Below are 67,919 nucleotides of genomic sequence, written 5' to 3'. Positions count from 1 at the left end.
CAAAAAGTTGTCTCAGAGATTTAAACTGTCAGTTTCCACTGTGAGGAACATAGTAAGGAAATGGAAGAACACAGTTACAGTTCTTGTTAAGCCCAGAAGTCGCAGGCCAAGAAAAATATCAGAAAGGCAGAGAAGAAGAATGGTGAGAACAGTCAAGGACAATCCACAGACCACCTCCAAAGACCTGCAGCTTCATCTTGTTGCAGATGGTGTCAATGTGCATCAGTCAACAATACAGCGCACGTTGCACAAGGAGAAGCTGTATGGGAGAGTGATGCGAAAGAAGCCATTTCTGCAAGCACGCCACAAACAGAGTCGCCTGAGGTAGGCAAAAGCACATTTGGACAAGCTAGTTACATTTTGGAAGAAGGTCCTGTGGACTGATGAAACAAAGATTGAGTTGTTTGGTCATACAAAAAGGCGTTATGAATGGAGGCAAAAAAACACGGCATTCCAAGAAAAGCACTTGCTACCCACAGTAAAATTTCGTGGAGGTTCCATCATGCTTTGGGGCTGTGTGGCCAATGCCGGCATCGGGAATCTTGTTAAAGTTGAGGGTCACATGGATTCAACTCAGTATCAGCAGATTCTTGACAATAATGTGCAAGAATCAGTGACGAAGTTGAAGATACACAGGGGATGGATATTTCAGCAAGACAATGATCCAAAACACCGCTCCAAATCTACTCAGGCATTCATGCAGAGGAACAATTACAATGTTCTGGAATGTCCATCCCAGTCCCCAGACCTGAATATCATTGAAAATCTGTGGGATGATTTGAAGCGTGCTGTCCATGCTCGGCGACCATCAAACTTAACTGAACTGGAATTGTTTTGTAAACAGGAATGGTCAAAAATACCTTCATCCAGGATCCAGGTACTTATTAAAAGCTACAGGAAACGACTAGAGGCTGTTATTTTTTCAAAAGGAGGATCTACAAAATATTAATGTCACTTTTATATTGAGGTGCCCATACTTTTGCACCGGTCAAATTTTGTTTAAATGCGGATTGCACATTTTCTGTTAGTACAATAAACCTCATTTCAATCCAGAAATATTACTCAGTCCATCAGTTATTAGATATATGAAACTGAAATAGCTGTTGCAAAAACCCAAATTGTTATAAAGAAAAAAGGTTAACATTAATAGGGGTGAGAAATGAAGGAAAGCGATCCAGCTGAGTGACCAGGTGATTTATTCAGTGCAATACACACATGGCATAGTCGTGGTTAACGCGTTTCTGGCTTAACGCCCTTAATCATAACAACTAGTGAATGTTGCCAGTGCCGCTATATACTCCCCTCTCCCTCTGGGGCAATCAAGAGGAAATGGAAACATTTGTGTCAGCAGATAAAGCTGGATGAGAAAAAAAGTGAACAAGTGAAAAAAACCAGCATATATATGTATATGTGAAACAAAAATACTTCTGCTAGAATCACATATGAATGCTCTATCATTTTTATTTGTCATTAGATGTCCCTGATAATCAAGAACAAAAGCTAAACAACAAATGAATATATCATATATTCATGCTATTTATAATTTTACATTAGCAATAATAAAAAAGGATCGTGTATATATATTTATTATCCACATGACCCTTCTATTTGCATGTTTATATTTAATACTTGTATATTATTAATTTATATTAAAAAATAAGAATGCATGAGTGAAAATATAGAGCAATCATATGGGGTTTCACAAGTATAATATCAATATGATACAATATTACATAATTGTATTAAGGTAGAAAATGTACAGTACTTGATCTTAAAATTTCCATTAGGATTTCTCACAAAACTGGAAAACCACTAATTTATATAAAATTAGTTAAAGTGATTCACATTCGTAAATTTATACAAAAAACATGAAAAATTATATACAAATTCATCGGACATTGTGGCAAGTGCCATTTCTTATATATATATTACTTATAAATGGATGATTCAAATAGTCCATATTGATTGAAATAAAGCAGTTCATTTCGTTTGGAAACAAGAGAAATTCCTTTGTGTTAAGTCAGTATCTCAATTGTGACTTTTTGGGGAAACTCCAGGTCTGGTTCAGTTGGAAAGTTCGTATCATTATAGATCAATGTGAACAAAGTCCTACATCGATTGATCCAAACCTCATTTTGTGAAAAATATATATAAAGTGAAGTTGATGCATTCTTTTACAAGATGTTTCTGTAGAATACAAAAGTATTTTAGTTTTGAACAAGATCAAATTAACAATAACAAAATTGTTTCAGGTGTAACAGCAATATGGTCAGGAAAGGACTTTGTACCACTGCACTGTTATACAGGTTATCACAATAGTTGAAAACATGGCACATTAGCAGCCAAAACCTTTATCAAGTTTATCAGATATTTTAGGTAGAATCAAATGGCCAATTTAAAATCCTTGACACAGTAATATCGCAAATTGCTTATTGATTATTGTAAAGAACAGATAGTGTTAGATAAACCACCTATAATAGTCTGAAAGGTAAATGAGTAAACAGACTGGTGACACATTGGACCAAAATGTTGCTGTGAACAAGCAGGCAAACCCATATCATAAAATTACCATAATTGTGCACAATACTTCCATCAAAACCAAAAAACTCCACAAAGGGGAAATAGAGGAAAAAGTGACGCTCATCACATAAAAAGACTGTAATTGCGATTTAGATCATAGTGCAGTGACATTCCAAACTGGTTGCAATACAAATCCAGACATTAATAATTTAACATTATATCGCGTCTAAGATTCAAGCCATGGGGAACTCTGATATTCAATTGAAAAATCCACCATGCCTCTCTGTTTCTTAGACCATCCAAGCTGAAACCGTGTCTGGGCTTTTTATGCACTTTTTCAATCGCATATGCAGAAAAAAATTCAATTGCATTGTTGTGTTCCTGAACAAAATGTTTAGAAGCCTGTGATGTATTTTTTATTTGATTATATTTGGCAATATCATGAAGATGTTCCTTTATTCTGGTGCAAACCATTCGCTTTGTGCTGCCAACATATTTTAGATTACATTTATTGCACTCTATATTATAAGTGACCCATTTCGTGTTGCAGTTTAAAAAAGAATTAATTTGATATTTATTATTGTTGGATGTGTCAGTGAAAAATTTACATTTTTTTGCAACTGTACACATCTTACAATTGTGCAAACCGCACTTATAAAAACCCTTTAATGATAACCAATTGCCTTTAGTTTTTGGAAATCTGACAGCACTAGGTGACAGAATATTGGCCAATGTGGTTGCTTTTTTATACACTACTCTATAGTTGTTGTGTAAAATATGGTTCAAGGTGTCATCTTCTCTCAAAATAGAAATATTCTTATGAAACATTTGTTTAATGAGATCAAATTGGTTACTGTATTTCAGAACGAGAGTAAGTGAGTTGTTTTGTGATGTATAATTTTTTTGGTCCATTTTCTTGAATTATTTAGTTTTTTTGAGTTGTCATTAGGTTTTAATTCTGATGAGTAAGAATCATTATCAATAATAATTTTTTTGGCCCTAGTGATCATCCAATTTTTATAACCTCTAGCTTGTAAGCGGGTCTCAATATTTTCTAGTTCTGCAGAATAGGAATCATTTTACAATTACGTTTTGCTCTGATAATTTCACCTAAGGGGATTGCTTTAATCGTATGTGCTGGATGATGACTAGTGGCATGTAAAATTGTATTCCCTGCTATTTGTTTTCTATATGTTTTGGTGGAAATTTTGGAGAACATTTTCCCCTCTAGGGGTAAATCCAAAATCTGAGTAATATTACGACTATGTTGGACTTTAAATTCAAGATTAAAGACGTTATTATTTAGGTAAAAAATAAAATCCTGTACGGCAGATTCATAGCCCGTCCATATGATTAACATATCGTCTATGAATCTGCCGTACCATATTATGTCCTTTAGAAAGGAGTTCTGTGAATCGTAAATATATATTCCTTCCCACCAACTCATAGTCAAATTAGCCACAGAGGGTGAATATTTAGCTCCCATTGAGACTCCAGCACTCTGAACAAAAAACTTGCCATTAAAATAAAAATAATTGTTTAACATGAGAAATTGAACCACATTCATGATGTAATCAATAATATCCATAGTCATATCAGAATATGTGGTCAAATGATGTTTAAGTGCCGATAAAGCGACTGCCACAGGAATGGATTGGTACAAAGACACTACATCTATAGTTAGCCAAGTGTATTGTGGAGACCAACAAATATTTTTCATGCTTTGTAAAACAGAAGAAGTATATTTGAGATAACCAGGGACTCTACGTACCAGGGGTTGCAATATTCTATCCAACCATTCCCCCAATTGTTCACTGATAGAACCGATTCCAGATATGATCGGTCGCATGGGGGGGGTGAAATCCCTTTATGAGTTTTGGGCAGTGCATGCATAATTGGTGTTGTGGCTTCTGTTTCTTTAAGAAATTTCACCTCTCTGATATTAAAACAACCTAAGTGAAAACCCTCGTCTATGAGCCTGTCAAAATGGATTTTCAATCTATTTGTGGGGTCCGATGGTAGTGGCGAGTACGTGGAGGTGTCACTTAACATTTTCATTATCCACTCAATGTAATCCACAGTATTCATCACCACCACCGAGCCCCCTTTATCTGAACATTTGATGGTAATATCCAGATTATCTTTTAATTGTTTCAATGCAAGTCTTGCTTCAACAGATAAGTTGTTATTAAATGCAATTTTTTGACATTTATCATTCTGAAGTGATAGATTACGAAGATCTCGTTCCATAGTAACTTGGAATTTATCCATGGCAGGACAACGGTCCTGTGCTGGATAAAAACTCTTGCTTTTGACTTTGGGATGGTTTTTCTCAATGATATTACAAATCTCTGCATTTCAGTCTCTGGCTAGATCGTTTAGACAAGAGAGAGTAACTTGATCCTCAAAGTTAAAAAATTCAAATGAGTTATTCTGATCCAAACTAGCAGTATCACCATCATTAATATATGAATTATTTTCATTATAAAAATGTTTTCTCAAAACCAAATCTCTCACAAACTTATTGATATCACAAATTGTTGTAAATAAATCAAAATTACAAGTAGGGGAAAAATTTAACCCCAAAGAAAGAACTTTTTTTTGCTCATCATTAAGAGGAAAATTAGACAGATTAATAATGTCATACTTCCCAATGTCTTTCGACGTCGTGAATTGTGCTTGTGGAATACCCAGGGATCGATGTTTTCTCCCTCCTCTTCTCCTAGTTTTCTTTTTGAGAAAGTTCTGTTCCTGAGATAGTAGTTTTTTGACCTAGGGGTTTGGACTTGCTGACGGTTTCCTTGATCCAATTCTGAATCTTCAGTCTGGCTTGCTGACGTATCCGGCTCAGTCGAGCTAAATGAAACCCTGATGGGTTGCAATTTATTCCAATTTTTATTAATGCGAGGAGTCCTCAAGATAGATCTTTGTGGATTTTCCCAACGGCCCCATTCATAAACTTGATTATTTGTATAATCGTATAGATCTCTATTGAATTTCCTTTTTTTAATGTCCATAATTTTATTTTCAGCTTTATCAATAGTTTTTTTCATGTTGGTTTCCAGTTCATCAATTTGTGCTTGTGTTGCATCCTTTAAATAATCCTGTTTCAATGTGTCCAGATCTTTTTGGACCTTTGTGAGTTCTTCCTCTTCATATTTTATTATAGGATTAATTAATTTAAGGGAGCAATCTGACAGTATTGTATTCCACTGTGTCACAAAGTCCTCTGAATAGACATAATTAGGGACTTTTTTCAATCTTAGACCTCTTGGAATGATTGTTCTGTCAGAATAATTTTTTAATGACGTTAAATTCCACCATAAGCGGTTTTCTTTTTCTGCTGACTTGATAATCTTGGCTACAGCACTTTCATTATCAGGATTTTTAGGGTTGTTATTCAACTTTGTAAATAATTCCCTGGCCCGCTCACTCCTTTGTTGGCGGTAATCCATAATAAAGTTAAAAGTTTCTTTACCTTATAGAAGCGCTCATTGTATTAAAACCAAGAGGAGATTTTCTACACAGCGTTGTCTGGATGCATCAGAGATTTGCTGGTTGATAGGGGACCACGGAAGGCAATGTAGAAACTTGTAATGGAATCCAGCTCACCCATGCCTGACCTCACCGCACCTCAGACACAGATCCGGCCCTGCCCCGGCCGCAGCAATGAGAAATGAGCTGAGCAGCTGGATCGCTTTCCTTCATTTCTCATTGCTGCGGCCGGGGCAGGGCCAGATCCGTGTCTGAGGTGCGGTGAGGTCAGGCGTGGGTGAGCTGGATTCCATTATTAGTATTCGTGCCTGATTAGGATATCAGTGAGCGCTTCGTAAGTACGGGCTTTCAGCTCCTTTTTAGGAGAATTTAGCAAGACACCATAGCTGCCACTAAGTCCTAGTTTAGTGATGGCAGGTATCTATGAGACACCCCTTCATCACTAAACTATAAGTGAAAGTAAATAAACACAAACACCCCAAAAATCCGTTATTTGAAATAAAAGACAAAAAAGCCCCCTCTTTCACCACTTTATTAACCCCACCAATAACAGCCCTCCAGGTCCGACGTAATCCAAACGAGGTCCCATGACGCTTCCAGCTCTGCTACACCTGACACTCACATTGAGCGCCATAGACCATGACCGCTCACTGTGAGGGTCAGGCCACAAGTGAAGTGAGCCATGCGGGATCAGCTGTGACTTCACTCATGTGGTTTGCGGTGACAGGTGGAGGACTCAGCTGTCACTGCACATCAGCTGACTGAAATCACTGCTGATCTTATACTCACCTTCTCCAGCGAGGCTGCCTCTGGACGCTGGTCTCCTGCTTCCAGGCCGGCTCATGCATATGCAGTTCTGCACTCCACAGCCGACCCGGAAGTAGCAGAGCGCCGGAGACAGCCACACGGGACAGAGCATCGCGGGACACTTCAGCACCACGGACAGAAGGAGCGGGGACAGGTGAGTATCTCCCTGTGCTATTAAAATAATGCAGGGACATACCACAGCAAAACCACAGAAAATCCGCAGCAAACCGTGGTAAAACCGCATGCGGATTTCAGGTGCGGTTTGCTGCGTTTTTTTGCCGCAGGTACGGTAATCTTTTAGAGGGTGCGGATTTTTCTTAAGAGAAATCCTTTTTCTAGTGAGCACATAGCCTAATAGATTAAGAGGCACAAAGCTACCTGTAACATGTGTCCAGTTGACCTGTATAAGCAAAGACCCTAATTCCAGTGAACTGTCACTTACTTGGCTGCTTGCTTAAGTTTTGACAAAAATCAGTTTTATCTGCTTAAGGTCTACTAGTTCTCAAAATGCTGTTGTGTATAACCTCACCCACATCACTGCTTGGCCGCTGTGTACAATGAGCGTACACAAAAGCTGCCAATCAGGTGAGGTTCGGGGTTATACAGAGCTATTGGAGATGGGGGATATATGGTAGCAGGTTTACTAGTTCTTTAGTGATAATCCCCTAGCGATAATACTGTGATTTTATCAAATCTACAGCAAGCAACCCAGTAAATGACACATCATTGTAATCAGAGTCCCTGTCTGTCACGGGTAACAGACAGTTCTGTGGTTATCGGCGTTAGAAGGTCACAGCATTTGGCTGCGCAAAATAGCCCTGACTTTCTATTGTTCCTGCTGTCAGTATTCAGTGCACTCGTATCTCCTCTGCTGGGTTTTCATCCTTTTTTTTAGGAACTAGTTGAGCTCCTCTTCCCTTCAGTTGCTAATAATATGTATTTCCTCTTGGGTTTAAATACTTTCATTTTCCCTGGACGTGTGGTGGTGATATTGTTACTTCATAAGCTCTGGAGGCAAGCAGGTGGCTTGCACACACCAGTAGGATTGTTGTTGCTTTTTACTGAACTTCTTACGGAGTCGTCTAGAGATAAGTTGTTTGTTGTTTCCCATTGTTTGTTATCCCTGTGTGTCCTTTAGTGCTTAGTGGGGTTGATGAAGAGCTCATCCCATCCGTTCCTTATTTAGACTATGTTCACACACTGCGTTATTTACCCGCGTTTTTGGTGCGTTTTTGTTGCAGAAAGTTCTTGAGAAATTCTTGTAACCTTTCTGCAGACATTCCCCAGCAAAACCTATGGCAAACAAATTAGCTGTGTGCACACTGTGTTTTTTTCTTAAGCAAATTCAGTAGATTTTCTTATGAAAAAGAATGAGCATGTCACTTCTTTTCTGCAGCTAACTGCGTTATTTCACTCCATTGACTAATGTAATGCAGAGTAAACACACACACATGACACTCACAGACAGACACAGACATATAGAATACACATAGAAATCAAACGTACATATTAAAAATAAAAACAAAAAAAAATGCGTGTGCTCCAGCGTATTTTAAATTTCTTAAGAAAAATCATTTTTCTAGTGTGAACATAGCCTATGGTTCCAGATCAGGGTCAGCATAGGGTGAGGTATCCGGCTCAGCGTGGTGAGGGAACTCAGGGCACAGTGGTAGGCTTAGTCAGAGGTTACCATCTCCCCTTTCCCTAGGCACATGGTTTCTTTCCCTTTCGCCGTTCGCTTGCTACTTCACCGTTCATAGCGTAACACTGTCTTTACATTATTCTGATTTTTAATTAAGTAGTAAACACTTAGTGACCAAATCCAATTAAATTCACAAAACTCCAGCATAGGTATGATAAATGTTACTTCCTCTCCACCAAGAGATAGACCTCTTTTAGTTCTGGTCTCTTCTAAACCCATAATCTGAACTGTAATAAAGGTTTGTGGACAGAGACGAATGAACCTAAATAGTAAAGTTCGGGGATTGTACCAAATACAGACTTTATACAAAAAATCAGTGTTAGAGTTCGGAGTTTGGGTGCTTTATGTATCATAACCACTTCATCTAGCATCGCTGTGCTCGGGTACACGCGGTGCTCAGCACAGTGCTAGCTGCTTGCAGTGTGTGAATCGATTTCGTGGGGGATAAAACCATCATTATAGGATGTATTGTGTAAAAGAAAAAAAAATTGGAAATGCTCTCTTTATGGCCGGTTGCATGTGGGCGGAGACCCAAACTGCCCAATCAGTGACTTCCAATGGGGTTCTGGTCAAGTCCGGTTCCCGAACAGAACTTTATCTAAAGTCCGGCTGAAAAAGCCGAACCCGAACTTCAACAGGTGCACTTATCTCTATTTGTGAGTAGCCGCATTAAAAAATAACCACTTGGATATCAGACATGTAAAATCCTTTCTTTGCTTATTACAACAATTATCCTTTATAAAGGGATCATTTTTTAAAATAAAGGGCCAAATTTATGAGCGGGCCACTCCTGATTCATTAAGTGGTCCATGCCTCTTCATGAATCTGGAGCGTTTGATGAGTGGCATGTGCCTCCTTGTGCCATGCTAGAAATATTACTCTCTTCAGGGACTGAAGTCAGATTTCTGGCATAGGGAATGTCACAGCTCGTCATAAATCAAAGAAGTTGTGGTGTCACATCTCCGTCCCACCCAAACTCTGCTAATTTTGGAGTGAAAATGCCAAGAGCCGCAAATTGCTGGCACAACTTTCCAAATTTTTGGAATTCTTCAGAGCTTAGTGACAATTTTTTTTGCCACAAAAGTTTTGAAGAATTGGGACACGTCTTTACAACGTGCACATATCTAGGATGCAGTGCAATTCAATTCTCCCCTCACTATTTTTGTGAGCAATACCTACAGCTCTGCCTCAACTACAGAGGTCCGAAGGCAAAACCATCACATCTAGACAATAGAGAAAGCTAGGCATGAAGAATATATATATTACAAGTATTTATTAACAAAACAACAAGTTTTGAAATGCAATTATATACAATGTGATAAACTTCAGAGTTCCTATCTCCAATCTGGAGCTGCACTTTTTAGTAAATAAAGCAGTGGACAACCTAAGATTAGTGAATTATCTAAATATAATCCAGTATCAAAACGTTTCATGAATGTTCCTAAAGGCTCTCAAAAGGGCTAACAGTGTGCCAGCTAAAAAAGAAAATGAATATTCACTGCTTCCCACGCCATAATCCCGCCCACCTCTAGGCAATGAAGCCAGCGCCAACCAAGAGGTGGGCGGTATTATTAGCATGGGGAGCAGTGAATATTCCAGTAGCTGACGTCCGCATGTAACTAGGGGCGCATGGCAGTAATGTCATGCGCTGCGCCGCTTACATGCTGAAATCACTTGCCGGCAACAGAAGAGAACAACGTGCACATGAAGACCGGAGGGATGGTGAGTATAATAATTTATTTTCTTATGTGTGCAGCGTGATGGGGAAATATATACCAGAGTGGGCCCAAGTTGAGAGCCATATATACAAGGATGAGGACATATATACTAGGACAAGGGACATATATACCAGGATGGGGATCATATATACCAGGATAGGATAAAGATGGGCAACATATATACGAGGATGAAGGACATATACACAAGGATGAGAGACACTTAGGCGGGCTTTGCACGCTGCGACATCAGTAACAATGTGTTACCGATGCTGCAGCGATAGTCCCGCCCCCGTCGCACGTGCAATATCTAGTGAAAGCTGCCGTAGCGATTATTATCGCTACGGCAGTTTCACACGCACATACCTGCCGTGCGACGTCCCTCTGGCCGGCGACCCGCCTCCTTCCTAAGGGGGCGGGTCGTGCGGCGTCACAGCGACGTCACACGGCAGGCGGCCAATTGAAGTGGAGGGGCGGAGATGAGCAGGATGTAAACATCCCGCCCACCTCCGTCCTTCTCATTGCAGCCGGCGGCAGGTAAGGTGAAGTTCCTCGCTCCTGCGGCTTCATACACAGCGATGTGTGCTGCCGGAGGAGCGAGGAACAACATCGTACCTGTCGCTGCACTGGCATTATGGAAATGTCGGAGGCTGCAGCGATGATACGAGAACGACGCTTTTGCGCTCGTTCATCGTATCAAAAAGGATTTGCACGTTGCGATATCGACTGCGACGCCGGATGTGCGTCACTTTCGATTTGACCCCACCGACATCGCACGTGCAATGTCGCAACGTGCAAAGCCGCCCATATACCTGGAAGGGGACCAGGATGGGGGAAATTAGTACAGAATTGGGTCATTTTATCCCCGTAACAGTGTCAGCAGCAGATCACCCTCCTTAACAGTGCTTCATAACTACATTTCTTGCGTCAATCTTTTTCCCTATATTCCGCCTTCAAAATCTAGGTGTGTCTTATGGTCCCAAAAATACGATAAGTTTAAAAAAAAAGGAAATGGTTCTTTCCCTCATCAAATCTTACTTGAGCAATCGTAACCAATTTTTTGATAAAACCCTTTGAATTATGGTACATCATGATGCCTTCTCCGATGTGACTCATCTGACAACGGGACCTAATTAGTCTTAAAAACATTTGGCAAATTCTGAAAGCAAAAATGGCTGCTCCACTCTGTTGGTTTTCTGATGTCCGCAAGACTTGATTTACCAGTTAAACATTTCAATAATTCACAACATGAAAAAGGTTCCTTCCCTGTGTGGCTTCTTCACATGTTTAACAAGATCTGATTTATGAGAATAACATTTTCCACATTCAGAACATAAAAATGGTTTAATTTGTGTGATATTTTTGATGGTGAACAAGACTTAATTTCATATAAAACATTTACTGCATTCTGGGCATGAAAACGGCTTCTCCCCTGTGTGAGATTTTGATGTACAACAAGTTCTGATTTCCAATTAAAACATTTCCCACACTCTGAACATGAAAATGGCTTATCCAGTGTGTGATTTTTCTGATATATAACAAGATGTGATCTCTGAATAATACATTTCCCACATTCTGAAAATGAAAATGTCTTCTCACCTGTGTGAGATCTTTCATGCCTAACAAGATCTTATTTCTGAATAAAACATTTCCCATATTCTGAACAAGAAAATGGCTTCTCCCCTGTGTGAGATCTTTGATGCACAACAAGTTCTGATTTCCAATTAAAACATTTCCCACACTCTGAACATGAAAATGGCTTCTCCCCTGTGTGATTTTTCTGATGTGTAACAAGATGTGATCTCTGAATAAAACATTTCCCACATTCTGAACATGAAAATGGCTTCTCCCCTGTGTGAATTCTTTGATGCTCAACAAGATCTGATTTCTGAATAAAACATTTCCCACACTCTAAACATGAAAATGGCTTCTCCCCTGTGTGAGTTTTCTGATGTGTAACAAGATGTGATCTCTGAATAAAACATTTCCCACATTCTGAACATGAAAAGGGCTTCTCCCCTGTGTGAATTCTTTGATGCTCAACAAGATCCGATTTCCAAATAAAACATTTCCCACATTCTGAACATGAAAATGGCTTCTCCCCTGTGTGAATTCTTTGATGATTAACAAAATTCGATTTCCAATTAAAACATTTCCCACATTCTGAACACGTAAATGGCTTCTCCCCTTTGTGAATTGTCTGATGTGTAACAAGATGTGATTTCTGACTAAAACATTTACCACATTCTGAACATGAAAATGGTTTCTCCCCTGTGTGAATTTTCTGATGTCTCGTAAGGTTTGATTTCTGAATAAAACATTTCCTACATTTTGAACATGAAAATGGTTTCTCCCTTGTAGGAGCTGTTTCATGTTCCAGATCCCTTCTGTAACTTTTATTTTGCTTACAATTCTGTGATAAATCAGAATTGTGGTCTTGTTTGAAAAGATCAGATGATAGAGATTTCCGAAGAAGGACTGGAGGTATATCTGGGACAGCAGCATGCTCTTCATATGTAGCATGTGTGATACTTTCATCATCTGTTTTAAATTCTGAAGATATTAGATTTCCTTCTAAACTCCCGATACAGTCATCTGCTAAAAAATAAACAAAATGTTATTATTTAATGATATTATTTTGAAAGTACATTTTTTTTAAACCATAACATCAGAAATGAAACAAATTATTCTGAATTTGTTGTCCAGTTTCGACATCTAAGAGTTACATCTTGGGTAATTGAGATCTCCCATTCCTAGCACCAGTTCTCTGGAATGTGCTATAGTAAATCTGATTGATTGTCAACAAGTGACTCCAAGATAATGAGGAACAGGGGGCTCCTATACTGTCCCTCATTATAGGGGACCCTAAGCTATTCTTAACCTATGGATTACCCCTGAAGATGGAGCTGCTGGAGTCCCGTGCCTTACTAGTCTCCTGACTAGATTTAATCTGTGATCCCCAAGGGAAGGAAGGGGAAGGAGTATGATGGAAATATAGAGTAAGACAGATGGGACACATTGCAAACTCACAGAAATAAACAGTGAGAGACTAAGGAGAAAAGCAAGAGCAGAAAGGCAGCAACAAAAATACAACAAGGGTTAACACCACAAGTGCTCACTGTAATAATGCACAACAACCACCGGTAAGTCTGGATTACAACCAGGGCCGGCTCCAGGTTTTTGTGGGCCCCGGGCGGAAGAGTCCCAGTGGGCCCCATAAACACGCAGACACAAACACACACACACACACACACACACACACACACACATATATTTAAATACAAACTCACAAAAATACATATAAACAGACAAATCTATACATTCATATACACTGACATACATAGATACATATCATACATGCATGCAGACACACACAGCTCTGCTGCATACATACAGAGACACACACTGCTCTGCTGCATACATACACACACTGCTCTGCTGCATACATACAGACAGACACACACACTTTTCTGCTGCATACATACATACGGACAGACACACACACTGCTGCTGCATACATACAGACAGACACACACATACTGCTCTGCTGCATACAGACAGACACACACATACTGCTCTGCTGCATACATACGGACAGACACACACACACACTGCTGCTGCATACTTACAGACAGACACACATACTGCTCTGCTGCATAAATACATACGGACAGACACACACACTGCTGCTGCATACATACATACAGACACACATACTGTTCTGCTGCATACATACATATAGACATACACACACATACTGCTCTGCTGCATACATACATACAGACAGACACACACATACTGCTCTGCATCATACAGTCATATGAAAAAGTTTGGGTACCCCTATTAATGTTAACCTTTTTTCTTTATAACAATTTGGGTTTTTGCAACAGCTATTTCAGTTTCATATATCTAATAACTGATGGACTGAGTAATATTTCTGGATTGAAATGAGGTTTATTGTACTAACAGAAAATGTGCAATCCGCATTTAAACAAAATTTGACCGGTGCAAAAGTATGGGCACCTTAACATAAAAGTGACATTAATATTTTGTAGATCCTCCTTTTGCAAAAATAACAGCCTGTAGTCACTTCCTGTAGCTTTTAATGAGTTCCTGTATCCTGGATGAAGATATATTTGACCATTTCTGTTTACAAAACAATTCCAGTTCAGTTAAGTTTGATGGTCACAGAGCATGGACAGCATGCTTCAAATCATCCCACAGATGTTCAATGATATTCAGGTCTGGGGACTGGGATGGCCATTCCAGAACATTGTAATTGTTCCTCTGCATGAATGCCTGAGTAGATTTGGAGCGGTGTTTTCGATCATTGTCTTGCTGAAATATCCATCCCCTGCGTAACTTCAACTTTGTCACTGATTCTTGCACATTATTGTCAAGAATCTGCTGATACTGAGTTGAATCCATGCGACCCTCAACTTTAACAAGATGCCCGTTGCGGTCATTGGCCACACAGCCCCAAAGCATGATGGAACCTCCACAAAATTTTACTGTGGGTAGCAAGTGCTTTTCTTGGAATGCCGTGTTTTTTTGCCTCCATGCATAACGCCTTTTTGTATGACCAAACAACTCAATCTTTGTTTCATCAGTCCACAGGACCTTCTTCCAAAATGTAACTGGCTTGTCCAAATGTGCTTTTGCATACCTCAGGCGACTCTGTTTGTGGCGTGCTTGCAGAAACGGATTCTTTCGCATAACTCTCCCATACAGCTTCTCCTTGTGCAAAGTGCGCTGTATTGTTGACCGATGCACATTGACACCATCTGCAGCAAGAGGATGCTGCAGGTCTTTGGAGGTGGTCTGTGGATTGTCCTTGACTGTTCTCACCATTCTTCTTCTCTGCCTTTCTGATATTTTTCTTGGCCTGCCACTTCTGGGCTTAACAAGAACTGTACCTGTGTTCTTCCATTTACTTACTATGTTCCTCACAGTGGAAAATAACAGTTTAAATCTCTGAGACAACTTTTTGTATCCTTCCCCTGAACAACTATGTTGAATAATCTTTGTTTTCAGATCATTTGAGAGTTGTTTTGAGGAGCCCATGATGCCACTCTTCATAGGAGATTCAAATAGGAGAACAACTTGCAAGTGGCCACCTTAAATACCTTTTCTCTTGATTGGATACACCTGCCTATGAAGTTCAAAGCTCAATGAGGTTACAAAACCAATTCAGTGCTTTAGTAAGTCAGTAAAAAGTAGTTAGGAGTGTTCAAATCAAGAAATTGATAAGGATGCCCATACTTTTGCACCGGTCAAATTTTGTTTAAATGCGGATTGCACATTTTCTGTTAGTACAATAAACCTCATTTCAATCCAGAAATATTACTCCGTCCATCAGTTATTAAATATATGAAACTGAAATAACTGTTGCAAAAACCCAAATTGTTATAAAGAAAAAAGGTTAACATTAATAGGGGTGCCCAAACTTTTTCATATGACTGTACATACATACATACATACATACATGCATGCATGCATACATACATACATACATGACAGACACCTTGCTCTGCGGGGCCCACACACGCGGCTCCGGGGGCCAGCACATACGGCTTCGGGGAGGGGAGGGGGGGGCAGGGCATACATTGCGTGGGGCAAAAGCCCATACAGTTCACCTGGGCCCATAAATCGGGTAGTGGGTAGGGCACATACAGATCGAGTGGGGGTGGAGGGGTGTCCCACATACCGCTCAGGTCACGGTGGAGAGGGGGCCCACACAGCGCCGGAGAGAAGCGCTGTTCTGGGGGTCGCTGGCTGGCACTGCGCCTCCATTTGTGGGACCGAGCAGGACGCCGTGCGGTAGCTCCGCCCACAGATGGAGGACGCAGCGAACACTGTTGTCTGCGCGCCTTAAAGGGACGGCAGCCACAGTTTCCTACCAAGGACTGCGGTCCCCGGAATTCGGCCCGGGGGCAGCAGAACTGAAGAGGCCAAGTGGGCCCCCCCAGCTCTCAAGGGCCCCGGCATTTGCCCGGGTATGCTGGATGCTGACGCCGGCACTGATTACATCACCTCACCAGAGCAGTATAGGTAAACTATAGCGGGCAATAATTAAATAGTCCAGCCATCATATACAGAACGGGAGCGAACAATAATTTCTCCTCTACAGCATGTGATCAAAGATATTAACAGGCAGCCCAGCAGAGAATAACTCTTGCTAGCCTGCCCAAGCCTGTGGTTTGACGCCTGCGTATCCCTGCGCTGCTCACAGGCATCAGAGAAGTTAACATGCAAAGTACCAGAATCTATACTTTCCACAGATCCTGACTGAAAACCTCTCCTTGAAACATTGATCCACAACAGACAAATTCAAAGAGGGTTTTTTTGAAGACGAAAATAAAGACAGATGCTGGAAATTTAACTGGGTTGTCTGGGACTATAACGCTGATGAACCATCCTTAGGCTTCGTAACCAAAGCAGGTAGCAGGGACTTGCTGTCTGTGCAGATAAACATTAGGGCTTCAATTCATCAAGACCGGCGATGTACACTGAAAAATGACGTCAGGGACTGGAGTGAGATTTCTGGCATAGGGAACGTCGCAGTTTGTTATGAATTAGAGAAACGGCGGCATCACACCCTTCTTCTGCCAAGCTCTGCCAATTTTGGGAAAGCTGGTTAAAATTGGCGTGAACACACCCAGACACACCAGCCTGTCTCTTCTTCAGCTTTAGACTCCTGCAATTGAGACCTTTGGTTATATGCCGTAATGTCAAAAAGGTCCTTAAGCAGTCCTATAATTGGCAAATAAACACTGGGGCCGGTAGGAGAAAGGGGGACTGTGCAATTGCCCAGTTTGCTGTTAAGAGACCTTTGGTTACATCATGTCACATGACTTTGAAGTCAAAGGTCCTTAAACAATCAACCTCAGAATACAACTGATGTGGTCCCTAAGAAAGTGGGGTCTTGAGAATTTGCGAAGTTTGACTCCTCCCAAAGCTGGCCCTGACTGTAACTAGGGCTTACTTTTGGAGTAGGGCTTATATTTCAAGCATTCTTCAAAAATCCCATAAAATCGTGCTAGGTCTTATTTTTGGACTAGGTTTAATTTTCAGGGAAACAGGGTATTCATGAACCCTCTGCAGGTCTTTTAGTTGCCTTCATAACAACATAGAGAAGGCACTAGAAACAAACAGAAGGAAAGACAATACAGTTGAAAAAAACAAAACAAAAACAGAGCAGAAAGCCTAAAATTGTGAACACAAAATTAGTGCAGAAAGTACATGAGTAGATATCTCTTACAGGATAGAACTAGCGTTAACACATCCTCAGGAACATCAGGATCTTCTTGTTTACAGTCCTGTGGGAGAAGAGGACGGGGACATCTCTCTGGTGTTGTCCTCTTACTGGATAGAACTGGAGGACACACATGCTGAGGAACATCAGGATCTTCTTGTTTACAGTCCTGTGGGAGAAGAGGACGGGGACATCTCTCTGGTGTTGTCCTCTTACTGGATAGACCTGGAGGAGACACATACAGGGACTGAATTCATTCCTTACATACAGATAATTATAGGCCGTGTGTATTTAGTCCTGTCTATTACCTGGTGATGTGAGGGGCTGGGGAGCCTCCATCATGACGTCCTTGTACAGATCTTTGTGTCCTTCTAAATACTCCCACTCCTCCATGGAGAAATAGACGGTGACGTCCTAACACCTTATAGGAACCTGACACATACAATGATACCGTCACCCCCGATCCCTTCATAGCGTTACTGTATAATGTCCCAGCATTCCCAGCAGTGTCACCTCTCCAGTCAGCAGCTCAATCATCTTGTAGGTGAGTTCTAGGATCTTCTGGTCATTGATGTCCTCATGTATCAAAGGGTGAGGTGGAGGCCCCGTGATAGGGCTCAGCGGTCTTCTCCATCCCTCAGACACAGGGGCCTGACAGCGCTCACTAGAGGTCTTCTTCACTACTGTGTAATCCTGGTTATGGAGAGACACAGTAATAAATCTCACTCCAGACATTTCCAGAGTCCTCACATCTCCAGTTCTGTCCATCTGTTATTCCCATAGATAAGAATGATGTAATGTGACGTCATCAGAATCTCTCACCTCTCCAGTAAGCCGGAAGAGGATCTCTAGGGTGAGGTGTAATATCCTCTCCGCCATCTTGTCCCTGTCCATATCCATCCTTCACGGGGCAATCAGGAGAATTCTCTTCTATAGAAGATCTCCACTGAGAGGATCCGATATTGTAGGGACCTGAATGGGAAGGATATTGGCCGATATATAACATACTGCAGATAATAAGGGAGATAAAATATCATTTGGGTAGGAAAAAAAAATGTCAACATGAAATGTGCTATGTAAGTAGTAAAACCACCGATAAAAGTAGCACATTTTTATAGCAATATAAATACAATGAAAAGTGATGAATTATCCATATTGCAGTTAGAATGGCATCAATAAAAATGTCGGCTCATCAAACAAAAACAAGTCCTCACTCAACTCCATCAACGCAAAAAGAATAATGTTATTGGTGTCGGAAAATGGCGACACAAACTGAATTATTTTTACAAAAGTGATTTTTATTCACCACTAGAGATGAGTGAACCTGAAGTTCAGTGTTCGGTATAAACTCAGACTTATCCAAGAAGGTGCGGAGATCGGATGCTTTACGTATGACCGCTCACTTTCAGCACACAGTGTACATAGTAAAAACAACACTAAAAAACAAACAATAGTGGAATTTCTTTTTTTTTCCCCCACTATTTCACCGTGCTTTGACTTTTTACTTAATTTCCAGTCCATTTTATGATAAAATTAAAAACTATGAGTAATTTAAAAAAAACCCAAAAACAATCCTTCATATGGGAAGGTAGGCAGAAAAATAAAAAAGCAGTGCAGCAACACGCAAACATGTAGCAACGGAGAGGAAATCCGTCCATCTCTACATAAGGCAGAGATGGTTTATTACTGCCTCTGCCTTCTCTGTCACAGTATACACAGCTCTGCGGTGCAATGCAGCTGGAACAGTGAGGGACCTGACAGCGACACAGATCTCTGTGTGAGAGCCCATCCACCATTGGTACTTGCCAACTGTAATTGTTTGGGGCCTGGTGAGTGCGATTTTTTTTGTCTGCTTTCTTTTGAGGGTGTCCGTTTTCTTAAATAAAAGTTCTGCTGTATTTAACTTTTTTAGCTGCTTGGACACTTCCCTATGGAACCACAACTAGGGCTTATTTTTGGAGCAGGGCTTAGAGTATGACCGCACTTTGCGTTGTCCAAAACGCATGTCAAAACACACCCTCTGGCAGTAATTGATTTAGCCCAAAGTTGGTTTTGACCACAAATTAGCGCTAAAAACGAATGCGTATTTACCGCATTTTAGATGCGTTTTTAGCGCTTTTTACATGCTTTTTCAATTGCGTTTTGAGAGATGCGTTTAGAACATAAAGACACTGCTTAATAAAGTTTAAACAGTCAAACTCAATGAAAAAAAAGGAAGAAAAAGAAACAAATCTATATTTTTAAGAAAAATAATGGAAATAGACATATTTAATAAAATTATTGCGGTAATATTATATTTATTGCAAAAATAGCAATAAATTAATTTCTTTATTTTAATTGTCGGACTATGTGTGTGTGTCAGGCCCCTTTCACACGTCAGTGATTCTGGTACGTTTGTGCTTTTTTTTTAAACGTACCAGAATCACTGACATACGCAGACCCATTATAATGAATGGGTCTGCTCACACATCAGTGATTTTTCACTGCACGTGTCTCCATGCGGCGTACCCACGTGTCCGTGATTGTGACACATGTCCATTTTTTTCTGGCATCACTGATGTCCCACGGACCACGCAGTGGTGTGGTCCGTGAAACACGTGCCAGAAAAAAACGTGCTTTTAAAATAAAAATCATTTTTACTCACCCGGCTCCAGCGATGTCCTCTGCAGCCTGTTCTCCCTGCTGCTTCTGAGCCGGCACATTACTGTCGCGCATATTCATGATGCACGACACAGCCGACCCGGAAGCAGCTGCTGCGGGGGTCAGCGCCGGCTGGATGCTGCACCGCGGGAGCGATCAGCACCATGGAGAGCGGGAGCGGGCACAGGTGAGTTAATCTCTAAGTGCAATCACGGGCCACGGAGAACGGAGCCCGGATTGCACTTAGACAACCCACGTGTGCCGTGAATCACGGCACACGGAGGGACATGTGCTTGTTTTACACGCCAGTGAAAAACGTCAGTGTTTTTCACTGACATGTGAAACGGGCATAAAGGGACATATGTAATCATTATTTTGATGTCCAAAAAGCATGCGTTTTTTTAAGTCCAAAACGCATGTTTTCTGCACCTAAAAAGCATGTAAAACACTGGAATTTTGATGTTTCTTGGTTATTGCCATTTCTCATAGACTTCAATGTTAGCAAAACGCACCCAAAATGGCAAAAACAATTGACATGCTGCTTCTTTGAACGCACAAAATATCCAAATTAAACGCTGCGTTTTAAAAAGCAAAGTGCGGACAGGAATTCAACATTTTCCATAGACTTTGCTTATTTTCCAGGTAGGTCTTATTTTCGAGGAAACAGGGTAGAAAGAGCTGGTGGTGCCTCCTCCCCCATACACAGAGGCCATGTGGTAACCGCGGAGTCATTATATCAGCCCCAGTTACAAGGGAAGGAAGAAGAAAATAAAAATAAATACTGAACTGACCCCCCCGCCCCCTTCTAAATGTGTGACATATAGGAAAATGCCACTGTCAATCCAAATCTGTTATTAGCCCCGACCAGGTAAAAAGCAGCCATATATACAAAATAATAAGCATTACTAAATAGCTATGAAATATGTAAATGTGATCATAGACATATATTGAGACGGCGTCCAGCTTTCAGTCAAAGGGGTGGCACTGATGCAGTTTTAGTCACTGCTCAGTATACCATGCTCTCGGCACTGACTGACAGCAGGTTCCAATGCTCAGCGGCTGTCAGTCAGTGTGGAGGGCAGGGTATATATGTGGTAATAACAGACATTTCCCTTATTTTCAAACTGGTATCGCTCGACATCAGACACAATGCTGAAGTTGGTTTCTTATTCATCCAGTTTCTTATTTGAGGCTGAAGTTGGTTTATTTTTAGTTTTTATTTTTTGTTTTTTTTTACAGGTTTAACAACAAACATAAAAAAATCCCAATAATAAAATACAATACAGTGCGGAGCCCTGATGTGAATACACTGAAAAGCAGCAAAAAAAAAGTATAAAACTGGCACAAAATAAGCATCAAAGTGACATCAAAGCTCTTTATTCACAAGGGTAACAGGAAAAATGCAGCATACAATTTATTGTGCAGTTTTTCCTGAGTACACAGATACCTCATATGTGCTGGAAATCAAATGTTTGGGTGCACGGCAGGGCTCGGAAGGGAAGGAGCGCCATTTGACTGTAAAATTGCCTGGATTCATTAGCGAATGCCATGTCGCATTTAGAGCTCCTGAGCTGCCTAAACAGTGGAGCTCCATCAAAAGTGATCACATATTGGAAACTAGACCCCTCAAGGATTTTATCCAGGGGTATAGTGAGCATTATTTTGAACTCACAGGTACTTTAAAGAATTTAATAAACTTAAGTCGTCATATTGAAAATTTTCTTTTTTTTTCCACAAAAATGTTGCTTTAGCACCAAATTTCCACTTTTTTAAACAGAAACACCAAAATGTGGACCCCACAGTTTGTAATCCAATTTCTTATGAGCACAGTGATACCCCACATGTGGCTAAAAATCTCTCTTTGGACAAACGGGAGGGCTCATAACAGAAGGAGCACCATGTGAATTTTGGAAAAATTGAAAAAAATTACGGGCACCATGTTGCATTTTCAGGACCCCTAAGGTACCTATAAAGCAGAAACCCCCACAAGTGACCCCATTTTGAAAACTAGACCCTCAAGGATTTCATTCGGGGGTATAGTGAGCATTTTGAACCCACAGGTACTTCACAAAAATGTTGCTGTAGTGCCAAATTTCTCACTTTTAGGTATGTGCCCATGACCCAGCGACACTGTGTCTGGTGCAATGTCAGCTTTCGTGCAGAGATGCGAGTATTGTCCACTGGAGAACGCAGCTGCCCGGGCCCATGATCCAGGTTCAGGCTGCTGAGGACTTTAGCTCTATTTTCCCTTTGGACGAAACTCTCGTCTCCACAGCATAAATTGACATCCTGAGGCTCAGGAAGCCGCGCTGCAGGTCAGTTTATGCTGAGGAAAAAAACAAGCACAGTAGGCAGGAGATTTCCAAAAATCCTTCCATTGCGCTTGTACTGCACAGCACAGCATTTTGGACGCAGCGAAAAGACTCTGTGTCCAAAACGCTGCAAACACTAATCGTGGACACAGCCTAAAAAGCTAGGATGGATGGATAGACAAACCCATATATAATGTCCCACCCCCAGCATAATCTAAGCTGGCACCATTAGTGACTTTCATGTGGCAGTGAAGGGTGTTTACCTTATATTTAGCCGAAAAATAAATAATTAAAAAAAAAACCTATGTGGTTCCCCCCATTTTTGATAGCCAGCTAGGGTAAAGCAGATGGCTGAAGCCTGCAGATCACAGTTGGCAGCTTCACCTTGACTGGTAATCCAAAACAGAGGGCACCCCACGCTGTTTTTTTTAAATTATTGATAAATAATTAAAAAAAAAACAAAACATGGGTTCCCCCCAAATTGGATCACCAGCCAAGGTGAAGCTGACAGTTGGCGTCTGGTATTCTCAGGGTGGGAAGGGCCATGGTTATTTGGCCCTTCCCAGCCTAAAAATAGCAGGCTGCAGCCGTCCCAGCAGTGGCGCAACTATTAGATGTACCGATCCTGGCACTTCACTCTGGCTCATCCCGTTGCCCTGGTGCAGTGGCAAACGGGGTAATAAATGGAGTTGATACCAGCTGTGTAATGTCACCTGGCATCAAGCCCTGGGGTTAGAACCGCTCTGCGCATGCGGCCGATAGTTTTCTGAGGAGGAGTAGGGATCGCGAGGACGGAGCAGCAGCTGGTATCAGGAGACCGGGGGAGGACCGGGGAGTGACATAGGGTGACTTAGCTGGACCTGGGGAGGACGTTTCGGTCACATCAGACATGTCACATGTGACAGAAACCAGAGGAGGAGGATGAATGCAGCATGCGTCCACCATCTTAGATGATCAGTATGGGGAGGGAGAATGGGGGGCACTTTGGCCAGACGGGGGACTGGGGGAGGGGATTTATCTCCCATCTGACATGTCTGATCAAGCAGTGCTGGCTCCTCCCCTTTCTAATATGAAAATGTGCCTGATCAAGAACCGGAGTAAACTGGTCTGGAACTGGACATGAAGGGGTTAATGATAATGATGACCCCAAAATAACAGAGACCCTGCACCTACCTCCACCTGCAGAGCCGCACACTAGATATATAATAACCTGCACCTACCTCCACCTGCAGAGCCGCACACTAGATATATAATACCCTGCACCTACCTCCACCTGCAGAGCCGCACACTAGGATATATAATAACCTGCACCTACCTCCACCTGCAGAGCCGCACACTAGATATATAATACCCTGCTCCTACCTCCACCTGCAGAGCCGCACACTAGATATATAATAACCTGCACCTACCTCCACCTGCAGAGCCGCACACTAGATATATAATAACCTGCACCTACCTCCACCTGCAGAGCCGCACACTAGATATATAATACCCTGCACCTACCTCCACCTGCAGAGCCGCACACTAGATATATAATACCCTGCACCTACCTCCACCTGCAGAGCCGCACACTAGATATATAATACCCTGCACCTACCTCCACCTGCAGAGCCGCACACTAGATATATAATAACCTGCACCTACCTCCACCTGCAGAGCCGCACACTAGATATATAATAACCTGCACCTACCTCCACCTGCAGAGCCGCACACTAGATATATAATACCCTGCACCTACCTCCACCTGCAGAGCCGCACACTAGATATATAATACCCTGCACCTACCTCCACCTGCAGAGCCGCACACTAGATATATAATACCCTGCACCTACCTCCACCTGCAGAGCCGCACACTAGATATATAATAACCTGCACCTACCTCCACCTGCAGAGCCGCACACTAGATATATAATACCCTGCACCTACCTTCACCTGCAGAGCCGCACACTAGATATATAATACCCTGCACCTACCTCCACCTGCAGAGCCGCACACTAGATATATAATACCCTGCACCTACCTCCACCTGCAGAGCCGCACACTAGATATATAATACCCTGCACCTACCTCCACCTGCAGAGCCGCACACTAGATATATAATACCCTGCACCTACCTCCACCTGCAGAGCCGCACACTAGATATATAATACCCTGCACCTACCTCCACCTGCAGAGCCGCACACTAGATATATAATACCCTGCACCTACCTCCACCTGCAGAGCCGCACACTAGATATATAATACCCTGCACCTACCTCCACCTGCAGAGCCGCACACTAGATATATAATACCCTGCACCTACCTCCACCTGCAGAGCCGCACACTAGATATATAATACCCTGCACCTACCTCCACCTGCAGAGCCGCACACTAGATATATAATACCCTGCACCTACCTCCACCTGCAGAGCCGCACACTAGATATATAATACCCTGCACCTACCTCCACCTGCAGAGCCGCACACTAGATATATAATACCCTGCACCTACCTCCACCTGCAGAGCCGCACACTAGATATATAATACCCTGCACCTACCTCCACCTGCAGAGCCGCACACTAGATATATAATACCCTGCACCTACCTCCACCTGCAGAGCCGCACACTAGATATATAATACCCTGCACCTACCTCCACCTGCAGAGCCGCACACCAGATATATAATACCCTGCACCTACCTCCACCTGCAGAGCCGCACACTAGATATATAATACCCTGCACCTACCTCCACCTGCAGAGCCGCACACCAGATATATAATACCCTGCACCTACCTCCACCTGCAGAGCCGCACACCAGATATATAATAACCTGCACCTACCTCCACCTGCAGAGCCGCACACTAGATATATAATACCCTGCACCTACCTCCACCTGCAGAGCCGCACACTAGATATATAATACCCTGCACCTACCTCCACCTGCAGAGCCGCACACTAGATATATAATACCCTGCACCTACCTCCACCTGCAGAGCCGCACACTAGATATATAATACCCTGCACCTACCTCCACCTGCAGAGCCGCACACTAGATATATAATAACCTGCACCTACCTCCACCTGCAGAGCCGCACACTAGATATATAATAACCTGCACCTACCTCCACCTGCAGAGCCGCACACTAGATATATAATACCCTGCACCTACCTCCACCTGCAGAGCCGCACACTAGATATATAATACCCTGCACCTACCTCCACCTGCAGAGCCGCACACTAGATATATAATACCCTGCACCTACCTCCACCTGCAGAGCCGCACACTAGATATATAATAACCTGCACCTACCTCCACCTGCAGAGCCGCACACTAGATATATAATACCCTGCACCTACCTTCACCTGCAGAGCCGCACACTAGATATATAATACCCTGCACCTACCTCCACCTGCAGAGCCGCACACTAGATATATAATACCCTGCACCTACCTCCACCTGCAGAGCCGCACACTAGATATATAATACCCTGCAGCTACCTCCACCTGCAGAGCCGCACACTAGATATATAATACCCTGCACCTACCTCCACCTGCAGAGCCGCACACTAGATATATAATACCCTGCACCTACCTCCACCTGCAGAGCCGCACACTAGATATATAATACCCTGCACCTACCTCCACCTGCAGAGCCGCACACTAGATATATAATACCCTGCACCTACCTCCACCTGCAGAGCCGCACACTAGATATATAATACCCTGCACCTACCTCCACCTGCAGAGCCGCACACTAGATATATAATACCCTGCACCTACCTCCACCTGCAGAGCCGCACACTAGATATATAATACCCTGCACCTACCTCCACCTGCAGAGCCGCACACTAGATATATAATACCCTGCACCTACCTCCACCTGCAGAGCCGCACACTAGATATATAATACCCTGCACCTACCTCCACCTGCAGAGCCGCACACCAGATATATAATACCCTGCACCTACCTCCACCTGCAGAGCCGCACACTAGATATATAATACCCTGCACCTACCTCCACCTGCAGAGCCGCACACTAGATATATAATACTCTGCACCTACCTCCTCCTGCAGAGCCGCACACTAGATATATAATACCCTGCACCTACCTCCACCTGCAGAGCCGCACACTAGATATATAATACCCTGCACCTACCTCCACCTGCAAAGCCGCACACTAGATATATAATACCCTGCACCTACCTCCACCTGCAGAGCCGCACACAGATATATAATAACCTGCACCTACCTCCTCCTGCAGAGCCGCACACTAGATATATAATACCCTGCACCTACCTCCACCTGCAGAGCCGCGCACTAGATATATAATACCCTGCACCTACCTCCACCTGCAGAGCCGCGCACTAGATATATAATACCCTGCACCTACCTCCACCTGCAGAGCCGCACACTAGATATATAATAACCTGCACCTACCTCCACCTGCAGAGCCGCACACTAGATATATAATACCCTGCACCTACCTCCACCTGCAGAGCCGCACACTAGATATATAATAACCTGCACCTACCTCCTCCTGCAGAGCCGCACACTAGATATATAATACCCTGCACCTACCTCCACCTGCAGAGCCGCACACTAGATATATAATACCCTGCACCTACCTCCACCTGCAGAGCCGCACACTAGATATAATACCCTGCACCTACCTCCACCTGCAGAGCCGCACACTAGATATATAATACCCTGCACCTACCTCCACCTGCAGAGCCGCACACTAGATATATAATACCCTGCACCTACCTCCACCTGCAGAGCCGCACACAGATATATAATACCCTGCACCTACCTCCTCCTGCAGAGCCGCACACTAGATATATAATACCCTGCACCTACCTCCACCTGCAGAGCCGCACACTAGATATATAATACCCTGCACCTACCTCCACCTGCAGAGCCGCACACTAGATATATAATACCCTGCACCTACCTCCACCTGCAGAGCCGCACACTAGATATATAATACCCTGCACCTACCTCCACCTGCAGAGCCGCACACTAGATATATGGCTGCTCTGTGCTTACAGGACCTGTGATGATGTCACATGGAGGGGAGGAGTCAGGGTCACATGATCAGCTCCTCAGTGTATGCAGGACTCTGCTGTGCTGGGTGTCATGGTGCTGGATGAGGGGAAGTTTATGTGTGGGGTCAGGAGGGGTTTACAGTGTGGATGTAGCAGAGCCCTGTGTGTACAAGATGTACGGAGCGGAGCCGCGTGTGTACGAGGTGGACGGAGCAGAGCCGTGTGTGTACGAGGTGTATGGAGCAGAGTCGTGTGTGTACGAGGTGTACGGAGCGGAGCCGCGTGTGTACGAGGTGTACGGAGCGGAGCCGTGTGTGTACGAGGTGTACGGAGCGGAGCCGCGTGTGTACGAGGTGTACGGAGCGGAGCCGCGTGTGTACGAGGTGTGCGGTGCAGAGCCGCGTGTGTGCGAGGTGTACGGAGCAGAGCCGCGTGTGTACGAGGTGTACGGAGCGGAGCCGTGTGTGTACGAGGTGTACGGAGCGGAGCCGTGTGTGTACGAGGTGTGCGGTGCAAAGCCGCGTGTGTACGAGGTGTACGGAGCGGAGCCGTGTGTGTACGAGGTGTACGGAGCGGAGCCGTGTGTGTACGAGGTGTACTGAGCAGAGCCGCGTGTGTACGAGGTGTACGGAGCGGAGCCGCGTGTGTACGAGGTGTACGGAGCGGAGCCGTGTGTGTACGAGGTGTACGGAGCAGAGCCGCGTGTGTACGAGGTGTACGGAGCGGAGCCGTGTGTGTACGAGGTGTACTGAGTGTGTACGAGGTGTACGGAGCAGAGCCGCGTGTGTACGAGGTGTACGGAGCGGAGCCGTGTGTGTACGAGGTGTACGGAGCGGAGCCGTGTGTGTACGAGGTGTACGGAGCAGAGCCGTGTGTGTACGAGGTGTACGGAGCAGAGCCGCGTGTGTACGAGGTGTACGGAGCAGAGCCGCGTGTGTACGAGGTGTACGGAGCAGAGCCGCGTGTGTACGAGGTGTACTGAGCAGAGCCGCGTGTGTACGAGGTGTACTGAGCAGAGCCGTGTGTGTACGAGGTGTACTGAGCAGAGCCGTGTGTGTACGAGGTGTGCGGTGCAGAGCCGCGTGTGTGCGAGGTGTAGGGAGCAGAGCCGCGTGTGTGCGAGGTGTACGGAACGGAGCCGCGTGTGTACGAGGTGTACGGAGCTGAGTCGCGTGTGTACGAGGTGTACGGAGCGGAGCCGTGTGTGTACGAGGTGTACGGAGCGGAGCCGTGTGTGTACGAGGTGTACTGAGCAGAGCCGTGTGTGTACGAGGTGTAGGGAGCAGAGCCGCGTGTGTACGAGGTGTGCGGAGCAAAGCCGCGTGTGTACGAGGCGTACGGAGTGGAGCCGTGTGTGTACGAGGTGTATGGAGCGGAGCCGTGTGTGGACGAGGTGTACGGAGCGGAGCCGCGGGTGTACACACAGCAGAAGACCTGAAGACTGCAGACAGGCTGCAGAGGTACTGACACCCACAGGCAGACAGGTAACTGAGGTATTGGAAGCCGCAGACGTCCTGGAGACCGCAGACAGGTGCAGACATACTGGAAGCCACAGGCAGATTGGTAGCTGAGGTGCTGGAGGCCACAGATAGTCTGGAGATGTTCTGGAGGCTGCAGACAGGTCGCTGTGCACAGACTAATAGTCCTAATACCAGGACACAGGTGTGTATCTTGGTAGCCTTATATAGGCCAGTTAAGCTCAGCACATGGAGCGTGTCCGGCTACTTACAAAGCCCAACGTGGAGCACAGGAAAGTTTAGCAGAGTGGGGGAAGGGGCAGATCCCAGACACGGGACAGGCGTGTAACAAGTGGATGTTGTCAGACAAATTTCCAACAATGATCCATAAAATTGTGACAACTCTGAATTTCTCTTCCCCTTACATCTATTGATTATTCTCTATTGATCTATTCTCCCCTTTATCAGTGATTACCATTTATTTTTATCCTTTATCAAGTAAAATAATAATTGCAGATAGTGAAAGTCATTCTTCTGTTACCCAAATCTCTGCTGAACATTACACAATGTACATATTACATTCCTCTAAATAATGGGACAATCTAGTTATACCTTTATCAATCCATTCTGTGACATTCCCAAAGTGCTCACAATTCCTGTTCTTCCAGATCAGAGCACAACATAAGTAATAATCTATACTAAAATGGAGTTTATTTCTGTCCAACTCTGATCACACATTTTTCCCACTCCACATTTGTCCCCTGTTTGTCCCAGGAGTCCCACTTCTAGGGGGGAGATCGATTGCCGCCTTTCTCTGCACCATGATAGACATTTGGCTCATAGCACAATGTCGGGCAAACACCTTCTTTCACAGAAGTAAATCTTGGAGAAAATCCCTCACAATAACTATTGCACGGATGCTGCAAAGATCTACAGATCTGGAATCTTCAGACTGTAATCCTGAAAAATGTAAGTGATTATATAAGAGAAAATGGTCATTCTAATACGTCATTCAGGGAATTTTGGAATTCAGAAAATGAAGAGGAGGAAGGAGACCCAATAAGAAGGATATGAGAAAATCTCCAATACAGAACAAGAAAAAATGTACTTGAGTATGAATGAATTTATGGATAATGTGTCATGAGTGTGTCCCGCTCTGAGGAGACCTCTGGTGAGTCTGGGATCAGAAGGTCACAGCACCGGTTGTTCACAGGTCTACAACTTGATTTGAGTGAATCTACTTTTTTTTAGTGCTGTAGGAGTTAAGGACTCTTTCCATTCTGGCTTTCCTTTGTAGCCTTAATCTCAGGTTCATCTCTTTTGTTACCACTCCCCTTTGTTAGAAAAATGCATGCATCTTACCATCTGACACCGGTTATAGCTTCTCATTTTATGCTGACCTTTATGGAAGGAGCCTGTCTCTGGACGAAGCTGAGTTCTGACTATTGCAGCTGTGATGTTTAGCTGCATTGGAAGAGTTTGAAGTGTTTTTCCTTTTTGTGTCTATTTTCCCTTTGTCTCCTTTACCTTGTGTTGTATTAGTGCAGTGGTGAGACTACTGTTTTCGTCGGCCTTCTCACTAGCCATGGTGAGGTCAGGGCGAGCGAAGGTCTAGGCACGTGATGATGTCGGGTGGGGGAGGACCCGTATAAAGATGTTAGGGAGCGTAGGGTACAGATTCATGCGAGTTGCAGGAGGACCCCTCTCCTCATCATCAGGGCCTTCCTTTTTTACCATTTCCGTTGTTACCTTTTTGTTATGCTGCACACTGAGCATCTGTAGGCTTTGACGTGACGTAATATTTTGGTTTTGACACCCACAGTTTTATCAGTTGAGCAGATTAATGTCCTGGCCAGGGGCTTAAATTTTGTCCCTGGCATTTTTTTGATAAGGATAGAAATCTTTCAGGTCATAATTACTCTAATATATTTACAATGTTTAATGGATCTGAAGGATTCTTCTCTGCACAGAAGGCCATTGCAATGTTAAACTAAATGGATAAGGATCGTAATTTAGAAGATGAGACTCAAGAGCATGGAGCTAGGCAGACCTAGAAAAAAGACAAGTTTGGAAGCACAAGAAAGTGGATCTTCTCCGAATGTTTATCTCCAATGCATAATTACACTTGCTCAGGAATAAGCATCTGGGTTCGGATAGGAGCATTCCATCCACGCATGACACCAACAAGGCCTTCAGAAGGTGTCGAATTGGTATCTGCTAACGCTCCACCACAGTTCGCTGAACAAAATTCCCAATAGAACTGGAGTCCAGATGAGCCGTCTAAGGGAGCTAAACGTCTCCAAACGATGCAGACATGGACTGGAACGAGGAATAGGAAGAAGGCTTGCTTTTGCAGAGGGTAATCCCTCCTTCCAATTCCAGGTAATAGGTTTCAAAGAACAGGTTTGGACAAGGTGCTCTGCTCCTAAACACAGTACCACGATTTGGAGATTTTCACAATGTAGATCAGATGTTTTGATACTGATTATTTTTGTAGGCTCAGGAACAGGAGCAGTAACAGGAACCTGAGAATCAAATGGCCTTTGGAAGGATGGAGCCAGGTGGATAGCTTTCTTCACACAGAAGACTTCCTTGGAACATTCCTATAACGTATGGCAAAGGAGATAAGATCATCCAGGGTAGTAGGTATATCAAGACCAGCCAGTACATCATTGGTTCTCTTAGATAACACCTTCCCAAAAGGTGTCCGCCAGTGCCTGATTATTCCGTCTTAATTCAAAAGGGTGGAGACGAGATGACCTGCGTCAGTTCCTCAAAAACGCTCCAGAAATTCTATGAGGTCAGTAGTAATTGGCTCATTTTTTCCCCACAAGGTACAGACCCAGGAGACAGTTTCTCCACCGAGGTGCAAAATCAGAAACACCACTTTGGACTGGTCTGAAGAAAACGATTGACCCAACAGCTTAAAATGCAGGGTGCATTGGTTAATGAACCCTGGGCATTGCTTGGGATACAGCATCCTAGTGCCAGTATGGCACTGCCTTTACTTCATATAGCAAAATCCTGAATGGGGCGTAGCCTGCGGCCGTTCAAGATGGACGCTAGGTGAACGAGCTCTATGAGTCAGTAAGTTCAAGCGATAAATAAATCTACCCAAAGAAGAAAACACTGATCAAATCCTTTTTCATCAGACATAGGAATATCCTGTGATCATTTAGAGACTAGCCTCATCAGTTTCCTGAGGTAGATAAGAAAGATATAGGGAGTTATTCCCGGCAGGTCTGTGACACAATTCTAGGCCTGGGAGTCCCATGAAAGTGAAAGCACTGAAGAATACTGATTCCCCCAATGAATTGGTCCTCAGGGAGTTTATAGAAGAAACTCACTATTGCTAATCTTTGATTCACTGTTGGGGGATCTGAAGACCCTAAAACCAACTGTTTCTGATAAGGAATAGATTATATATCAATCATCTTTCCAGGCAGTGAGGGAAGCTGCAGCACCGCTGATATCCCTGGACTCCTGTCATCACAGAGTATGTGAGGGCTGTAACACCAAATAAATCACTCGATCACCAAGCTCAAGCACATAAAAGTTTTATTAATTTCACACCAAAAGAATAAGAAGCTTCTAATGAATTGTCATTAAAGAATTTGTGACTGAAAAGCATCCAGGGTGTGAGGAAGAGGCCGGGCTGCTGTGTGAGGTTGCCATGGTTACTCCTCACACACTATACCTGCTGCTGTAACATGGCAGTGGATCTGTGGTGCGGTACTTATACGATCCTCAGTGGAGGCTGTTCTGATTGAGACAACTGAAGAAATCCTCTTATCTACAGGAGGCTCCTTACCTGTGAGTAACCGGAGCAGACCTGTATCTTCTAAATGCCTGCTCTACCTCCAAATTAAGTTATATAGATAACTAAAGAGTACTACATTAATATATGTGGTACTGAACATAAATTAAAGAAAATGCCTGGGGTTTCGAAAAATAATAAAACCACCTTAAATAGAAGAAACACTACACATAAAACAAATACCCTTCTTGTGCCTCATCAAAATGACAAAAGCAGGCAGTTGCAAGCATCTAATTTTTTAGGGCATAACCCTTCGGACCCTCCTGCACTTGCAAAAATTGGGCTCTCATCTAAGACCTGTAAGGAAGTCTTGATCCACGTCCACAGCATGTAACACAGATACTAAATCGATGACATTGGAACAAAAGTGCAGTCAACGCAAAACAGAAAACCTGCTGTACTTACCCAAAACCAGGATTATAAGATACCCTGGAGACAAAATCCACCAAGAGGCTCAGTACTATCTCCTTCCAAGCCTACAATACCCCTGCCTCAGGAAATAGATGTACAAAAACACAAGTCAGCGGCTGCAGATATAAAAGCTGTGGAGATCAAAATAGCTTCACCCTCCCATGAGCAAAATAATGATAGTGTTCAAATACAAAGAGAGGACCACTGGATGGGCTATCATCTACAGGAGATAGCTCCTTTTCTTCCTGCAAGAGTAACTTCAGAAGAAGACGACAAATATACAAAACTAGTTTACCACACTAATATATGATGCAGCTAACATAGAGGAACCCAAGACTAATGGGGAAATTTCCACCCCTTCACCAGTTGATGAATCTGAAGGAAATGCAACTGCATCTAATAGCTCTGAGAATCTTCAATTCACAAGAGACGGCTTTATGAGTTCAAAGGATTCCTTATGGGAAAAAGACTCTATCATTAAGTAATATCCTTGCTTCTAACTCTCCAATCACCAGATCATATTTAATAAAATTATGTAAAGCCTTTCATGACAATATAGATAAACATCTCAAAAACATGAGCGATACAATTAAACGTATCATCAACCCAGACAAAGACTCCATTACGGATGACTCTAAAATACTAGATTGTGATGATGCCTACAGCCCAGATACCCATATTTCTGAATTGTCTGGTAAGGATTTTAATTCCCCTTCAAGCAATAGTACAAAAGACTGTAAAATATTGGATTGTGATGATACCTACTGCACAGACACACAGGTTTTAGAACTGTCTGCTGAAAATCATAATTACCCCTCAAGCAATTGTACAGAAGACGATGTCAACTCTCCGGACACTTATATATCAGGATTGTCTGCTGAGGATGGTAATTACCCTCCAAGCGATTGTACTGTGGATTCAATAATACTGGACTGTGATGATGCCGACTGCTCAGACATCCACATCACAGAATTATCTGCCTCTATCAAACAAATATTTGCCTCACAGATTACAGATTTATCTACGGAAATTAATAATATCCAAAAGAAAACTGAAAATATGGATAATGGAATTCTGGTTATACAACAAGAAAAAGAAGATTTAAATAATTCCATCAATTTAATACGTAAAGACATTTCAACTTTAAAAAGGCAAAAGGCAAATTCTGAGGATTATGCTAGAAGAAAAAATCTGAAAATAAGAGGCGTTCCAGAATCGGTAATCTCAACTGACTTAAAATATTACCTTAAGACAATGACAAGCACAACAATGACAAGCACACTGATACCAGATCTTTCAAATAACAAACTTGTCTGATGCATATAGAATTGCAAAACCTTCTTACCTCCCCAAGGAGACCCCAAGGGATATAATCGTCACCTTCTCCTCTCTCTACTCAAGGAATAAATTGCTGTCACTAACAAGAAACTCAATGAAGCTCCCAAGACTTTTCAACGCTATTTCATTATTCTAAGACCTTTTGTAAGCCAACTTTACAAGCTAGGAAACGTTCTAAGGGCTTCACAAAAGAACTTATCAACAGTGGAAAAAAAATATAAATGGTCACAGTCCGCAACTATCAAGCTATGTTTAAACAACAAGTCCTTCTTTGTTTCGTCGCCGGAGGAAGGATTTCGGTTACTTCAACGCTTTCACATAAACATTGATCAGAATTGCCATCATATCTGCTCCACTTGATTAAGAATTCTTTTTACATGGTCTCTGATCAGTTGTAGTTTGAAAATATGGATCTTGATCTTAGGAGTTTTTAACTGAAAAGAATACTAAATCTTTCAGCCCTACTGGATCTACCAGTTATAAGGCTACTGTAGGATTACAATGGATACTCCACCACTAACTTTATACTTTGGAACCACTACTCTTTCTTGGAATTTCCTTTAGTAATTCTTCATTTAATAGTGGACTAAGGACCTTAATTCAGGAACTGTTCGTTTTACCTAAAGGCCGGACTCTATTCCCCCAGAGTTGAGGTTTAATCTCGACCTGGGCAAGCGTAATAAACATTGTGAGCTAAATATTGCTTGATATGTATTACTAACCTGACTTTTTATCCCCTTCTAGCTGTTGACCTTTCCCCAAGGAATATATTATACTGTACTCTACCTTTAGAAAGTTATATTTAAGACTTTACATAATCCTCCGTTACTTACTCTACGCGTTAATATTTAGCACGACTTATCCATGAACTGAATTATAATGTAATTGTAGATGTTTAGATGCTTGTCATCTTTCCCTTTTTAAGGGATTTCCCTCTCCTTCCTGCTCTTTACCTCTTCCCTAATAAAGATTTCCTTCCCTACCTTTCTCTTCCCTTCCACACCTCCCTTATGTTTCAGATTCCTATGTGTTAAATGTTTATGTACAATATGAGTAACGAAGTTATTGGAAGCTTTTAATTGTTTTGTTATGGTAATGTACTGTATTGTACTGTATTGTATATACCCTTATGTTGAAATTATCCTATAAAAATATTTTAAACACATATAGCAAAATTCTGTTGGTTGGTTCTCTTTAACCCCTTCAGCCCCCGGGCACTTTCCGTTTTTGTGTTTTTGTTTTTTGCTCCCCTTCTTCCGAGAGGCGTAACTTTTTTATTTTTCCATCAATCTTGCCATATGAGGGCTTGTTTTTTGCGGGACGAGTTGTACTTTTAAATGAAACCATAAGTTTTACCATATAGTGTACTGGAAAATGGCAAAAAAATTCCAAGTGCGGAAAAATTGCAAAAAAAGTGGGATTGTACAATAGTTTTTGGGATATTTTATTCACCGTGTTCACTATATGGTAAAACTGATGTGTGGGTATGATGCCTCAGGTCGGTGCGAGTTTATAGACACCAAACATGTATAGGTTTACTTGTATCTAAGGGGTTAAAAAAAATTCACAAGCTTGTCCGAAAAACGTGGCGCACGTTTTGCGCCATTTTCCAAAACCCGTAGCGTTCTCATTTTTCAGGATCTGAGGCTCATTGATGGCTTATTTTTTGCGTCTTGACCTGACGTTCTTAACGGTACCATTTTTGCGCAGATGCTACGTTTTGATCGCCTGTTATTGCATTTTGCGCAAAATTTGCGGCGACCAAAAAACGTAATTTTGGCGTTTGGAATTTTTTTGCCGCTACGCCGTTTACTGATCAGATTCATTGATTTTATATTTTGATAGATCGGGCATTTCTGAACGCGGCGATAGCAAATATGTGTGTATTTTTTATTTTTTTAACCCTTTAATTTTCAATGGAGTGAAAGGGGGGTGATTTGAACTTTTAGGTTTTTTTATTTTTTTTGAATTTTTTAAAACTTTTTTTTTTACTTTTTTTTTTTATTTTACTAGTCCCCCTAGGGGGCTATTGCGATCAGCAATCCGATCGCTTTGCACAATCTGCAGATCTCAGCTACAGAGCTGAGAACTGCAGATTTGCTGCTTCACTTTCAATGCCGGCTGTATTCCGGCATTGAGAGGAAGTGACTCATGTTAGCCACAGGCGTCATCACATGACCCTGTGCTACCATGGCAACCGCCGAAAGTCACGTGATCATGTCACGTGACTTCCGGCGGGGGCGGGGTAAGTCACTGTCATGGCGGCGCCCATATACATATCGCTGCCAAGACTTTGGCAGCGAAATGTAAGGGGTTAATGGCCGCGGGTGGAAGCGATTCCACCCGCGGCTAGCAGGCACACATATCAGCTGTTGATAACAGCTGATATGTGCGCCGATCGTCGCCGCCCGCCGGCGGCAGGGGGCGGGGCTTACCGGAACACGATCCATGACGTATCTAGTACGTCATGGGTCGTTAAGGGGTTAAGATTCCTTTCTCAAAAGCTTTTGTTATGAGGAGAGCATATTTTGTTTTAAATGCTGAAAAAGGATCCATAGTTGTAATCCCCTAGTGTATGGGGTCGGAGAGATTAATCTGAGCTTCCTTAAAGTCATCCCTGTTTTGCATGACTATTCCATCCCCCTTGTCTGCTAATAGTTAGTATATCTGAATCATTTCATAATGATTTTAGGGCAACTTTTGCTTTTTATTTAGGTTATTTTAGGTATATGGGAGTGTAAATGTGATGCTACCACCAGGGGTAGCCAGTACTGAGGCAGAATGTAGTGCTTCTAAGTGTAGTTAGGCGCAAGTCCACTAGAGGTCACTAGCATCTGCGGAATGATGCAATAGAATGGTTGATCAAGTCGACAGTCAGTGCCAGGAAGTCACGTAGGTACAGAGGGATAAGCGGAGCTGGAGTCAAGTGAAAGCTGAAGGTTGGAAAGCCAGGAGGTATCGTCAGGAGCTGGAGAGGAGCAGAGCCGTAGTCAGATAGCAAGCCGGGGTCGTAAACCGAGAGGACAAGTTAGTATAGAGGGAGTGGAGATGGGATAACAAAGCAGAGAGCGGGTTAGGGAGACAGGTAGGTAAGACAAGACGGGAAGGACAAAGGTCAGGGAAAGGAGTACTAGGTAGTGGGCAGGATCAGAACAGACTCACAGGAACCAAAAGCGCACAGTGCAGAGCAGGAACTATCACTGTAAGCGTACCAAGGAAAACAGTTCCAAGATAAGGAAGAATGACCCCCGTAATGAGGCACAACAGAATAGTCTCCTCCCATCAGACCAAACCCTGGAGAATAAAGATAGCAGGAAAACAAACACACATAATTGATTTCCACAAGCAGAGTCATACGTGAATCATGATAGTAATTTTTCCGATTTTATTGAACTCTTCAAGCACCAAGTCGAGAAAAGTGTCCAAAAAATGACCTTGGCTTTCAAGGGGTAAAAGCTTGATTTTGGAAAAACATCAATATGTAGTCCAGTGTCATATAGAAATTATAAAATCCATAAAGACTCAACAAGACTCCTATGCAGCTGATCCCCTCCTTTGGAAACAGATAACTAAAAAAGAATCCTGTAGCAGATGTAAGGCCAATCTCATCTTGAATGCAGAAGAATGTAGAAAAGGACAGATGTATGACCAGTAGAGATAAGAGCAGCAGTTGAACAGAAAAATAGCAGAGAAATTCAAATCCTTTTTTTCTCCTTATAGAAAATATGAATTGAGGTTTTATGAACTGCATCAATATAATAGATTGGAAAGTCATATTTTGAAATTTGTGATATAGTGAACACAAAGCATCGTTCCGCATCTATGGGTGATGGCCGGGGTCCTGCCAACTGGGATATCGGCCTGATAGATAAAAATATCTATGCAATGTCTCCTATCTATGAACTGATATAATCGTGATAGGAAAGATGATTGTAATATCTCCCGCCTGGGACCTCCAGGGGCAAAGATATCAGAAAGTTGGGACCCTCAAAATTTTCTAACACTTAGATACATCCTATAGTTATTTGAAGTCCAGCCCTGTTATGAGTCACCAGTATGTGAGTGTAACTTGTGTTAATAAAAAGATGCCAATTATGATCCTCGTTCAATGAAAGGAATAGTGCCATGTAGGATTGCTCCACGTTCCATTGGAGTCTTTCCCTCCATAAATCTGAAGCCAATTTTTGTGACCCAGGTTCAATAATTTTTTTCGTTATTCCCTTTTATTTTATGTAATTGTATATACTGTATTGTTTTGTTCCCCTTTGTAATATCTTTTGTATATTTTATGAACACTGCTTACTTTTCAGATTAATTATCTAAAGTTTAATAGCTTCATTCCTCTTGAAGCCGCTTTACACGCTACGACATCGCTCAAGCGATGTCGTTGGGGTCACGGAATTTGTGACGCACATCCGTCCGCTTTAGCGATGTCGTTGGGGTCGCGGAATTTGTGACGCACATCCGGCCGCTTTAGCGATGTCGTTGCGTGTGACACCTATGAGCGATTTTGAATCGTCGCAAAAATGTTCAAAATCGCTAATCGGTGACATGCCCCCCTATTTCCAATTATCGTTGCTGCTGCGTGTACGATGTAGTTCATCGTTCCTGCGGCAGCACACATCGCTATGTGTGACACCGCAGGAACGAGGAACCTCACCTTACCTGCGGCCACCGGCAATGCGGAAGGAAGGAGGTGGGCGGGATGTTACATCCCGCTCATCTCCACCCCTCCGCTTCTATTGGGCACCCGCTTAGTGGCGCCGCTGTGACGCCGAAAGAACCGCCCCCTTAGAAAGGAGGCGGTTCGCCGGTCACAGCGACGTCGCTAGGCAGGTAAGTAGTGTGACGGGTCTGAGCGATGTTGTGCGCCACGGGCAGCGATTTGCCCGTGTCGCACAACCGATGGGGGCGGGTACGCACGCTAGCGATATTGGTAATGATATCGAAGATTGTAAAGCGGCCTTTACTCTATATATTGCATCCCGAAGCCATACACTACCTGTAACGTGTGTCCAATTGGCCTGTATAAGCGATTGGTGGTGGCAGCTAGCAGTAGTTCCTTTTGTTATTGTGGAGTTAGCAGTGACTGTATCAAGATGTAGATATATTCCATGAGATAGAAAAGGTTGTATATATCCTATACCCTCACTGTGAGCTCCCCAATAATCGGCCTAGTAGTGGAAATAGTCATGGCCTCTTCCGTTGAGAGTCGGTCAATTGCATAATTATCCTGACAATTGGGGGCAGCAGCGTGCTGTTTTGTGACATCTTGGGTCAAACGTTTCTCTGTTTGGGGGTCTATCGTTATCCATTGTGAAATTTAAGGGCTAATTTACATATGATTGTGTGAAGGTCCATGAATAAGGAGTATTTATGATATTTGTGGGACAAATCAAAAGTATTATAGACAGCACAATAGACTACATTTCCGAAAGTTAATAGGAAGATAAATAAAAAATTAGCACGATTATTATTGTCATTTAGTTGACATACATTTTTTTCCTTAGGTTAGCTAAATAAATGTTTATCTGGCAGTAATTTAAATGGAATTTGTAACTGGGTTTTGCTATCTCATCTTAGAACAGCATGATGTAGGGGCAGAGACCCTGATTTCAGAGATGTGTCACTTCCTTGGCTGCTTGCTGAAGTTTTGATAAACATCAGTTTTATCTGCTTAAAGGGAACCTGTCAGCAGAAATTTCCCCTAAAACCTCACAGATTCCCCCTCTGCAGCTCCTGGGCTGCATTCTAGAAAGGTCCCTGTTAGTATTGTGCCCCCTTTCTGACCAAAAAAAAGAGTTTATAAAGAGGTACCTTTTTGGCTTCGGATTCTATAAATCAGACACGGGGGCGGGCAGCCTGATGGCCGTTATTCTTCCCCCTGGTCCTGTATGCCGCCCCCATCGCTGATTTCCATACTTTTGGACGCCGCCCACTGCTCCAGCCATCCCCGCGCATGCCCAGTGCCAGTCTCACGGGACTGAGCACTGTGACTGCTGGTGACGTGTGCGCAGGCAAGTGATTATGGGCGGGACTGTGACGGTTATCAGCAAGTACCCGCCCATAATCTCGTGAGCGCGCAAACCTCTCCAGTGTCACACTGTGCTCAGTGTAGATGCTAGACTGTATGGGCTGCTTTCAGGTATGACATCCCTTTGTCACGTGATAGTATTTTGAACACACCCCTATCACGTGACAAAGGGACGTCATCCCTGGAAGCAGCCCATACAGTCTAGCATCTACACTGAGCACAGTGTGACGCTGGAGAGGTTTGCGCGCTCACGAGATTATGGGCGGGTACTTGCTGATAACAGTCACAGTCCCGCCCATAATCACTTGCCTGCGCACACGTCACCAGCAGTCACAGTGCTCAGTCCCGTGAGACTGGCACTGGGCATGCGCGGGGATGGCTGGAGCAGTGGGCGGCGTCCAAAAGTATGGAAATCAGCGATGGGGGGCGGCATACAGGACCAGGGGGCAGAATAACGGCCATCAGGCTGCCCGCCCCCGTGTCTGATTTATAGAATCCGAAGCCAAAAAGGTACCTCTTTATAAACTCTTTTTTTTGGTCAGAAAGGGGGCACAATACTAACAGGGACCTTTCTAGAATGCAGCCCAGGAGCTGCAGAGGGGGAATCTGTTAGGTTTTAGGGGAAATTTCTGCTGACAGGTTCCCTTTAAGATCTACCAGTTCTCAAAATGCTGCTGTGTATAAACCCACCCACACCACTGATTGACAACTGTGTACAATGAGCATAGACAGAAAGCTGCCAATCATGGGTGAGGGCAGGGCTATACAGAGCTAATGGAGATTGACGATACATGGTAGAAGTTTACTAGTTCTCTAGTGATAATCCCCCAGTCATAATACAGTGATTTTAGCAAAACAACAGCAAACAGCCCAGTAAATAACACTTCAGATTCCCTCTTTGTCACGGGTGTGTCACAGGTGACACAGTCCTGTAGTGTTCAGCAATAGACGTTTACAGCATTTGGCTGCGTAAAATGCTCCCTGACTTTTTATTTTTCCTGCTGTCAGTATTCATTGTACTAGGTATCTCCTCTGTTGGGTTTTCATCCTTTTCCCGTTAGGACCTAAGGGAACTCTTCTTCCCTTCATTTGCAATTAATCTGTATTTCCCCTTGGGTTTAAATACTCTCATGTTCCCTGGACTTGTGCTGGTGATATTCAGCTCCTTCACAAACTCTTTACTGAACTTTTTACTGAGTCGTCTAGAGATAAGTTGTTTGTTGTTTTCCCTTGCTTGTTATCCGTGTGTATCCTTTATTGCTCAGTGGGGTTGACGAAGAGCTCATCCCAACCGTTCTCTATTTAGGGCTCAGATCAGGGTCAGCCTAGAGTCAGGTATCCGGCTCGGTGCATAGGTGTGGAATCTATCTAGGGTGGTGAGGGAACTCAGGTCCCAGCGGTAGGCTTAGTCAGGGGGTCACCATCTCCCCCTTCCCTAGGCACAGGGTTTCTCTTCCCTTTCGCCGTTCACTTGGTACTTCACCATACTTAGCGTGACACTATTTTGATAGTATTCTAATTTTTAAGTAAGTAGTAAACCCTTAGTAACCAAATTCCATTAAATTCACAAAACCTCAGCATAGGTATCATAAATGTTACTTGCTCTTCACCAAGAGATAGACCCCTTTCAGTTCTGGTCTCTTCTACACCCATAATCTAAACTGTAATAAAAGGTTTGTGGGCAGAGACAAGTGAACCTGAACAGTAAAGTTCGGTGTTGTACCAAGTACAGACTTTATACAAAAAAAAAATCAGTGTTAGAATTCGGGTGCTTTGTGTATCCTAACCACTTGTTCTAGCATTGCTGTGCTTGGGTACACTCAGTGCTCGGCCCAGTGCGAGACGCTTGCAGTGTTTGAATAGTTTGCATTGGGAGGTAAAAACATCGCTATAGGATGTATTGTGTACAAGGAAAAAACTCCGTCATCCCTCCCCTGGTAATAAATACTCTGTTTATGGCCGGTTGCATGTGGGTGGAGACCTGAACTGCCCAATCAGTGACTTCCAATGAGGTTCTGGACAAGTCCAGTTCCCAAACTGAACTTTATCTAAAGTCCGACTGAAAAAGACAAACCCAAACTTCAACGGGTCCGCTCATTTCTATTTGTGGGTAGCCCCACAAAAAAAACAATCCCTTTTGATATCAGACAGATAAAATCCTTCTATTTTTTATTGCAAAAATTATCTTTTGTAAAAGGATCGTTTTTTATAGCATAAAGGGCTCAATTTATGCACGGGCCACTCTTGATGGATGAAGTGGTGCATGCCTCTTCATGAATCTGGAGCGTGTGACGAGTGGCATGTGCCTCCTTGTGCCATACTAGAAATATTACTCCCATCAGGGACTGGAGTGAGATTTCTGGCATAGGGAACACCACAGCTCGTCATGAATTTATAGAGCTGTGGTGTCATGTTCTGTCCCACCCAAACTCTGCCAATTTTGGAGTGAAAATGGCAAAATCTGCCAAAATTTGAGAAACATGAATTGATTTAAATTTTTGTGACTTTTCAAAGCTTGTGTAACTTTTTTTGGCATAAAAGCTTTGATAAACTGGGACCAGAGTGTCTTAACAACTTCCACATATTTAGGATGCAGAATGCGATTCACGTCTTCCCTGTCACAGCTGGGTATAGAAGCTATACCAGCTGTATATTACAATACAAATGGAAAGGGAAAAGAATGCCCTATCACTAGGGAAAGGGGGAAGTTGTCACCCCTGACAATAACCTGCAGCTCACCCTCACTGCCCTCACCAACCCTATACAGGTTCTGCACCTATCGCCGAGCAGGAATACCTCACCCTAGGTAAACCCGGATCTGGGCCCTAAGTAAGGATGGTAGGTATGAGCTCTTCGTCAACACCACTAATGCTAAGGGAGACAAAAGGAAACAATACAGGGGAGACACAAATGATACCACTTAACCCCTGGTAGATAACAAAAGTCAAACTCTTATCTTAGGAGTAGCTATCAAAGAAGTTTGTGGTAGAACAAAAGGAGACGACCGCTGCAAACCACAGCCAGGAATAACTATAAACCTCACCCAAAGCACCCCAGGGTGAGGTTTATAAAGGAAGTCAGAGGCTGGCAACTGAGAGGAAAAACTGAAAGTTTCCCAGGGTCATAGAGTCCGCTGCTGCAGAAATAGAGAACTGTTAGTTAACAACACGTTCTGCAAATCTCTGGGATTTTCCAACACTTCTGCCATTGTATTGGCAGCCGGTCGTGACAACTCCATGACATCCCCTCACTATTTTTGTGCAAAATGCCTACAGCTCTGCCTCAACTCCAGAGGTTCTGAGGCAAAATCATCACATCTAAGCAGAGAAAGACAGGCATGAAGAATATACATTTACAAGCATTTATTAACAAAAGAAGTTTTGAAATACAACTATATACAATGTGATATACTGAAGAGTTCCTGTCTCCAATTTGGGGCTGCACTTTTTAGTAAATAAATCACTGGGTAAACTGAGATTAGTGAATTACCTAAATATAATCCAGTATCAAAACCTTTCACAAATGTTCATAAAGGCTCTCGAAATACCCAACTTACTAGCAAAGTAGAGCTCGAATTTCCATTTTGTGGGCTCTCAGTGTGTACAGCGGGATCCCACAAATCTCTGCAGCTGCTCTAAGCACGAGACATTGCTCCCTCAACTAATCCAGCGCGGTCACATACTTTTTTTAAGGTTTTAGTGAACTGCTTAAGAAGGATGCCGCAGAGCTGGGGTCGTAGAGCTCACTCTTTGACTGTGAGAGTGATCACTGAGGGTTGTGGGATCTCACAACCTGGAAGTTCCTTTTGGGGGACATTAGGGACACTTCCAAAAGTTTTGGTACTGGATTATATTTAGAAAATTCACTAATCTGCGGCTCTCCATTGCTTTAGTAAATAATAAAGGCAGCCACAGATTTGTGATAAGCACTATTTAAAGGGAAAGTCATCAAACACATTGCACTGCAAATTGGGGAATATTACCCCTGTAACAGTGTCAGCAGCAGATCCCCCCATAACAGTGCGTCATGTCCACATTTTTGCTTCAATCGTTTTCCCTATTTTCCTCCTTCAAAACCTAGGCGTGTCTTATAGTCCGAAAAATACGATAAGTTTAAATAGAGAGAACATTTTCTCTCCCTCAGCAATTCTTACTTGAGCAATTATAGCCGATTTTTTTTATAAAACTCTTTGAATTATGGTACACCATAATGGCCTCTCCCATGTGAGTCACCTGACAACAGGACCTGATTAATGATAAAAAAACACCTAATTGGTGAGACAATTCCAATCTTTTCTACTGTATATCAACTGTACTATCAATGCTGTATGTAGATTTGAACCGTTAACCGCTGTCAACAATCTATATGATTTATGTGTTTTGCGTTTTTCTATTATGTTTGTTATGTATATAGGACCGCTGTCCGGATAACACGTGGAAACACAATCTATATATGTGTTTATTTTTTTGTTTTTTGTTTGTTTGTTTAGTTTGTTATATTTGTCACATCCCTGAGAGGCTATCTCTTGTGTGGCGTGGTCTACACCTTATATCTTGATAGCAGTCGGGGATGCTTATCATTACATTGGCCTAAGTATTAGGTCTTTTACATACTTTTAATAAAAGTTATGTTTTAGCCTCTTATTTGCTTTTTGATAAAAAAAAAATTGGCAAATTCTGAAAGCAAGAATGGCTGCTCCGCTGTTGGTGTTCTGATGGTCGGCAAGACATGATTTACCAGTTAAACATTTCAATTATTCACAATTCACAACATGAAAAAGATTCCTTCCCTGTGCGACTTCTTCAAATATTTAACAAGATCCAATTTCTGAGAATTACATTTTCCACATTTATAACATAAAAATGGTTTATTTTGTGTGATTTGTTTGATGGTAAACAAGATATGATTTCCTAGTAAAACATTTACCACATTCTGGGCATGAAAATGACTTTTCCCCTGTGTGACTTGTCTGATGTGTAACAAGGTGTGATTTCTGAATAAAACATTTCCCACATTCTGAACAAGAAAATGGCTTCTCCCCGGTGTGATTTTTCTGATGTCTAACAAGGTGTGATTTCTGAATAAAACATTTCCCACATTCTGAACAAGAAAATGGCTTCTCCCCGGTGTGATTTTTCTGATGTCTAACAAGGTCTGATTTCTGAATAAAAGATTTCCCACACTCTGAACATGAAAATGGCTTCTCCCCTGTGTGAGATCTTTGATGCCAATCAAGTAATGATTTCTTAATAAAACATTTCCCACACTCTGAACATAAAAATGGTTTCTCCCCTGTGTGAATTTTCTGATGCGTAACAAGGTTTAGTTTCTGAATAAAACATTTACCACACTCTGAACATGAAAATGGCTTCTCCCCTGTGTGACATCTTTGATGCACAATAAGATTTGATTTCCAAATAAAACATTTCTCACACTCTGAACATGAAAATGGCTTCTCCCTTGTGTAGTGAATTTTCTGATGTCTAACAAGGTCTGGTTTCCCAATAAAACATTTCCCACATTCTGAACATGAAAATGGCTTCTCCCTTGTAGGAGCTGTTTCATGTTCCACATCCCTTCTGTAACTTTTATTTTGCTTACAATTCTGGGATAAATGGGAATTTTGGATTTGTTTGAAAAGATCAGATGATAAAGCTTTCCAAGGAAGGACTGGAGGTATATCTGGGACAGCAGCATGCTCTTCATATGTATCATGTGTGATACTTTCATCATCTGTTTTAAATTCTGAAGATATTAGAGGTCCATCTGAATTCCTGATACAGTCATCGGCTAAAAATAAACACAATGTTTTTATTTTTTAATGATATAATTTTGAAAGTAGATTTTTTATTTTTAAACCAGAACATCAGAAATTAAATTAGGAAACAAATTATTCTGATCTGTTGTCCAATTTCGAGATCTAAAGCCTGCTTTACATGTTACGATTCTGCATACGATATCGTATGCGATTGTAACCGCCCCCATCGTATGTGCGGCACGTTCAATTTTGTTGAATGTGCCGCACAAACGATTAACCCCGGTCACACGTACTTAACCGTCCATACGACCTCGATGTGGGCTTCCTGGAGTGGGAGGGACGTTCGGCGTCACAGCGACGTCACGCCGCAGCCGGCCAATAGAAGCGGAGGGGCGGATATGAGCGGGACGTAAACATCCTGCCCACCTCCTTCCTTCCGCATTGCTGTCCGGGAGTCGCAGGACGCAGGTAAGATCTGTTCATCGTTCCCGTGGTGTCACACACTGCGATGTGTGCTACCCCGGGTACGATTAACAACCTGACGTTCAATTCATAAGGAATGAACGACGTGCGTGCGATGAACGTTTTACCGTTCATTCGCAATTGCATGTAGCTGTTACACACTACAATGTACCTTACGATGCCAGACGTGCGTCACTTACGACGTGACCCCGCCGACACATCGTAAGATATATTGTAGTGTGTAAAGCGGGCTTAAGAGTTACATATTCGTTAACTCAGATCTCCCATTCCTAATATCAGTTCTCTGGAATGTGCTATAGTAAATATTCTGATTGATTGTCGCAATGTGACTGTAGGATAATGAGGGACAGGGGGCTGCTATACTTTCCCTCATGCTAGGAGACCTTAGGCTATCCCTAACATCTGGATTACTCCTGAACGTGGAAGGAAGGGGCAGGAGTATGATAGAAATACAGATTAAGACCGATGGGAAAACCAAAATTCAGACACACTGCAAACTCACAGAAATAAACATTGAGAGACTAAGGAGAAAAGCAAGAGCAGGAAGGCAGAAACAAAAAGACAACAAGGGTTAACACCACAACAGCAATAATGCACAACAACCACTAGTTTGTATCACAACACCTCACCAGACCTGTATAGGTAAACTATAGCTGGCATTAATGGAATAGTCCAGCCAGCATATACAGGAGGGGAGTGAATGATCACATGCTGTAGGGGAGCCAGTATCAAAGACATCAACAAGGAGCCCAGCAGAGTATAACTCTTGCTAGTCTTAATAAGTATGTGGTTCGACACCTGCGTCTCCCTGCGCTGCTGTTACGAACCGGCGCCGCCATAGCCGCAAGCAGACTGCTGCGGTTCCTGTTGCGCCCAGGCGCCGGCTGCCGTTCTTGGCCGTGCCTCGGGTCATCCAGTTGGCTGTTCCTTCCACCACGTCTAAGTGTGGAGAGGCGGCTAGTGCACATGCGTGCGCCGATTTACCCCAGCCAGAGTTTAAGCCCGGTGTTTTGCCTAGTGAGCATGCTCAGCCTGATTGTGTTATGTCTGAGACTAAGTCCTCAGTTCAGGCTACTGAGCATGCTCCCACAATTAACCCCAACAGCCTCTTTGCACAGGTACTTGGACTTCGTGCTGTGTCTAAGTTCTGGGATGTGCCTACTGAGCATGCTCAAACTGATAGCTTTCTGAGCCTGTTGCTCAGGCTACTGGGCATGCTCAGCCACTTAGTGCACCAGAGGCTAGGTCCGGTAAGGACCTCACTGAGCATGTCCGTGAGGTGGCAGGCCCTGATAGGGCAGAGGGTGTCAGGTGTCCTGATGACGTGGCAACTCCGGACTGGCTCGCAGAGGCCCGCCCCTATGATCTGGCACCTCAGTATTGGTTGTCAGACGATGACTGGTGAAGTGTTTGGGGCGTGGCTGCCATGAGGTCATCAATGACGTGGCGGTTCCGGATAGGTCGCATGTGACGTCACTGATGACATGGCACTCTGCTATTGGACCTTGGTGGTTCCACCCTGGGTTTGGGGCGGACCCAGGTTATAAAAGGGGCTGGAGACAACATGGAGGTGCGCAGTCTTCACTTTTGCTCAGTCAGAGCACACCTCCATGTTAGAGCCTCATTGCGGCATAAGCCTATGTTGGGAAGCGGTGCCTGTCACGCCAAGATTCGTGGCTCGGCACATCAGGGTCAGGCGCCGTGCTTCCCTCCTGCCGTTCCAGTCTTGCTATAGCAGCCCAGTGGCGTTAACTGGGCTGCGGCTGCTGTGCTTCCTGTCCGATTGTGCCCCCTACGCACACGGACAACGCACCTGCTGCGCTACCTGTCCGATTGTGCCTCCTACGCACACGGACAACGCACCTGCTGCGCCACCTGTCCGATTGTGCCCCCTACACACCCGGACAATGCACCTGCTGCGCCACCTGTCCGGTTGTGCCACCTACGCGCACGGACAGCGTACCCCACGACCCCTGTGGAGTTAACAGGGTGTTCCTTATCCTCCTTGGCTTCCCGGTCAACGCTACTGGTGTACCCATCTGGCCTGACGTATCCTACACACACGTGGCCAGGCGAGAGGTGGCCAGAAACGCTAATCGGAGGACCGCTCGGCCGACAGGGCGCTTTCGTGGCGGTCTTCCGGTCAATGCTACCTGGTTACCACCCGGCCTGACGTGTTTCCTGCACACGTGGTTGGTGTAGCGCTAGGTGCACAAAAACGCTAATAGGGTTGTCGTCCGGTCTGACGTGTCCCAACACACGTGACCGGTTCCCAGAGTTCCTGGGTTATCTCAGAGCCATCCAGCTCTATAGTCTCCGCCTAACCCTCAGGTGCCAGCAGCTCCTTTGTCATCTGGAGCACGGTGGGCCCCGACTGGCGATTGGGATATATACCCCCTGGTCCTAATCTGCCGGTTCCCCCGTAACAGCTGCACACAGACATCAGAGAAGTTAGCAAGAGAGTTCCAGAATCTGTAATCTCCACAGATCCTGATGCCACTATGACAGTTGGCGATGCCTGCAAGCATCTCGTTGTGACATTGATCCACAACATAGACAATTTCAAAATGTTTTGTTTTTTTTTGAAGACAAAAATAAAATAGAGACAGATGCCAAATATTTCTGGGCTTGTCTGGGACTATAACATTGATGGCCTATCCTTAGGTTTTGTAACCAAAGCGGGTAGCAGAGTCTTGCTGTCTGTGCAGATAAACATTAGGGCTCCAATTCATCAAGACCGGCGATGTACAATGAAAATTAATGTCAGGGACTGGGCTGAGATTTCTGGCATAGGGAACATCGCAGTTTGTTATGAATTAGAGAAGCGGTGGCATGACACCCTTCTTCTGGCCAAGCTCTGCCCATGTTGGCAAAGCTGGTTAAAATTGGCGTGAAACCTCCAAAAGTTGCAAATTTATTTTTGTACATTTATTTATTATTGACTGTAGAATGGCTATGACTTATCAATGTTTGGAATCAGCGGTACAAAAGGATGTTGATGAAATAGAGAATCATGACTGTAAGGCACTAGAGTGTTAATAAGTGCTGAGAAAACCGTGCAATGTAAAAGCAACAGCGGTCATCGTAATCAAAGCAAACAAGAGACTATAACAATATAGCTCTGCAGTGCAGCCAGGCAAACCATCTGCCTTTATAAAATCCTTATCCGGTCTTCTTTCCAAGCTTATTGAGCAATTCACTGGGGGCAAAAAGGGGGTTTTCAGGTTCCATCTGGTACCAACCATCAATGGTGTATTTACTAGTGTCAAGACCAACATAATCCAAAAGCTCAAAAGGACCCATTGGGTAACGGGCTTCCAATTTCATTGCAACATCCATGTCTTCCTTAGATGCATGACCTCTTTCATGAAGATGCACGAATTCCATTAGTTATGGTACCAGAAGACGGTTAACAATGAACCCTGGGGTGTCGTTACATGACACAGGCATCTTTCCTAGTGTTTAACTGAAGTCCATGAGAGAGTCAGAAGGCGTTTGGCTAGTCATTGGTGTCTTAATGACCTCCACCAGCTTCATCATTGGTACTGGATTAAAGAAATGCAGTCCTCCAAACTGATCCTGCCTAGTTGTGGAGTTAGCTATGTCAATAAGAATGTGTTGCTGGCAAATATGGTGTGTTCTGGTGCAAATTTGTCCAGTGTCTTCATTAGTGCATTTTTCACTTCCAAGTTTTCTATTATGGCTTCCAACACCAGATCATTGCTGTGCACCACGGCCGCTGGGTCTGTGCTTGTGCTGACGTTTGAGAACGTTTTGCTGATGAACTATGAATCAGCCTCAGACTTGTCCGCAAACATTTTCTTAGTGACCCTTTTCAAGCTGTTTCCAATACTTTTGGCAGTCTTTTTCAAGATGTCATCAGTCTGGTCCACTAAAACAACACTGTGTCTGGTTGCTGCAGCTACCTGCGCTATCCTGGCACCCATCAGACCTCCTCCGATCACAGTCATGTGTTTGATAGTCAGCTTCTTCACGGTGGCGCTGGAGGTCATACATTTCACTATGAGCTACCAGCAAGAGGAGGCCATGTCTGCTTGTACTGTTGGGAGCTGAAGGACATGCGAGTGATGTCAGCACAGCGCGCCATGATGATTTAGTCGCACAATCTTTTTTCACAACTCTGTGTTGCACAAAATATTGATTGAAAAGTGATTTCTGTCAGAATTCTGGCATTATTGCCTTGAAGAATCAGGGTCTAGGTGTCAAATCTCCTTCTGTAGGGGTCTCCATTCCTTCCAGGGTAGTTTGCCAGTTGTTCACATTCTCTAAAGCAATAATTTCATTAGATATTTTTTGGTAGTTTAAAAATGTGGTATTTCAGTGTGCGGCTGTAACTCTTTTTTTCTATTATCTAGACACACACATACACACACACACACACACACACACACACACACACACACACACACAGCAACCTGTCTCCTCTTCAGCTTTATACTCCTGCAATTAAGACTCCTTTGGTCACATGACGTGATGTCAAAAAGGTTCTTGAACAGTCCTATAATCGACATATAAACACTGGGGCCTCTAGGAAAATGGGGGCCCTGGGAAATTGTCCTGTTTGCTCTCCCTTTCCCCTATTGCCAGTCCACCATGCCAGCCTGTCTTCTGTTCAGTTTTTTTAGACTCCTGCAATTAAGAGACCTTTGCTTACATCATGTCACATGACTTCATCAAAGGTCCTTAAACAATCAACTTCCGAATGCAACTGATAAGGTCCTTAAGAAAGTGGGTTCCTGAGAAATTGCACAGTTTGACTCCTCCCAATGCTGGCCCTGACTGTAATCAGGGCTTATTTTCAGGGAAACAGGGTATTCATGAACTCTCTGCAGGTCTTTGAGTTGCCTTTATAACGACATAGAGAAGACACTAGAAACAAACAGCAGAAGAAGCAGAAGCAAAGAAAATACAGCTGAAAAAACCCACAGCAGAAAGCATAAAAATGTAAACACAAAATTAGTGCAGAAAGTACATGAGTAGATATCTCTTACTGGATAGAGCTGGAGGAAACACATCCTGAGGAACATCGGGGTCTTCTTGTTTACAGTCCTGTGGGAGAAGAGGACGGGGACATCTCTCTGGTGTTGTCCTCTTACTGGATAGAGCTGGAGGAGACACATACAGAGGCTGAATTCATTCCTTACATACAGATAATTATAGGCCGTGTGTATTTAGTCCTGTCTATTACCTGGTGATGTGAGGGGCTGGGGAGCCTCCATCATGACGTCCTTGTACAGGTCTTTGTGGCCTTCTAAATACTCCCACTCCTCCATGGAGAAATAGACGGTGAAGTCCTGACACCTTATAGGAACCTGACACATACAATGATACCGTCACCCCCGATCCCTTCATAGCGTTACTGTATAATGTCCCAGCATTCCCAGCAGTGTCACCTCTCCAGTCAGCAGCTCAATCATCTTGTGGGTGAGTTCTAGGATCTTCTGATCATTGATGTCCTCATGTATCGGGGGGTGAGATGGAGGCCCCGTGATTTGGCTCAGGGGTCTTCCCCATCCCTCAGACACAGGGGCCTGACAGCGCTCACTAGAGGTCTTCTTCACTACTATGTAATCCTGGTTATGGAGAGACACAGTAATAAATCTCACTACAGACATTTCCAGAGTCCTCACCTCTCCAGTTCTGTCCATCTGTTATTCCCATAGATAAGAATGATGTAATGTGACGTCATCAGAATCTCTCACCTCTCCAGTAAGCCGGAAGAGGATCTCTAGGGTGAGGTGTAATATCCTCTCCGCCATCTTGTCCCTGTCCATATCCATCCTTCACGGGGCAATCAGGAGAATTCTCTTATATAGAAGATCTCCACTGAGAGGATCCGATATTGTAGGGACCTGAATGGGGAGAAGATGACGATGTGACATAAATAGTAATACAATTACTGGAGACTTTATATCCGATCACTGGCTGCAGAAATAACGCTAACATGTATGGCATGAAGAAGAAAACAATTCCTGGTTTTGGGGCTGCGGGAACCAAAATGATTTTTAATCAAATAATATTAAGAAGCGGCTTTTACTTGATATGTATGGCACGGGACTATCTGTTTGTTTATTTTTGGGTTGTTTTTTTCAATGTTTGCAGGTTTTTAGCTTTCCAGACTTTTTTGGCTGATTTTTAAACTGCACATTTTTTTAAATATTTTTGCAAAATTACTGCATAATAATGACACTGAAGAAGACGTGAGTGTGTGGGTTGACGAGAAAACCAACCAGTGCCAGGAAGCTGCTGCCAAGGCAGATAACATAATAGGATGCAGTGAACGAGGCACAGATGCTCCGGACAAGAACAGTTTTGCCTCTATACAAGTCACTAGTGCGGCCACACTTACAGTATTTTGCACAATTTCGGGCTCTGGTGAATGAGGAGGACATAACTGAACTAGAGCGGGTGCAGAGAAGAGCGGCCATTAAAGGAATGGAAGGATTGCACTAGGAGGACAGGTTAGCAAGCTTGGGATTATTCATTTTGGAAACACAAAGGATACGGGGCGATTTTATTACAATGTACAAGTATATCAGGGGCATTACTGAGATATTTCTAATGAGCTTTTTACAACTGAGGCCTGCAATGATGACAAGGAGGTTCAATCATAATCACAGATGGGGATTCTTTACTGTAAGAGCAGTGAGAATATGGAACTCTCCGACACATGAGCTGATAATTCTTGATAGACTACAAAAATGCAAGGTGGGCTTGGATGCCTTCCGTAAAAAGTATATTATTGCAGGTTATCAGTACTAGATTTTGTGATGGGATATTGATCAAGGGAACTAGTCTAATATTTTTAGAGTCATAAAGGAATTTTACCCCTTGTAAAGGTATTCACACCCCCGGAACATTTCCACTTATTTTCTCATTGCTCCCACAAACGTAAATGTATTTTATTGGGATTTTATGTGATATACCAGAATTAAGTAACAAGTATTTGTGAAGTGTAAAGGAAATGATAGATTTTTTTCTAAATATTTAAAAATATAAATCATAATTAGTAAATTGAGTCATCTGTATCATTTATTCTCAGTATAACTACAGCTGTTTTGTGAAGGTTTCATAAGTTTTGTTTCAGAATATTAGGGATTAAACAGTATCTTGAAAAACAAGGAACACACCAGACAGGTCAGGGATAATGCCGTGGAGAGGAATAAAGCAGGGTTTGGTAAAAAAAAAATAAAAAATGGCAAAACCTTTGAACATATCACTAAGCAGTTTTCAATCCATCATCCAAAAATGGTAGGAGTATAGTGTGGAGACAAGAAAGTCAGTGGGTACAGTCATCCGCTGGCCTGGCTGTCTTCAGAAAGACTGCTCAGACCAGGGCTCATCCAACGGAACGCCTGTACTCCTTCCTTGTGGGCAGAACACTACTCAGACAACACAGGGTGAGGGAACCACACATTGGTAAGATGTTATTGCTTCACCAACAGGCAAACACATATCATACATTTCCAGAAAGAACACAAGATGGTACAAGCGACTGAGTCTCACCCATCCGTTGACTCGCATGGAATTAGAATCTTTGTGACTTTGGGGCTTCCTGGGCCAACTATCCCAGCCAGCAGCACCTCGATTTTGATAAGCACCCACTGAGAGGAGAAAGCAGCAAGCTTATAAAGCTGACAGAGCACAGCAAGATATGTAGCCAGGCAACTGAACTGTCCTCACCTGGGTCTCCAAGCGAATTTGTGGGCTCAGCATTGAGCAGTGAAGCAGATCTGTGATCCGCCACCTGAAACCGTGAATCCTAGCCTGAAGTTCTACAGAATGAATGTGGTGACAGGAGCAAAGCCCTTTAATACCCCTCAGTTCTCATTTCAGGGTATTGTGTCTTACAGGATTGGTGGGAGATGATTGTTCTTTCATTGGTTCAGTTCAATCGGACTGCATAATTTTCCACATTTAACAAACAATAGGGCTCCAGTCAGTCTGACATGAAACAATGGCTAACGTCTCTTGATTTGCCAATAGATGGAGCAATCTGGCCTAATTAAGAACAGTTCACCCCTCACACAAATCTCCAGATGCTGAGTTGTCACATTTAGCACAACTGCAAAACTACAGACATCGCCGTCCACCTAAACCAACATCCCAAGCAAGGAGAGCACTAATTCTAGTGAAGCAGCCAAGAGGCCTATGGTCAGTGGAAAAGCAGGAGAGATCCAGAACTCAGGGGGAGACTCTGTCCACAGGACAACTATAAGTCATAAACTCCACAAATTTAGCCTTTATGGAGGAATGGCCATTTTTTTTTTTCAAAACGTTTTTTATTGATTTTTCAAATTTGTAAAAACATGACAAATATCATTGCAAAAGAAGAACATTCGTCTGACAAAATGTGACAAAGAGGTGGGTGATACCCCAATTTGGAGTTCCATGTTGCTGTTCGATTTAAGATAGTATACAGTAACATTAAACCAAAACAGAGGTAATGAAATATATAACATATGCAATACAATTCGTTAAATCTCTGTGTCGTCCTTGAACGATTTCAATTTTGCTAGCGTGCCTTGGTATTCCCAACCATCTCGTCTCCCCCTCCCTCCAGAGCCCCCTCCTAGGTGATTCTCAGTTTACCCAGGCTGTCCTGGATATCGCTCAGGATATACCACTCCGAGTGAACAAAAGGTGCCATCAGGTTAATTATTTATCCCTGTGTGAATTGGCTTTCAATAAAATGTCTCCATCTCACAAAAAACTTGGCTGTCAACCCATCTTTATTCCTCTCCGCTTCTAGTTTTTCCCACTTCAGAAGGTTGTGTAGTTCGCCCATAACCTTCTTTATGGATGGGCTCTCCCTTTGAATCCAGTGTTTTAAGATGCAATGCTTAGCTATCATGGCTATGTCATGCGTTATTGCGTATTTCCTCTTTTCCTGCGTGCTCGGTCCTCCTCCTACTCCTCCCTCAAAGGAGTGGAAAATCCACACCATTAAGTCTAGTTTGCTGAAAATTCCCCATGTTGACTGGGCAAATAGTCTGACTTGGTTCCAGAACCTAGCGATTGTCTCATATTCCCATAGCCCATGCAGCATATCCGTTTTCTCTTTTTGACACTTAGGACACCACCTATCTTTACCTGGTATGTTGAAACCCATAATGGCCCTATGTAGAATTCTGAATTGAGTGTCTCTCCATCTCTCATTGGTAATATGTTTCCTCACTTGTACCCATTCTCTCAGTATATCATCTACCACTTCTTCCCTTCCCAATTGCTTCCCCCACGCTGTTAAAGTCCGACTATCCTCCCGTGAAATAAGCACCCCCCTTAGCGATCGATAAATTTTAGAGACATTTATACTTGTTACATCACATTCCAGTAACTCATCAATCGAACTTCTGTTCAGCTCTCTTCCAACCACACCAAGGTGTCCTATTATTCCATGTTTCAATTGTTCATACTGGATGACATGTGAGCTATTAAGGTTGTACTTATCCAACACTTCCTGACCTGTCATCCACCTCCTGTCCTCCACATTCATAACATCTATCATTCTCCTGACTCCCCTCTCTTTCCATCTAGTAAATAGCTTGTTTTCTCGTCCCAGGGGAAAATTTGGGAATGCCCAGGGGTTCAAGTACTTGGACACTTTCCATGAGAGCCCCAGTTTTTTCCTTACCGACTTCCATGTTAGCATGGTGTCTCGGAATATAATTGAGTTCCTTATGTGCCCTTCAACCCTGGATAGCGGGGAGTGCAGAATGGACGTCAGATCCCACGGTGACGCATATTTAGTTTCCATCGCATGATCTGAGTGCCTACTCGTTCCTCTCACCCAATCAATTACATGCCTCATGATACATACAAGATTATACCCTTGGACATCTGGAAAGTTTAGACCTCCCTCCTCTGCTGACTTCATCAGCGTATGCAGCTTTATTCTGGGTTTCCTTCCCCTCCACACAAATTCTGTATATGCGGAGTTGAGGTTATTCACATCCTTTAGTTTTAGCAATAGCGGGATCGTCTGGAAGGGATACAGCAGCCTAGGAAAGCTCATCATTTTTATCAGGTGGCATCTTGCCAGTAATGGAAGTGGCAGACCTTTCCATCCCTTTAATTGAACTATAATTTTCCTGATTAGCGGTCCATAGTTCAAGTTATAGATTGTTTCCACCGATCTTCCTATATGCACTCCCAGGTATTTAATTGAAGATTGTGCTATAGGAATTCCACATAGACAGCCATCCCTTATTTGTCCCCCCATTGTCCCATGATGCCCCTTTAAGAACATGATCTCGCACTTTTTTTGTTCAGTTTGAAACCGGAGAATGAACCAAATTTTTCAATCAAGGCAAGAGTCTGTGGCAAATCCGCACCGGGGTCCCCCATATAAAGTATGATGTCATCAGCAAAAAGCACTGTCTTTACTTCTGAACCCCTTATCTTGATTCCTTTAAAGCTATTTTGTCCCTGTAGTATTCTTGACAACGGCTCGATTTCCAGGTTGAATAAAAGAGGAGATAATGGCAAACCCTGTCTTGTTCCCTTCATCAAAGGGAACACGTCTGATAGAAAGCCCGGAGTGTGTACCCTAGCTCCCGGTTGGCATAAAGGTTTCTAATGTAAAGTCTCATCTTGCCTACAATCCCTATGGCCTCCATTACCCTGTCTAACAACCTCCAATTTACATTATCAAACGCTTTTTCTGCGTCAAGTGTAACTAGGGCAGGTCTAGCCCCTCCCTCAGTGAGACCCAGTCTAACCGCGTCTACCACTAGAATTGTCTTTCGGATATTGGTAACGGCATTTCTCCCCTTAATAAACCCCACCTGGTGGTTCGTAATGATCCTGGGTAAGATCTCGGACAGTCTATTAGCGATGATCTTGGACATAATTTTTAAATCCTGATTTATGAGCGATATAGGTCTATAACTAGAGGGATCATCCAGGTCCTTGGTTCCCTTGGGGAGTAATTTAATATATGCTATGTTGGAATTTTTGGGTATTTCCGCCCCTCCCAGGAAAGCATTAAAGACTGAGGTTAGATCCGGCGAGATCAGATCCTTCAGAGCCTTATAGAATTCACTGTTAAAACCGTCAGGTCCCGGTGCCTTGTTGGTGTTAAGCTCCCCAATTGTTCTCGTCACCTCCTCTACTGTGATATCTGCGTTTAAGGCACTCAAATCTTCCTCCGTCAAGCTAGGCATTTGGGCTTGTTTTAGCCACTCTGCCTCATCAGTCATGTCGTTATTCCCTGACCCATATAGTTTTCTATAGCAATCTCCCAGCAATTTATTAATGTCCTTAGGATCCGTAGTCACCTCTCCCCCCTTTGTTTTCAGTTTAGAGATCACTGTAATTTTTCTGCTGCCCCTTGCCAGATTGGCCAACATCCTTCCCGCCTTGTTGCCAAACCTATGTAAGTCAACCTCCTTGTGCAACCAGAATAGTTGTTCCTTTTTTTTGGCCCATTCGTCAAATCCCTCTTTTGCCTCCAGCCATCTGCCTTTTGTCATGGGAGATCTATTTGTCACATACTTTGTATATGCTACCCGTTCGGCTTCACTATGGAAATTATAATTCTCATTGGTTTTCCGTTTGATCGTGGCTGCGTACCCCACCAGACGGCCCCTTAGGACCGCTTTTGCCGTTTCCCAAAATATCACTGGGGACGCTCTATGTTCCTTATTGTCCTCTGCGAATTCTCCCCACCACTCCTGTAGCACCTTGTGGAAATTATCTTGCCTGAGAAGGAACGATGGGAATCTCCATATGATATCTGTACCTCTCCTGAATTTCTCTCTAATGCCCAATCTCACCGGACTATGATCAGAGATCACCATATTCTCTATCACACAATCTTGCGTTCCACTCAGTAAATCTTGCGAGATCTAGAACTGATCAATACGTGAGCAGCTATCATGAGGGTGAGAAAAATGTGTATACTCTCTGTCATGTGGGTGAGTTAGTCTCCAGATGTCTTTCAATCCTACGTCTTCTAATGTTACATCCCTATTATCTAAACTCCTGCCCACATTAGCTGTCCCCTCCTCGCCCCTCCTCCTATCTTCAGCTGAGTCTGGGACGGTGTTAAAATCGCCTCCTACTATAATGTTAGCCTCCCCATCTGCTAATATGGTGGCCTTTATGCCATCATGGAATGTGATTTGTTGTGAATTTGGGCCATAGACATTATAAATACTGAGTTTACCCGCTGGACTAACGATTGTTAAGTGCTGCCACCTTCCATGGTCGTCTGCCTCATGTGCCACTACCTCATGACTGAGTTGTTTATTTATTAGGATCCTAGTGCCCGCTTTTCTACCTTGTGCCGCTGCCCCGTAAACGGTACCCACCCAATGTTTCTTCATGCGGAAAAAGTCCTCTCCCCCCAAGTGGGTTTCCTGTAATAAGGCAATGTCTGTCTTTAGTCTTTTCAGATGTCTCAATATCATTGCTCGTTTGTTAGGTGATCTCAGCCCTTTAACATTCCACGTAGTTATCTGTATCATGTTTACCTGTTGTGATATAATCACTGGTACTATGCTGAGAGGGTTAAGGTGTGTTACCTGGGCCAGCTCTGTTGTGGACAGCTAATGAGATAGGTGGGACGGCTGTTCACCATATCTCCACCTCGGGGTGTGGTCCCAGGAATTAAAGTCAGGCCTCTGGACACACCCATTGCCCTGGACTGAAGTTCCTGTGCTGGAGGAAGTAGCTGGGTGTATTGGTGGGTGGAGGTAAGGAAACAACATCTGAGAAGGCTCTGCAGGGACTTATGGACTGAACATAATCTGAAGGGCTGAGGTTTGGGAATGTACCTGTTTTCCTGCCTGTGCATGCCATCTGATGTTCGTACCAGCGCGGTGCTTTATGAAGTTGAATAAAGCAGGCTGTGATCTTAAGAAACTGTGCCTCCTGTGTCTACCTGAAGCCCTCATACTGAGCGAGTATCCCCCTATGTTGCAAGGTGCAACGTCACATATGGTGCTAGATAGCGGGCAGCGTTCCCAGGAGCACGTGGTGGATATACACAGCTGTGGATCGGCGGGTCCACGAACAGTGACAGCGCCCTCAAGCACCTGGCGGCGAAGCAGCAGGTGGCGGGGTTCCGTGCTTCAGTGGCGAGAGTCCAGCGACTGGAGGTTCCAGGCCAGCCCGGAATTGCGGGGCCCTGCTTGGTGAGCAGTGATACACCACAAGCTGGAGATCCTGGTTGTACGGGCGGTACAACCCGGAAAGGTTAGTGGTTCTCTAACCCCCCTGTCTTTGCCCACCGGGTATTACCCATTGGAGCGCCCCTCCTGTTCCTCTTCTCGTTGCAGCATGGAGGGGCTCCTGAAACAGCTGCTGCAGAGCCAGCAACACCAACAGCATGTGCAGGAGGGCCAGTGACAGCAGTTGGGGCTGAAAGCCGAAAAGAGGGAATGGGTCATGCAGACGTTGTGGAGGAGCTGTACCAGTTCCTGGTGCGGGGACAGCAGGAGCTGTCAGTGTGCAGCGATGTAGCAGCCATGGACCAGTTTGAGCGTTCCCTTCGGGGGCCGGTATGGACACTGGGTGCCCAGGGAGATAAGGGCGAACGGTGTGAACTGGGGGCTAAGGACATTGCATGGAAACCCCAAAAGGGAGTGGAGTCCCAAAAAGGGGTGGTTGCCCAAAAGGCGGTGGAGTCCCAAAAAGGGGTGGTTTCCCAAAAGGCGGTGGAGTCCCAAAAAGGGGTTGCTTTCCCAAAAGGCGGTGGAGTCCCAAAAAGGGGTGGTTGCCCAAAAGGCGGTGGAGTCCCAAAAAGGGGTGGTTGCCCAAAAGGCGGTGAAGTCCCAAAAAGGGGTGGTTGCCCAAAAGGGGGCGGAGTCCCAAAAAGGGGTGGTTGCCCAAAAGGGGGCGGAGTCCCAAAAAGGTGTGGTTGCCCAAAAGGGGGCGGAGGCCCGGAACGGGGTGGTTGCCCAAAAGATGGCGGAGGCCCGGAACGGGGAAGTTACCCAACAGGGGGCGGAGCCTCAGAAAGCGGTGGTGACCCACAAGGGGGTGGAGCATTCACAAGCCAAACAGGTGGACTATAGCAAGGGGCAATGGGGTTCGCCTTACATATGTCCTACCTGCGGTATAGGCTATCCATCCGGTATGAGGCCACAGAAGTGCTCCGTGGACTTGAATGGGCTACGTGTGTCTGGTCTGTTAGACCCGGGGAACCGGTTGACCTTAGTGAGACCCATGCCTGATCTCCATGTGATGGTGGGTAGGACGATAGAAGGAAGTTGTGTGCATGGGACCACTAAAGTATATCCTCTGGCCAGGGTGATTATTCAGACGGCCAAACGTTTGGGACGCCCTGATGTGGGGGTAGTTCCAGATCTGTTATATCCGGTTATCATAGGACGGGACTTTGAGCTCTTTCAGGATTTATGGAAGACAGAGGCCGGGACCGATTGCACAGGAATGAGTCGGCCCTCGCCTAAGAAAGCCTCTTTTCCGTATGAGGTTATACAGATTCCCTGTGGGATATTGGGGTGCAATGAGGAGATGGTACCTCCACATAAGGATTGTCAAGGGTTAGGGGTGACCATGGCGTCTCCAAAAGGAAGTGACAGTGTGACCACTACAGTTATAGTAGCTCCAGTAAAGGGGGCCGACACCTGGTTAAGTGGGGACGTGTTAGTCCAGGACACCAGGGGGAGTGACGATGACTCCAGTAAAGACACTGACTCAAGAAAGGTGACAAACAAGTACAGTGAGGTACAGAAGTGTGAGAAGGGGAAAACTTCCTCCCGACGCTGAAGACGTAATAAGCGCCGAGAGGTGGCACAGTGTATGCCGCCTGAGGGTGCAGAGAAAGTGAAATACCTGGGTAATGAAAACACGTTGCCAGTAGCAACTGCTACGGTAGAGTCAGACAGTGATATCCTACAAAAGAAAGAGGAATGAAAGACTGAACTGACACATTGTCATGACAAAAATCAGCAGGGTGAAATTGCAGGGAAGGAACTGACCAAAGAAGTAATGGCGGTGTCTCCTATAATTTCCAAGCATGAAGCTGGTGGTCTGTCGGATGAAAGCACTGTAGGAGATGAAATCCTACAGAGTAATACAGGAGACGGAATCCTGGACAGTATTGGTGGAGTACAAATCCACAAAGGTCCTGGTGAGCAGACCGGTAACTACCCAGTGTTGAAGTGATGAATGTTGAAAATGGTGCCAAGGTTCTAAGAAGAACAGAGTGCCGTGCTGAAGGGCGTAACACCCTGGTAGAAGGCGATACTGTAAACTCCCAAGAGAAGGCAGAGGGTGACACTGCAGAGACCCAAGAGGAAGTTGGAGGGAATGCAGTGAAGTCCCAAGACACAGCTGGTGCTGTAAAAGTGGAAAGAGCCTCTGAGGAAGAGGTGAAGTCTGGATGTGAGGTCTCATCAGAAGCTGAGAGCCTGACTGACTCAGTGGGTAAGACCAAGACCGCAGACAAGAAGATTGACTCAGCTAAGAGCCGGAAACCCGAAGGCTCTGAGGCCGGGGCGGAACCCGAGACGTGTGTAACTCAACAGGTAAAGCCTTTGGTGGAGAATATGGAGGAAGGCAAGAGACCTCAGGAACAGTCTAGTGTCCTTGACAGTGAAGGAAGCAGACCAGTCTTCAAGTGCCGGATAGACGTGCCGGAAGACTTAAGAGAAGCCTGTGCCATTGAGAAGGTGCATGAGAGATTCCAGAAGGCAGTAGGGGCCTGTAAAGTGTACTTTGCCGCAGAGACTAATCAGTTGGTGGTGTGCTCTTTCAGTGATGTCACAAAGAAGCGAGTGGCCATCCTGAGTGACATGCACCTACGGTGTCTTCGTACGAAGTGGATCATCACTGCAAAGAAGGATGAAGACACCAGACGCTTGGCGCAGTTGACCGCAGGCTTTCAAGAAGTAGTGGTTGTGAAGAAAGCATTAATTGGACTGGCATTGAGAGCACTAAGAAATAATATTAAGCAAGCCAGGAAGGTTCCAGGTGTCACAGCTGTGCATTTAGATAAAGACAGTGGAACATTTCGTATCTATGGGACAACTGCAGAATCGGTGAAGACAGCTCGACGGTTGTTGGAGTTTGTGGAAGAGATCATGCAAGTGCCCAGAGAGATGGTCTTGAGGCTTATTTGACGACATGGAAGAGCCATGCAGGAGATGGTTGATGAGACCGGTGTGACGACATTAAGAATTGATATTCATAACGAAACCAGGAGGCCCTGTGAAGTCGGTATGGTTCCATGTGCCATTGTGGGCACAACTGGGTGTGTTGAAGATATACGAGCCCTCCTAGAATCCCGTTTGGGATACCTGGAAGAGTTAAAACAATTGAATCGAGAAAGACTGAGGATTGCAAACCAACTTCGCCAAGTTGGTGTGGTTTGGCGACCATATAGGGGGTATGACCCCGAAGAGAAAGGTGGCCCACTTGATGAGCGTGTTGCTTCAGAGGGCAAAAGCTAGTCCAATGGTAAAAGGAGCCAGGGTCATAGAGGACCCAGGTATTCATCGGGCTATATCCCAGACTCTGAACGGTCTCAGTCCTGTGAGACACAATCCAAAGGACTGAATGAAAGTAGCGATGTGTCGTTAGCCAATGTCGTTGACAATCCGAGAAACAGACGACGATGCCCGGGTAGAAGAGCCCACGATAGATTTATACACAGACCCTGCGGAGGGCCTGGATATGGCGCCTTTTCTGGCAGTTCACCGCTGAGGCCCCTCAATAGTGACCCCTCTAGTGGTCGGGATAGCTCAGGGTTAGACAGAACGGTAGTATCGACTGGGAGAGAGACTCCCTCCTACACTGACCGTGGGTGGCAGCCTTGGAGAGCTGGGACTGACCAGGGGGCGTATGAGAGAGTTCGCTGGGGAGGGTCGGTGACTGTGACGGACGGTACGTCAAGGGCTGTAGTCTGGGGCGGACAGAGCGGGTGCTCTTGTCCGCTATGTCAAGGTGCCAAAACCCCCCGGCTTTGGGCAGAGGGGGAGGATATGTGATATAATCACTGGTACTATGCTGAGAGGGTTAAGGTGTGTTACATGGGCCGGCTCTGTTGTGGACAGCTAATGAGATAGGTGGGACGGCTGTTCACCATATTTCCACCTTGGGGTGTGGTCCCAGGAATGAAAGTCAGGCCTCTGGACACACCCATGGCCCTGGACTGAAGTTCCTGTGCTGGAGGAAGTAGCTGGGTGTATTGGTGGGTGGAGGTAAGGAAACAACATCTGAGAAGGCTCTGCAGGGACTTATGGACTGAACATAATCTGAAGGGCTGAGGTTTGGGAATGTACCTGTTTTCCTGCCTGTGCATGCCATCTGATGTTCGTACCAGCGCGGTGCTTTATGAAGTTGAATAAAGCAGGCTGTGATCTTAAGAAACTGTGCCTCCTGTGTCTACCTGAAGCCCTCATACTGAGCGAGTATCCCCCTATGTTGCAAGGTGCAACGTCACATATGGTGCTAGATAGCGGGCAGCGTTCCCAGGAGCACGTGGTGGATATACACAGCTGTGGATCGGCGGGTCCACGAACAGTGACAGCGCCCTCAAGCACCTGGCGGCGAAGCAGCAGGTGGCGGGGTTCCGTGCTTCAGTGGCGAGAGTCCAGCGACTGGAGGTTCCAGGCCAGCCCGGAATTGCGGGGCCCTGCTTGGTGAGCAGTGATACACCACAAGCTGGAGATCCTGGTTGTACGGGCGGTACAACCCGGAAAGGTTAGTGGTTCTCTAACCCCCCTGTCTTTGCCCACCGGGTATTACCCATTGGAGCGCCCCTCCTGTTCCTCTTCTCGTTGCAGCATGGAGGGGCTCCTGAAACAGCTGCTGCAGAGCCAGCAACACCAACAGCATGTGCAGGAGGGCCAGTGACAGCAGTTGGGGCTGAAAGCCGAAAAGAGGGAATGGGTCATGCAGACGTTGTGGAGGAGCTGTACCAGTTCCTGGTGCGGGGACAGCAGGAGCTGTCAGTGTGCAGCGATGTAGCAGCCATGGACCAGTTTGAGCGTTCCCTTCGGGGGCCGGTATGGACACTGGGTGCCCAGGGAGATAAGGGCGAACGGTGTGAACTGGGGGCTAAGGACATTGCATGGAAACCCCAAAAGGGAGTGGAGTCCCAAAAAGGGGTGGTTGCCCAAAAGGCGGTGGAGTCCCAAAAAGGGGTGGTTTCCCAAAAGGCGGTGGAGTCCCAAAAAGGGGTTGCTTTCCCAAAAGGCGGTGGAGTCCCAAAAAGGGGTGGTTGCCCAAAAGGCGGTGGAGTCCCAAAAAGGGGTGGTTGCCCAAAAGGCGGTGAAGTCCCAAAAAAGGGTGGTTGCCCAAAAGGGGGCGGAGTCCCAAAAAGGGGTGGTTGCCCAAACGGGGGCGGAGTCCCAAAAAGGTGTGGTTGCCCAAAAGGGGGCGGAGGCCCGGAACGGGGTGGTTGCCCAAAAGATGGCGGAGGCCCGGAACGGGGAAGTTACCCAACAGGGGGCGGAGCCTCAGAAAGCGGTGGTGACCCACAAGGGGGTGGAGCATTCACAAGCCAAACAGGTGGACTATAGCAAGGGGCAATGGGGTTCGCCTTACATATGTCCTACCTGCGGTATAGGCTATCCATCCGGTATGAGGCCACAGAAGTGCTCCGTGGACTTGAATGGGCTACGTGTGTCTGGTCTGTTAGACCCGGGGAACCGGTTGACCTTAGTGAGACCCATGCCTGATCTCCATGTGATGGTGGGTAGGACGATAGAAGGAAGTTGTGTGCATGGGACCACTAAAGTATATCCTCTGGCCAGGGTGATTATTCAGACGGCCAAACGTTTGGGACGCCCTGATGTGGGGGTAGTTCCAGATCTGTTATATCCGGTTATCATAGGACGGGACTTTGAGCTCTTTCAGGATTTATGGAAGACAGAGGCCGGGACCGATTGCACAGGAATGAGTCGGCCCTCGCCTAAGAAAGCCTCTTTTCCGTATGAGGTTATACAGATTCCCTGTGGGATATTGGGGTGCAATGAGGAGATGGTACCTCCACATAAGGATTGTCAAGGGTTAGGGGTGACCATGGCGTCTCCAAAAGGAAGTGACAGTGTGACCACTACAGTTATAGTAGCTCCAGGAAAGGGGGCCGACACCTGGTTAAGTGGGGACGTGTTAGTCCAGGACACCAGGGGGAGTGACGATGACTCCAGTAAAGACACTGACTCAAGAAAGGTGACAAACAAGTACAGTGAGGTACAGAAGTGTGAGAAGGGGAAAACTTCCTCCCGACACTGAAGACGTAATAAGCGCCGAGAGGTGGCACAGTGTATGCCGCCTGAGGGTGCAGAGAAAGTGAAATACCTGGGTAATGAAAACACGTTGCCAGTAGCAACTGCTACGGTAGAGTCAGACAGTGATATCCTACAAAAGAAAGAGGAATGAAAGACTGAACTGACACATTGTCATGACAAAAATCAGCAGGGTGAAATTGCAGGGAAGGAACTGACCAAAGAAGTAATGGCGGTGTCTCCTATAATTTCCAAGCATGAAGCTGGTGGTCTGTCGGATGAAAGCACTGTAGGAGATGAAATCCTACAGAGTAATACAGGAGACGGAATCCTGGACAGTATTGGTGGAGTACAAATCCACAAAGGTCCTGGTGAGCAGACCGGTAACTACCCAGTGTTGAAGTGATGAATGTTGAAAATGGTGCCAAGGTTCTAAGAAGAACAGAGTGCCGTGCTGAAGGGCGTAACACCCTGGTAGAAGGCGATACTGTAAACTCCCAAGAGAAGGCAGAGGGTGACACTGCAGAGACCCAAGAGGAAGTTGGAGGGAATGCAGTGAAGTCCCAAGACACAGCTGGTGCTGTAAAAGTGGAAAGAGCCTCTGAGGAAGAGGTGAAGTCTGGATGTGAGGTCTCATCAGAAGCTGAGAGCCTGACTGACTCAGTGGGTAAGACCAAGACCGCAGACAAGAAGATTGACTCAGCTAAGAGCCGGAAACCCGAAGGCTCTGAGGCCGGGGCGGAACCCGAGACGTGTGTAACTCAACAGGTGAAGCCTTTGGTGGAGAATATGGAGGAAGGCAAGAGACCTCAGGAACAGTCTAGTGTCCTTGACAGTGAAGGAAGCAGACCAGTCTTCAAGTGCCGGATAGACGTGCCGGAAGACTTAAGAGAAGCCTGTGCCATTGAGAAGGTGCATGAGAGATTCCAGAAGGCAGTAGGGGCCTGTAAAGTGTACTTTGCCGCAGAGACTAATCAGTTGGTGGTGTGCTCTTTCAGTGATGTCACAAAGAAGCGAGTGGCCATCCTGAGTGACATGCACCTACGGTGTCTTCGTACGAAGTGGATCATCACTGCAAAGAAGGATGAAGACACCAGACGCTTGGCGCAGCTGACCGCAGGCTTTCAAGAAGTAGTGGTTGTGAAGAAAGCATTAATTGGACTGGCATTGAGAGCACTAAGAAATAATATTAAGCAAGCCAGGAAGGTTCCAGGTGTCACAGCTGTGCATTTAGATAAAGACAGTGGAACATTTCGTATCTATGGGACAACTGCAGAATCGGTGAAGACAGCTCGACGGTTGTTGGAGTTTGTGGAAGAGATCATGCAAGTGCCCAGAGAGATGGTCTTGAGGCTTATTCGACGACATGGAAGAGCCATGCAGGAGATGGTTGATGAGACCGGTGTGACGACATTAAGAATTGATATTCATAACGAAACCAGGAGGCCCTGTGAAGTCGGTATGGTTCCATGTGCCATTGTGGGCACAACTGGGTGTGTTGAAGATATACGAGCCCTCCTAGAATCCCGTTTGGGATACCTGGAAGAGTTAAAACAATTGAATCGAGAAAGACTGAGGATTGCAAACCAACTTCGCCAAGTTGGTGTGGTTTGGCGACCATATAGGGGGTATGACCCCGAAGAGAAAGGTGGCCCACTTGATGAGCGTGTTGCTTCAGAGGGCAAAAGCTAGTCCAATGGTAAAAGGAGCCAGGGTCATAGAGGACCCAGGTATTCATCGGGCTATATCCCAGACTCTGAACGGTCTCAGTCCTGTGAGACACAATCCAAAGGACTGAATGAAAGTAGCGATGTGTCGTTAGCCAATGTCGTTGACAATCCGAGAAACAGACGACGATGCCCGGGTAGAAGAGCCCACGATAGATTTATACACAGACCCTGCGGAGGGCCTGGATATGGCGCCTTTTC

The 67,919-nt window shown here is 44.5% G+C and overlaps 1 protein-coding gene and 1 pseudogene across 1 annotated transcript; both read right to left on the bottom strand.

Moving 5' to 3' along the window:
- Positions 1-10,936: 10,936 nt before the first annotated feature.
- Positions 10,937-52,585, bottom strand: LOC142259108 (uncharacterized). The gene is given in 7 exon segments (XM_075331620.1): positions 10,937-12,837; positions 31,410-31,530; positions 45,407-46,317; positions 51,781-51,894; positions 51,978-52,101; positions 52,183-52,362; positions 52,492-52,585. Coding segments are annotated over 7 exon segments (2,847 nt in total). The 5' UTR covers positions 52,570-52,585; the 3' UTR covers positions 10,937-11,518.
- On the bottom strand, positions 49,874-50,817 carry LOC142259100 (hydroxyacyl-coenzyme A dehydrogenase, mitochondrial pseudogene; annotated as a pseudogene).
- Positions 52,586-67,919: the final 15,334 nt, after the last annotated feature.

Source organism: Anomaloglossus baeobatrachus, assembly GCF_048569485.1.
Source record: "Anomaloglossus baeobatrachus isolate aAnoBae1 chromosome 5 unlocalized genomic scaffold, aAnoBae1.hap1 SUPER_5_unloc_27, whole genome shotgun sequence".
Lineage (NCBI taxonomy): Eukaryota > Metazoa > Chordata > Amphibia > Anura > Aromobatidae > Anomaloglossus > Anomaloglossus baeobatrachus.
This window is presented reverse-complemented; position numbering and strand designations above follow the sequence as displayed.